At 45.5% G+C, this 70,748-nt stretch overlaps 3 protein-coding genes and 1 long non-coding RNA gene across 5 annotated transcripts; 2 read left to right on the top strand and 2 right to left on the bottom strand.

Moving 5' to 3' along the window:
• Window positions 1-26,952: 26,952 nt before the first annotated feature.
• On the bottom strand, window positions 26,953-34,558 carry LOC125912938 (pre-mRNA-splicing factor SYF2-like). 2 transcript variants are annotated; one of them, XM_049617771.1, is made up of 7 exons: window positions 34,466-34,558; window positions 34,123-34,236; window positions 31,885-32,010; window positions 31,084-31,201; window positions 30,650-30,740; window positions 29,774-29,872; window positions 26,953-28,760 (listed from the first exon to the last, which is right to left on the bottom strand). In XM_049617771.1, exons 1-7 carry the CDS (start codon window positions 34,490-34,492, stop codon window positions 28,595-28,597), a joined length of 741 nt encoding a protein of 246 aa, XP_049473728.1. In that variant the 5' UTR covers window positions 34,493-34,558; the 3' UTR covers window positions 26,953-28,594. The 2 variants fall into 2 exon arrangements, with proteins under 2 accessions (XP_049473728.1, XP_049473730.1); XM_049617773.1 differs by lacking the exon at window positions 31,885-32,010.
• A 7,320-nt stretch (window positions 34,559-41,878) lies between these two features.
• LOC125912940 (pre-mRNA-splicing factor SYF2) lies at window positions 41,879-47,473 on the top strand. Its single transcript, XM_049617775.1, has 7 exons — window positions 41,879-41,981; window positions 42,146-42,259; window positions 44,624-44,749; window positions 45,458-45,575; window positions 45,664-45,754; window positions 46,626-46,724; window positions 47,240-47,473. Exons 1-7 carry the CDS (start codon window positions 41,958-41,960, stop codon window positions 47,403-47,405), a joined length of 738 nt encoding a protein of 245 aa, XP_049473732.1. The 5' UTR covers window positions 41,879-41,957; the 3' UTR covers window positions 47,406-47,473.
• Window positions 47,474-51,574: 4,101 nt separating this feature from the next.
• Window positions 51,575-55,940, bottom strand: RSRP1 (arginine and serine rich protein 1). The gene is made up of 4 exons (XM_049617774.1): window positions 55,337-55,940; window positions 54,107-54,258; window positions 52,774-52,857; window positions 51,575-52,022 (listed from the first exon to the last, which is right to left on the bottom strand). The coding sequence occupies exons 1-4, from the start codon at window positions 55,845-55,847 to the stop codon at window positions 51,906-51,908; spliced, it is 864 nt and encodes a 287-aa protein (XP_049473731.1). The 5' UTR covers window positions 55,848-55,940; the 3' UTR covers window positions 51,575-51,905.
• A 348-nt stretch (window positions 55,941-56,288) lies between these two features.
• On the top strand, window positions 56,289-67,263 carry LOC125912942 (uncharacterized). Its single transcript, XR_007454878.1, has 3 exons — window positions 56,289-56,504; window positions 59,567-61,262; window positions 66,291-67,263. It is a non-coding gene; the product is annotated as an uncharacterized LOC125912942 (long non-coding RNA).
• The last annotated feature ends 3,485 nt before the right edge of the window (window positions 67,264-70,748 follow it).

The following is a 70,748-nucleotide window of genomic DNA, read 5'->3' as shown; positions in this document are numbered from 1 at the left end:
TTAGAAATATCTAGAAAACCTAGTTCTCTAAATTATATTTAGCATATAACATCAAATCATTTGAGGGTCCCACGTGGCCCCCACAATATCATTTTAGAAAAGAAAGACTGTAGGGGCGCCTGGGTTGCTTAGTCGGTTAAGTGTTCGACTTCGGCTCAGGTCACGATCTCAAGGTTCGTAGGTTCGAGCCCCGCGTCGGGGCCTGTGCTGACAGCTCGGAGCCTGCTTTGGATTCTATGTCTCTCTCTCCGCTCCTCCCCCACTCATGCTCTGTCTGTATCTCTCTCAAAAATAAACATTAAGAAAATTAAAAAGGGAAAGGAAAGAAAGACTGTACTGTGTCGCTTCTGCCCTTTGGTCAGTGTGCAGGAAGAAGGTGGTGACATATCACTGATATCTGCAGGGACCACGGGCTCCCAATAGCATGATACAGACTTGGTACAAGTTGGGAGCCTGTTCCTGGGAGCCGAGTCACCCCCAGGAGCATGAATTCTGGGCTGTTCGGATCTGGACCCACCGCGGCATTCCAGCAGCTTCCTTACTGGTCTTGGGAAGTTCTAGGAAAGATTTTTTTTTCCCCCCATCTGTGACATGAAAGCAGCCTAAAGATGAGTCATTTTTATGAACCACAGTGGAGCATCTATTGAGGGAATGTGCCATGTGTGGAAAGGTCTGGATGGAAACATTATAAATTTTTAAGCACAAGTGAGATCAACCCACAATCTCTTGGTGCAAAATACGGTTGGCTGCCCATCCCTCCCTCCGCGAGCCGAGCTCACTGGCAAAAGGAAGCGGGCCCTCAGGCCCTCACCGCATTTCCGGAAGGCGGTAGAATACGCCATCTAATGAGAATGTGACACGAGGAAGATATATGAACACCTACTTGAGCCAAAGAGCCAATTCCAGCTGATTCTCCATCTCTGCCTTCCTAAAAACAACAGTAATCGTTTTCACCCCTCACCTCTTACGAGGAAGGCGGAAATTGCTCGGTGACTCAGCGCCACGGTCAGGAGGGCGTGCTCTGGCCTCGGACGACCCTGGGCGAGCTACCTGGGCCTCACTTTCCTCACGTGTAAAACCCAGGTGATGACCATTGTACCCTGCACCCTGGGCGCTTGTGAGGACCTAACCCGGTTACCCAGCTTGGGTTCCCCGTGGGGGTGCTGGGAGCCTGCCGAAGGGTCCGCACAAGATTCATCTGTAGTAAATTCACCTGATCCGGGCACGATGCCGGGTCTTGCCTTCACCGTTTCATCAAACGTTCACAATACCACATGAGGTGGGGGCTTTTTCCCGTTTTACAGGGGAAGAAACTGAAGGCCCATGAGGTGACGTGGCTTTGGCCACAGTTCTGCAGCCCCTAAGGGTCACCACCCGCGGGCACGATGCACCCCCCCCCCGCCATCCTCCTGCCCCCACCGACATGCAAAGTCCTTCCCCCCCCACCCCCCGCCCAGCCCCCTTTCTTTTCTCCATCACCTTCTTTCCACAGAGGGTGGTCGTCTCCTGAGACCGGTTTCATTTACCTTAACACGAAAGCAGCTCTATCCGGGGCCCTCCGTGAGGGGTCTCGGTGTGGGCCCCAGTCACGGCCTCGTCCCCAGGCCAGCCCCCTGCCCGTCGGCCCCCCGGCCTCCTGCCCCGGCCCATGCAGGGTTCTGCCTCTCTCTCTGGGCCTCTCCTCTCCCATAACACGACTGCTAATTACTCCCCCCCAAACATGCCGCCATCGTCTCAGAACTGACCAGCAAATGAAAAGCTATCTCTCAATCAGCCTCTCTGGGCCTCTCAGCCACGGGGAAGGTGGACGAGCGGCCCTCCCTCACCTGTCAGGTTCACTTACAGAGGCAGGCAGGAACCACTCCCATCGGCCGACCACGCTGGTGGAGAGATGTGTTTCACGGAGACCGGGAAGGGGGGGGGGGGGGGGCAGAAATTGTGTGTGTGTGTGTGTGTGTGTGTGTGTGTGTGTGTGTGTTGTGAATACGTGAGTGTATGAGAGTGTGTGTAACGTGAATTCGAGTTTGTGAGAGCATGTGTGTGAGCGAATGCGTGTGAGTATACACAGTGTGTGAAGGCAGGTGTGAGTATATGTGAGTGTGTATTTGTCTTTCCCGAGGCCTCCTGGTGCTGCGCTCAGGAATTTGAGATGAAGGGGGGACGAGCAGGGGTTCCTGCTTCTACATATTGTGGCTGGAAGGGTCCAGAAGCACCAGAGAGACCCCAAAGCTGAAAGCACCTGCTTCCCTCCCCCCCCCCTGCGCAAAGCAAGCAGGGGAGAGGGAAGCGGACCATTGACTTCATGCAGGCTAAGTGAGGGCTTGGGCTCTTCCCAGAGTGCTTCCAACCCAGATAAGAGAGCCAAAGAGAAGCACAAATAAGCAGGTACTAACACAGTCCCCAAACATCCTCGAGATGGGGGAGGGGGGGGCGGCGGAGGCACGTGGAAGGGTGGAGTGGGCCGGGGTTTGATCAGGCAAGAGGTGGTTCTCCAGGTGGGAGGGGGCTGCCGGTTCCAGCCCGTTCCACTTTACAAAAGAACTCAGCAAATTGGAAAACTCAGCAAGATGCTCAGCACCTCCGGGAGAGCCTTTCAAGCTAGAGCAGCTCTACAAAACCTTTTCCAAACTCATTAGCCCCGCAGAAGTCCAATTTGGCTTGCAAAATTTCCCCCTGGCCCTACCAGCGCTCTCTAAAATTGTTCCCTCTTTCATTCCATCCATCCCCCAGGATCTCCCCAACCTCTTCCCACATCACCTGGCAGAAGGAAGGCTCAAGCATTAGCTGCCTACAGCAAAGAACTTGAACTTTGGCTTGGACGTCGTGGGAGAGGGAATAAATAGGGAACCACCTTGGGTTAGCAGACGTCCTGGCCCCTCACCCCCACCCCCCCACTGCCCACTGATTTTCTTCTCCAGCTTCCGTCTTCTCTCAGACCCCGTACCTGAGGCCCCTTTCACATCGACAGCCCAGTGCCAGGATGCACCCTGCGTGGCTCTGCACCCCACCCACATCCCCACCCCCCAGAGCAAACACAGGGCCAAAAGCCGCCCCAAAGCAGCCGCCTTGATTTACAGTCAAACGTAAGCACTGCAAATTCTATTTTATTTCCCCAGAAACACATGAAAAACTTGGCAATTTCATTTGCTGACACAAATCTTTTTCTGTCTGTTTTTCTTTTTTTTCCATTATTCCTCCCTCCCCAGTGCCCTCCCTCACCTCCCACCTCCGCCCCAGTCACTCGTACATAAAATGAAAGGTTGCAGATAAATGAGGAGGCAGGGAGATCGGACAAGATGACTCATCTAGAAAATCATTTTCCTTCTGAATCTGCATCGTCTCGGGAGCGCACATCTGTTATCATGTGTCAGGGCCAGGAGGAGGCATTCCCTGGCCCCTGACTTGTCTTTGCTGGGGACCCAGAGGGACCGCCCACTGTAAGGTTTGGCCAAACTGGGGAATCCGTAGCCTCTGCACCCATCATCCTGAGGGGCTGGAGTCGTACAGGGGTTTCTCTTTTAACCAGTCTGCCGGCTGATTCCCTCCCTTCTCCCAGTTCCTCCCTGCCCCACTCTCCCGAAACCCCACCGGACCAAGTCAGACATGTTTGGTCACACCAGGTAGGAAAGTCTCCCTGACCACCTCCCCTCCTGTTCACACAGACCTGCTGAGGACAATGCCACCTCCATCCACGGCACAGCAAGACCTCAGGCCTCAGAAGGCCACAGAAGCCTACCAGATCTTTTGCGAAAGCGTTCTCCCTCTAACCAAATTTTTGGATGTTGGAGTTTGGCGGGGGGGAGGGGCGGGAAGGAGGTATTTGGTAGTTTAACACTGCTTTTGCGTCTGGGGACAGGGTCGTCAACCGACTTGAGGGGTATAGAAACCTGATTAGGAGGGGTGCCTGGGGGGCTCAGTCGGTTAAGCATCTGACTTCGGCTCAGGTCATGATCTCGCGGTTCATGGGTTCAAGCCCCACGTTGGGCTCTGTGCTGACAGCTGGGAGCCTGGAGCCTGCTTGGGATTCTGTGTCTCCCTCTCTCTCTCTCCACCTCTCCCCTGCTGGCACCGTCTCTCCCTCTCTCTCTCAAGAACAAATAAGCATTAAAAAAAAAAAAAAAAAAAAAAAGAAAGAAAGAAACTTGATTAGGATACTTCACACATAAGAGGAACTCATCCCGTTGACCAGGGCCTGGTCAGTTGGCAGTTCACGGACCTGTCATCTGTGACAGCATCAGCACCGTTCAGAGGCTGGGGGGAGGGTGGAGGGGAGTAAAAGCTGGTGGGAATCTAAAGTGCCCCCCACCCCACCCCAGCATCCTCCTCAGGTCTGCAGGGGAGATAAGCAATCTACTCAAAGAGTTCTGAGGGTTTGATGACGGTGGTAATAATACGATCCAGGCTCTTTCAAGGTCACTTTTCTCCCTGAGAGCCCTAAACAGCTTCACAAAGCCTGTCTTCTCCCAAACAGTTCTATAAAGGTAGAAATTGATAGGAATTGCGTCATTGAGTTTTATAACAAAGTTGAGGCCCAGAGAGGTTAAGTCATTGGTCCAAGATCACACAGCACGGTAAACAAACAACCTGAAATTGACAATTTCTTAAAAGTTAAACATGTATCTAACATGCAACCCAGCCATTCCGCTCCTAGGTATTTATCCAAGAAAAATGAAAGTGTCAAGACTTGAGCCTAAATATTTAGAACGACTTTATTCGTAATAGCCGAACACTAGAAACAACTCAGACGCCCATCAGCAGGTGAAAGGATAAACAAATTGTGGTGTATGCCTACAGTGGAATACTGCTTCGCAATAAAAAGAAACGAACTACTGATCCATGAGCAACGTGGATGACTCTCAAAAACATTATACTAAGTGAAAGAAGCCAGACTCAGAAAGAAGAAAAAAAAAATAGTACATACTAGAGTCTCCATTTATACAAAATTCTAGAACGTGCAAACTAATCAACAGGGCTAGAAAGCAAATCAGAGGTGGCCCAGGGAGAAGAGGGACGGATTCCAGAGGGCAAGAAGAAACTTTCAAAGGGGATGGGAATCTCCGCTGCGGGGACCGCTTAACGGATGTACTCATACGGCCAAACTCATCAAACTGGACACTTTAAATATGTGTAGCTTATCCGAGGCCAGTTGTGCGTCCATAAAGCTGTAAAAAAAAAAATAATGTACAAAGGAGAAGGGGGGACCAGGCAAAGAGGAAACAGAAGTCGGAAAATGAGGTGCTAGAAATGAAGTTAGCGTGCAGAACGTCCGATGTGAGGCACGCCCCGAAGTTATTTCTTGAGTTTTCGATCGCTAGGAGTGAAAGGAAAAAAAAAGGGAGGAAATGATTTGCACACAATAAAACAATATCCACGAAGCCACTGTTGGGGAAAAGCCCTGCAGTTTCCCAGTCCTGAGCGCGTGCGGCGGCCAGGCTCACGACTTCCCTGAAACGTACCTATGCACGCACATTAGTGCTGAGATTCCTCAAAGTCGGCCGTGTGCTGTTGCGTGTTTCACAACGGCCGCTTGGGGAGGGCAGGCCCGGGTTGTAACGCTCCCCGATGTCTGTGGTATAAACACTCCCCACCACAGCCGATGTCAGGCTACCCGAGTCGAGTTGAGGAGCGCAGACCCGAGAAGAGACACTGGGGGGAACAGCATCGGGGCGCTACCCCCCCCACGACCCTCATCAATCGCCTCAAAAGCGCAGAAAACAGCCGACAGGAGGAGAATAGTCAGGAAGCGGCGAGTCTTGAGACAGAGCGTGCTTGTTTTTGATGCGATGTCATTGTTGGCTGATACAATTTAATTTTTACTGATGGCTTGCCCGTAAAATTCCTCTAGAATTAGATGTCGGGATCCACCGGCATGGCCACAGGGCCGCAGCTAGGGGGCGTGACTGAAACCAAAGTCCCCACGTGTCCCCAAATCCTGTGGTCGGAGGCGGTGGCGGGAGGCAGTGACTGAAGCCACCTGTCAGACACAGATGTGGGTGACAAGGCGGGCAGCAGCAAGGCAGGGGTCCCCCGCCTTTGCAGTGACGAGGAACCAGTCGGTGGCTCCCTGGAGGCCTCAGGGAGGGACACACGAGCACCTCTGAGTACTAAGTGCGCGGGCTTCGAGCTGTGCACACACTCTCAGAGGCACCCTCATCCCCTGGGTGGCTGGCCACAGACTCACAGAGCTCGGGGGTAGAAGTCCAAAGGGTCCCTAACGCACATAAGCATCCTTGGCAGCTAGCCCATTACCCCCCGTCGTTCACCCACCGCAGACTTGCCGAGTGCCCACCCGATGCCAGGCACTGTGGGGGGTGCTGCCCAGAGAACACTGCACAGGACAGCAGTGATCGGGAAGATTAAAGTCCACTCTGCCCGTGACAAAATGACACCAGGGCCTTGGAGCCGGACCAACCCAGGCCTTCTCTCAGCTCTGCATCACCCTAGCCATGCGACCTCTGAGCCTCAGTTTCCTCACCTGTAAAATGGGCCTGATAACCCCTCTGCAAGGTAATATTGAAAATCATCTGGGACAGGGCCTGGCTCACAGCAAGCGCTCGGGTGAGCTTGGCTCTGACCTCCAAAGCCTCGGAGAGAGAGAGTCCGATGTCTTCTGCGCATGAGATTCTTCCCCCAAAATGGGAGCAGGCCTCTTAATGATAATAATGATGATGATGATACCACAGACCGAATTTTGTGCCTCGGGGATTATTCTGAGGATACCGTCACTATGTAAAGTGCAAAAGGGAGGCCCAGAGAAGTTGAGTAACTTCTCTGAGTCACACAGCTAGTAAGTCATGGCGCCAGGACTTGAGCGGAGGAAGCATCTTCTGAGGTGGTTTCAGGTATCAGGCCCCCTGGCTTCCCCCCACCTCCCACAGCCCTCCCCAGAACTGGACTCCCTGCTCCCCACCAGGTCCCGCCACCCAGGGCTGGTGGTCCTGGCCCGTCTCCACACTCACCCCACCAGCGGCTCCCAACCCCAGGGCCCCGGAACGCTGCCTTCCCTCTCCATCCTCTTGGGCTCCCTCTGGTCCAAGGCAAACCATGTTCTAGTAAAGTTACTAAGTATCTTTTCTTGGAAAACACTGAGACTATGTCACTTCCCTTTTCTTAACTCTCCTTCCTTGTGTGATACAGTGGCGGTCTATTTTGGGCCCTAGTTTTAATGTCCTCAACGGACAAAATAAAACTTTTGCCCCCCCCCCCCAGGTGGTCCCAAGATTGAGACAGGTAGACTTCGCCAGTCGTTGAAAGCCCAAAGGCCGGGGGACTTGGCTGTCCCCCTTCGGCCAGACCCTCCCTGCAGGCCCCTCGAGTCCTGAGACCCCCCTTCTCTCCCGGCTCCACCCCAGCGGGCTGACCTCATGGAGGACACCTGCCTTTCCTGGATTGACTTCGGAGCGGCTTCCCCAAGAGTTCCAGAAAGAACCACCCTCGCCCCAGCCACCTCCCGGTCCACTTGCAAAAATGATCTGGGCCCTTCACCCACTCGCCAGGACGAACCCTTGCTCCTCAGGCGTAGGGTAAGGGCAGAGGGGACGGGCTGGCCAGGAGGGGCCCCTGCCTCTGAGAGCAGATATAAGCCTTCAGCCCCGGAAGGAGGCAAGATGGGGGTGACCCCGAGAGCTCGGCCTGGGAGCCTCTATGCCCAGCGCTCGGGACAAGGGGCAGGGGAAGGGACAAAAGGGAGCCCTGCCACCAGAACCCCGGGCGTGACCCGGCAAGGGGGCGAGGGGACAATGCCGGGGCCTGTGGAAATCACAGACAAAATCCACACAGGGGCCTTTTTGTCTCCCCTGACTTCAGGCCCTGGCTGAATCCCCGACCTTCCTCTCACACCCTCACACGTGCACACTCACACACACTCTCACATCCCACCCCACAGGTGGGGCCCCGGGAACCACCTTCCCTGCATCGGGCCACACACCGCGACGCAGGCCAGCCCCGGCCCACCGCGCCCCCGCCTACTCCGGACTGGGGGGCTGGCCCTCCTGTCACTCAGGGACAGACCCGGCTTGCGGAACACGAACCCGGAGGGCGATCTGATGCTTGTAATCATTCTCCAGCGCCTGGCCTGGCTGGGGAACAAAGCGAAGTTAGCAGGGAACAGAGCTGTGGCCGGTGAGGTGAGGTCAGACGACTTATCCAGTGATCAGCCTCTAAGTGGTGGCGCCCAGAGTGGAACCCAGGCAAGCCGACCCCCAAGGCCAAGCCGATGAATGAAACAGTGGGCACTCGGCGTGGGTGCGGTGAATTTTTAAAGTTCCCTGAGTGATTCTGGTGGACAGCTGGATTTGAATATATGCATCCCAGATGGCCAGTGTTCCCACCCAAAATCCCAGTGGATGCTGGATTCCCCCCCCCAAATCTACCCCCTTCCTGATTCCTGATAAAATAGCCATCACGTGTGGAAAGCTGACTCTGAGCCAGGCACTCGCACTGTTCCACTTTGCACAAATGGACTCACTGAACCCTCCTTTGCAGCCCATTACACGGAGGAGGAAATTGAGGCACAGAGCAACGAGGTAGCGCAGCCGCAGGAGGCGGGGCTAAGGCAGCTCCCCCACTCCCTGGGCAGTGGCCTTGGTGCTGCCCCCCCCCTTCCCGGCACATCCCTGGGCTGTCAGGGGTGGCACAACAGCATTATTGAGCGGTGTGATTTTTATCTTGACAGGTGGCCCTTTCACAATTGCAATTTCCCCTCCAGAGCCCGAAGCGGAAATGAGAAGGGGACAAAAAGAAAAGAGGATGACAGCGGAGCCTGATGGATGTGCCCGGCTGGGTCACACCTTGAAACCAGAACTCGATCCTCCTTCGTCTGCACAAACAGTATGGGCGCAAGGCGGGCAGGAAGCACAGGCCAGCCACCCCGCCCTGGCGGGAGAGCTTGGTGCACCCGGCCTAGCGGGCACCCCCCCGGCCTGGGGAGCGAACAGGGGGCGGAGGCAGGGCAGGGTCCCGCGGGCAAAGTCATGGAGGTGGGGAGCGGGCAGAGTGACAACCGTGGGCGGCTGGCACTGGGGAGGCACTGGGGAGGACACCAGGGCTGGAGGGAAGCCTTTTAGGTCACCACGCCCCTCCCACCTGGGAACCACCTGAAAGACGATCAGAAACAGAAAAAACATTCGCTAGGGGGCCTTAAATCCCCCGAGAAACCCAGATCAATGCACCCTGAAACCCGGCCTATGCCTCTCAGTCGTAGGCTCCCCCTGATGGGATACCTGTCGAGAGGATACAGAGGTGGGAGCCAGTCTGCAAGGGGCTTCCAGGAATGAGCCACACACACACACACACACACACACACACACACACACACACACACAAAGTGCGACACCAGAAGGTTATGGTGCCACAGAGCCCAGCAGGTGTGTGTTTGATGAATAGGCATGATGATGACACCAATACCAGTAAAAGGTAACATTTAACGACCATTTACTGTGGCCGGACACATACGTGGATTATCTCCTGTCATCCTCCCAACAACCCTATGATACAGGCAATCGGTAAAAGCCCCCACTTTACAGATGAGAAACTGAGGCCCAGAGCGGTTAACTAACATGTCCAAGATCACACAGCCGGTAAGTGACAGAACAAGGCTTTGGGCCCAATCGCCTGGCTATCGAAAATGAATATGGTCAAGGTTGAAGATTCAGAGGACTGAGGCAGGGACCAGTCAGGGGTCACTGGAGATGTCCGTACGGAGCAGGGGGGATCTGGGTGGAGAGGAGACCGTGGCTCTGCCCCTGCCCTGTGACCCGCCCTTCAGGAACGCTAAGTACCCCTCTCTTTGTGGATACGACTCATCTAACTGGTGACTCCAGCTGGCCAAAGCCAGCCCGTGGGGGAGTGGAGGCACGCCAGGGGCTGGAACAACAGGGAAAGGGCCTGGCGTGAGCAGAGCCTGCTCCACGCTCCTGGGGAGAACGGGCCGGGGGGTCAGGCTGAGATTTGTAGCCTGCTCCGGGCCCCTGAGCGGAAGCGTTGAGGGCAGGAAAGCAGACAGTGCATCGAAAGCCCAGCGCTTCGGCAGAAGTCAGCTGCCCCTGGGCTCGTTAGGGAATCACACGTCCCCACTCGTGCCGACAAAGTGCCACTCTTTCTGAGCCACCAGCGTGGGCGCCTTCTGCCGCGTTGGCCAACTCGGCATCCTCCAGGGCCTCCACCGGTGACCTGTGGCTCCCGGGAACTCGGCCGTAAATTGTCACCCGCACCTCCAGGCCGTCAGCCAGCCCCTGGGAAACGCTGCTGAATTTACGAGCTCCAAAGTCCAGCTCCACTGGCAAGGGAAGAAAGGGATAGTGTTGCCCATCAGGGACCTGGTGCTCAGAAGCCATAAACCACGCTGGTGACAGCCACGTGACGGGTCGAAGGCCCTGGCGGGTCATTTGTGCTCTGCTTAATGGCCACAATGATGAGGCAGTCGCTGTTTGAGAACCCCGGGTGGGCCACTACTGAAGCTCTAAATCTGTCACAGGAGGTTTAAGGAAGGAGCCGCCTCTGTTCATCTTCTTTTCGGGGTGCCTGATCCCAGCCTTTTCATTTTTCTGTCTTGTTCCTTCTTGTCGGTTCTACCTCGGTCTGCAAGATGGCCACGGCACCCTCAACACACACACTGAATTCTAACTTGGGGACGCAGGGAGGTGACAGCCACTGCATTTCCCAATCTTTTTAAAAACTGTCTTTGGAACAATTGTTTGCTGTGTTCCAAAGCACTGGGACTCATCTCCGATGGGGCAACGCGTGAGGAAGGAGGGGGCGAGGAGGGGGACAGCTGAGGCAGCCACAGGAGGCGAGCCAGGGGGCAATACCCATCAGGAGGCCACCACCAGGAAGGTGGGATTCTTCTTATCTCCACTGGCCCTGCCAACCACAGTGTGGTCTGAGCCACAGAGCCTTGATTCCTCTCCCCCTGGACCCCAACCTCAAGCCCATCAAATGGCCACTGAAAGCAATTGCTACACCAGTCCTCTTGCCTTGCGCTGGGGCAAAAACTATTGCAGTCTTAACCAGGGAGTAATCTCATATTACCAAAAGCAAAAGGTCTTATTTGATCTGACTCTGTGTGTGTGTGTGTGTGTGTGTGTGTGTGTGCGTGTGTCAGAGACAGAGAAATTAAGGGCAAAAGGGAGTATTATATGAACGATCCGTTGGCACAAGGAAAGAAAGATCTAGCATCTCTTGGCAGGCTGTGAATGCCCTTTAATTAAGTAATAAATTTGGAACCAGAGAACTGAGCATCAGTAAAGAAACACTCCGTTTAATTACCCATTCATCTGTTTGGCACCGGCCGGGGCACCTCTGTGTCCCTGTTGCCAAGAAACACCAGCACATGGGCACTGAGGATAGAGGCTGCCCATTCCAGCATGGTTCCAGCTCTTTCTGTGTTGAGAGGAAAAAAGCAGGGGCCGAGAGGGACAGAGGCAGGGAGACAGCGACAGCACAGAGCCACCACTATAATCCTATCAAAGGGCTCTGGTGACCGTAACCCACCAGACACGGCCAAAGTGGTTTGTCACCAGCACCCAGTGGACCTGACTCAGAAGGCATTGTTGCAGATTTTCCCAGTGTGAGGCCAAAAGGAAGCGGGGGGGTGGGGGGGTGGGGAGGGAGGGGCAAGGGGGGTCGGGGCGGGGGGGGTTGAAATGCTGCTTTTCACCGTCTCCAGCTCTGCCTTGCTATTAAGGAGCAAACCGGGCAGCACTGACCCCAAGTGCAGCCCAGACTCCAAGCCATCCCGGTGAGCAGAGCAGCGAACCCTTCCTTCCGCCACAGATTCGGAATGAGGGGGAAAGCAAGGCGGGGATCCCAGGGGGCACGCCGGAAACCAGGAGCCGAAGGCTTCAGGATCCTATTTCTGGGTCCTGGTGGACCCGGGGGCTCCGGATGTAACTACAGAACTTGGGGCTTTGGGTCAGCCCAGTGGAAGCCACTCACAAAGCTCCCCCACCCCAAGCCCTGAGGGGCCACGTTGAAAGAATTTCTGGGACGAGGGAGAGACCCCGGCTGATGTGAAACCGGGATTCAGCTGCTCACTGCATAATAGGCTTCTGGGAGTCTGTGGTTTGGGTTCTGGGACATTTCTAGAAACCAAGAGAAGAGCCAAGTGAGAAAGCTTTGGGGCACCAGAGAGGGTCTTTTGGGTCACTAAGGTGCCCCAGGAGGGACTGAGGAATACTCATCCATGAGGGCGCCCAAACCGAATCGCTTGTTTCCAGAACTTTCTTCCTCAGTGGAGGAGTATGGAGGAATATGTATTTCTGGAGGAATATATCTTAGGGGGGAACATGTATTTCTTTCTACAGAGGGGACATGCTAATATGATGGACCACATCTTTCCTGCTTTGGCCTCTGATTCCTAATAGCTGCTCATGTAAACAGCCCTCGCTCACCAGACAGCCTCGTGATGTGTCAAGAGTAAATGACTCTGAGACAGCAAAGGAGATTGCTTCAAAACACGCTTGACTTTAAAAACGGAGGAAAGGAAAGCGTTTGGCAAGGGACATTTCAGGTTTGGCCAGATCCGGGCCTTTGGAAATATATCTTGAGACATTTCACCAAACTCAGAGCGAAGCCAGCAGGGCCCGGCTCTGGCCATGACAGGTTATTTGCAGCTTGTTTCTTTCCGAAGCAATCTTCTTCTATCTGCGAGCTAAGCTCTTCTGACCCAGCCTGATTTCTGCAGCTGTTACATGCAACGCCTCGCCTTCACGATCTGACAGGCATTTGGAGACAGCTCTGGCAGGCGGCAGGAACGCGAGGGCCTCAGCTCCAGTCTGAGCCCCCAAGGACCCCGGCCGGCTCTCTGCATGTTCCAGAGGCTTCCAGAACAGTGCCAAGGAGCAGCACGCACACAGGATGCGGCAAGTCCGAGCTCTCCCGGGCGGGGCCCAGGCGGGCAGCAAAGTCCTGCCCGTTCGAAGGCAGTGCCGTGTGGGACCCTCGCTCTGACAGGCTCGGGACAGATGACGGGAGCGCAGACACGGGGTAAGAGAAGCGTCAGCTGCAGGCCAAGTGGAGAAGACGTGTGGTCGAGCACTCAACCACACCACCCACTCGCGGGGCCCCTGCATGGGAAGTTCTCTCTGTGCCCGGATCATGGACCTTTGGGCCCTTCTTACACCCTCTCTATCTTTTTTAAGTTTTGCCATCTTCCTACGCCCCCCTCCCTTTTTTTCCACCCTCTGTTAAACCTGCTTCGGGCCTGCTGCTCTCTCGTGCCTCCCTCATCCAGGAACCTGCCCATCCAGTAGATAACCCCGCGGCTCGCAGCCACTCAAGGCCATCAGCTTCGCCACACAAGCTGGAGGTCACCTATTGGGGACAAGTTTTCCAGACCCTTCCAAGAGGTCAATTCAACAGGTAAACAAATCCCCGGAGAATGTGTCCTTTGAACCTGCCTTCCCTCCAGGCAATGTGGTTTTAAACGCTCTGTTTTCCACCCTTGATTGGGAAGGAGAGGGGAAGATTTTAGGCCATAAAAAGAGTCCAAAAATCAACATCTTAAGCCACATACTCAAGGACCCTACTCTGCCTTCAGCACCTCCTGCAGAAAATGAGGCTGGGGGGTGTTGAGACCTTCAGGGAAAGTGTTTCTTCCCCCAAGAACATTCACTCACACTTTTCCTATTATTTCTAATTTGTACACCTGTCAACACTTCGCGAGACAACAAACAAAACTCCAAGGAATAAAACAGCCATGTGCTCCCTGCTCATTTATTTCCAGATGCCCTTGTACAATCCTCTGTTCACCAAAGGGACCTTTTCCAGCTGCCCGAATCAGTCTCGAGATGGGGATTTTGAGCCCACTCCTGGGCTGGGGTAATTTGTTCTTCCACGGGCCAACATTAAAGGTTAGGACTCAGAGCAGGCTCTAACAAATTACCCTGACCCACGAAGCTTGTTTTTGTCTGATTTCCTTCCCGTCTCCCAAAGATGGCAAGTCGCAGGTACATCTGTTCTGAATATCAGCCTCTCGCCTTTGATCGTCTGCCCTGTGTCTCTCAGATGTTCAGTCAGAGCCACGGCCCGGGACCGCCACGCCTCAGACAAGGCTTCTGGCTCCTCTTGGTAAAGACCTCGCTATCACTTAATGGACTAAACAGGGAACGATTTCTAGATGATTAATTAATTAGGGTCCTACTAGGAAGGATAATAATATAATAACTTAAATAAGACTGCAAGGCCTAGCGGCCGGTTTATAAAAAGAATCCCCAGAATAGCACGATTACAAAGACATTCAAGAAAAGGGAGCATGAAGCAGTGAACCCAGCTCTGACTCCTGCCAGGCTTAGTTCAGGGGGGATCAAACTCAGGGTCCAGCGTTCAACCTAAGAGTTGCCTGCCTCCTCTGAGCTGTTTCCTCCGTCAGATGAATGGAAGGATTGAGGTATATTTGTCAGGGCTGTTGCAGAAATCCAATGGATGAATGAAAATTGTTATGAAAATTGCCCAGGATAAAACAGGCTTAAAATACATGGAAAATATCGCTCAGGAAATTCCGGCACAATAGCTAGCTGATACGAAGGATGGAAATACGTGGAACGAGGTCTGTCAAATATGGTCCTTTCTGCTTTATCAGCAAGCATCTTCTTTTTCATTGCCCTTTTAATCTGCACATTCACCTCTAGGCCTTGGAAACTAAGTGGATGAAAAGTCCCAACAAGAAGCAGCTTAGTTGGGGGAGCCTGGGTAGCTCAGGGGGGGTAAGCGTCCGACTTCAGCTCAGGTCCTGATCTCGCAGTTCATGAGTTCAAGCCTCGTGTTGGGCTCTGTGCTGACAGCTCAGAGCCTGGAGCCTGCTTTGGATTCTGTCTCTCTCTCTCTCTCTTCCTCCCCTGCTAGCTCTCTCTCTCTTTCTCTCAAAAACAACTAAAGATTTTTTTTTTTAATTTTTAAGAAGCATCTTAGTTGATTACAGATGAATAAATACTTGTTACTTACAGTTGAGTAAAGGTTATTCTCGCTAGTAGATTTGGTGGTTAGTATTGCATTTGTGGGCATTAGCATATTACTGAGTGGTCCAGAAACATCTCAGTGCCTCTCTGTGCCTTACCCATACTGTCCTTTCTGCCCTCCCCCCATCCCCCACACTCTCGGCCATATCACTACTCAAGGTCTCCCACCTTGGGTCCCTTAACTGTCCTGGGGCTGGAGACCCAATCCCTCCAGGTCTTGCTAGATAACTCCTCATCTAAAGATCAGATAGTAAATATTTTTGGCTTTGCAGGCCATATAGTCTGCATCACAACTACTCAACTCTACCTTTGCAGTGTGAAAGCAGCCATAGACAATATGCCAATGAGTGTGGCTGTGTCCCAATAAAACTTTACTTACAAAAACAGTTGAGGGGCCGAATTTGGCCCAAGAATCTAAAAGTTCTTAGGTGTTTATGGATTATAATGGTTAATATGTCGGATCTAGGGGCTTACTTACTTCCTGGTTGGGGCTTTTCATACTTTAAGTCATGATCAGCGGGAGACATTTTAGACACTGGGAAAGTCCGGTATAAAAGACACCTAAGACATAGGTACCTTTTAGTGCCTTTTAGTAACAGCACATGAGTCTAAAGCCCACCACACCTTGTTGCCTATAACGCTGGCATTTTCAGATTGCAGAAAGATCTCAAGCTTGAGAGTGCATCATAATCACCCAGAGGGCTTTGTTAAAACGCAGATTACTAAGCTCCAGTCCCAGAGTTTCCGATGCAGAAGCTCTGGGGTGGAACCAAAGAATTCACGGGTCTAACAAACCTCCCAAGGCAATGCTGCGCTAGGTGTCAAAATCCTGAAGGTATACTGCCACCTAGTGGATAGTTATTAGAAGTACCCAATGCCATCTCTTCCTTTGATTTTGAAGTGTACTAAAAATTAATCTTTTGTTGTGGAGAAGAGTCAGATTCATAAAGTCAATCTGTCATTTGTATACTGGCATTCCACAGCCATATTCCAAGCTTCTTTAAACACATAAGGTGTCACATTACTTAAAGCAACATGGCGGCAATTTTAAATCAACTTAAACCAGAAACAGATTATTTTCCACCAGGGAAAAACACTTTAAATATCTAAATAGAATAAAGCCGCCGCTGGCTCTGTTCTCTGGCCACTCTCTCATTTCCAGATGCACACACTTTTCCTGAAGGGCACAATCCACACCCCAGCCTTCCAATCCGCTATTGATGAACCACCTCGACCCGGTGCAAGTGATACATTTCAGCAGGAGATGGGCCAAAATGAGCCTGTTTCAGACCCTGGACTTTGTGATCTTCGCACGCACAGAACAGTAGCGATGGTAAAGGGCCCTGGTAATGGACAACTGTGTAGATATTTGCACGCCAACGTACCCAAAAGGCAATGACCCGCTCCCACCCAGCCATCCGAGCAAAAGACCTGCGTCTCTAACTCCACCTGGCACAAAATAAAGGGAACTGCGGTCGCCAACGGCAGATGACTTGCGATTCCAAGCTTGGCGAGCTGCTGGGGTCTTGTCAGCGTGGAGAAACATATTAGGGCTGTGCTACAAAGCATGGCGTGGCACCAGGAGTACGGAAATGACAGGGACCGGAACGGTTTTTGGTGCCAACAGTTTATATTTGATCTCCAGATGTGATGCAGCTGACAGCTAATTAGTTTGACTTAGATCTACACGGATCTCCCCTTCTCTTTCCACACATGCTGTGGGCATGCGAGTGTGAAAATGTGTCTGCCTGGGGTTGCGCTTTGATTGAGAATTCTCTGGAATGTCCACACTTGGAACCCCTGAGAACGCTGGAGCCCCGCACGTGGAGCATCTGGCGAAACAGGCTTTTTCCCTCCCGCCTGGCCGGACAGCAGGTAATGCGGTGGCATTCTTTACTCGAGTGGCTGGTTGCAGCCTCACAAGCTGGAGCAAATTGCTCGGCCTCGTGTTCCTGTGAACAAGGCCACCGTTAACTGCAAGGCTCCGTGGTCAAGAGCTACTGATGTGAATTCTGTGGCTACTAATGAAAAAGCGATTGTGAAAAAAAAAAAAAAAAAAAAAAAACAAAGATGGGGCGCCTGGGTGGCGCAGTCGGTTAAGCGTCCGACTTCAGCCAGGTCACGATCTCACGGTCCGTGAGTTCGAGCCCCGCGTCAGGCTCTGGGCTGATGGCTCAGAGCCTGGAGCCTGTTTCCGATTCTGTGTCTCCCTCTCTCTCTGCCCCTCCCCCATTCATGCTCTGTCTCTCTCTGTCCCAAAAATAAATAAAAAACGTTGAAAAAAAAAAAAAAAGAAAAAGCGATTGTGGTACTTGCGCGGGTGAGCTGTTCGGGAAGAATGCAAAAGGCGCCGAGCAAGACGGACGCCCCGGCTGACACAGAGGTAACACACGGACGCAGTCCCTGCCTTCTTTGGGACCAAACTCGAAGGTCGCAGCTGCCGGGGACAGCAGGGGCATCGAGTCCCTCCTCTCCTCTGGCCCCAGAGGACCAGAGCCAACGCTAATGGGGTCCTCCTGGGTGCTAGGCAGCCTTAGAAGGACCTGTAATCAACACAACAACCCAATGAGGCAAGTGCGATTAGGACCCTTATTGTGGGGACCAGGAATCTGAGACAGGAAACTGATTGCCCCGGGGTCAAACAGTAGGGAGACAAGCTGGCATTTGATCCTAGAAGTTCTTCTCCAAAGATCATGCTCTTCACCACTACCCCAGAAGACTTCGTGCATCAGGCTTGCTCGAAGTCACCCGTGGCCATCCACACCCTACTGAGTGGTCTAGGGAAAAACACGTGTGGCCTTCCCTCCCCTGTGGTAGAATTACACCTCAACCCTCACCACGATTCCATAGTGGACTGAGTGGATTTCCCTGCACTCTGACTTTGGGCTTGGCCATGTGACTCGCTTTGACCAATGGGACGTTTCGCCGTGTGATTCAAGCAGGGGCTTGTGATGTGCTTGTGCCGTTGGCATAGTCCCTTGTCCTAATGGGCCCCAGAATGAGGTTCATGGAGCCAGCCCAAAGCCAGACAAAACTGAATCCAGCCTTAATCAGCAAGCTCCTGCCAACCCAGGGTGCCGATACAGATCATGATCGTGCCCTAGTCAACGATACACCGGGAAAGCTTTCCAGAATAAATGAAGCCTCCAGAAAAGAAACATTCTTTGACCTTGCCTCCCTCCCCCTCCCTGGACACTGGAATGGGGACATTGTGCTGGGGACCGTCTGGGGACCACAGGCAACAAGCACAAAGACAAAAGGCCAATATGCTGAGGAGGCCTAAGCAGAAAGAAGGATTAATCCTAGGTCCTTGATGAGCATATCATGCCATTGAGCAATCGCCCACCTCCACATTTTTGTGAGAAAAGCAATCTCCTCTTTGTTCAAGCCAGTATTAGTTGGGATTTCTATTATTCACAGCCAAAGCCACTCCTAAGTCTACTGATTTTCTAAAGTATGGCCAAAAAAGCTCTATCATCTAGGGTACCTGGTGGCTCAGTCAGTGGAGTATCTGATTCTTGATTTTGGCTCAGGTCATGATGCCAGGGTTGTGGGATCGAGCCCCACATCAGGCTCCATGCTAATCATGGAGCCTGCTTGAGATTCTCTCTCTCTCCCCCACCCTGCTCCTCTCCCCCACTCATTCTCAATCTCTCTCTCTCCTTTTCTCTCATTCTAGAAAAGAAAAAAAAGGCTGTATCTTCACATCTCCCTCTTCTTTTTTCTTTAAGTTGGCTGGTCTTTCCAGAATAGTAGGAGGGGAAGCCACAAATCCTTGCTAATATCAGTCAACCAATACCTGTTTCTACTCACCCTGGAGCTATTAGTTTAGCTATCGATTTGAGAAACAAACTTTAGCTTAACTAAAATCAACCCTTGATTTTTGTTCATTGATGTGATCACATTTCCAGAACATTTCCTAGCATATAATAGGTGCTCAATATACCTTGCCTAGTGGACAGTGTGATTGATATTTCTCTCAATGGATAATCACACATGCCTCATGGGAATCTGTTTTGGCTGTTTGTCTTCTCAATGGGGACTCCTGGAAGTCGCACCCAAGTGAAGTTTGTGAAGCCTGCCTCTCAAACAGGTATGGCAGCCTTCTCATGAGATGGTTACAAACAGAAACCGTAAGAGCTTTATTGAGATATAATTCTCATACCACAAAATTCGCTTTTTACACTGCACAGTTCAGTGGTTTTTCGCGTATTCACAGGGTTGGGCAGCCATCACCACAATATAACTTTAGAACATTTTCATCACCCCAGAAGGAAACCTCATACCCATTAAGAGTCATTCTCCATCACTCCCTCCCCCATCCCACTCAGCCCTGACAACCACTAATCCACTTTCTGTCACTATGGATTTGCCTCCTCTGGACATATCATCTAAATGGAATCATACAATGTTGTGGTCTTCCGCATCTAACTTCTGTCACTCAACAAAGTGTTGTCAAGGTTCATCCATATTGTGGCGTTCGTGTATCCCCTATCCCTTTTTCACTGCTGAGTAATATTCTGTTATATGGATATACCACATTTTGTTTATCCATGCATTGTGTTGATGAACACAATGTGTGTTCATTGCTTTGTACACACAAAGTGTGATTTGCTCCCACTCTCTGGCTCTTACAAAGAACGCTGCTATGAACATTTTCTTAAAGTTTTTGTGTGGCGATATGCCTTCATTTCTCCTGGGTATATACCCACCAGTGGAATTGCTGGGTCATATGGTAGCTTTTTTTTCTAACGTTTTGAGGAACTGCCAGACTGGTTCCCAACGCCACCGACGGCATCATTTCATATTCTCACCAGCAGAGTGTGAGGGGTTACAATTTCTCCCCATCCTCGCCTACGCTTGTTATTATCTGTCTCTCTGGTTAGAGCTATCCTAGTGGGTGTGAAGTGATATCTCATTATCCTTTTACTTTGCGTTTCCCTGAGGGCTAATGGTCTTAAGCATCTTTTCATGTGCTTTTTGGCTCTTTGTATATCTTCTTTAAAAAACAGAGAGAGACATAGGGGTGTCAGGGTGGCTCAGTCGGTTAAGCATCCAGCTCTTAATTTCAGCTCAGGTCATGATCTTGCGGTTCGTGAGTTCGAGCCCCGCACTGAGCTCTGTGCTGGCAATGTGGAACCTGCTTGAAAATTCTCTCTTCCTCTCTCTCTGCCCCTCCCTTGCTCACACTCTCTCTAAAAATAAATAAATAAACATATATATATATATGTATATACACACACACATATATATATGCATATATATACACATATATATATATGCATATATATTTATACAAAGAGAGAGAGTCATAAATTTAACCATATTTGTATAGGCTAATTTTTCTGAAAACTTTTGTGAGGCTACATTATGAAACCGAAATTCTTTTTACAAAGGATAATTAAAACCAGATTAACTCACATGCTACTGATTGCCTGTATCCATGATAAGTGAAAAGATGATTCTGTTTTCTCAGCCACTAAGGTTCCATCACTACATATGTCTGGCAGGAAAAAAAAAAAATAGGTCTACTTGAGCAAAAGTGCAAATACAATTAATGAAAAGTTTAAATTCTAAATGGCTTTTAGAATCCCTTTTTCGGGGCGCCTGGGTGGCTCAGTCGGTTGAGCGTCCAACTTCAGCTCAGGTCATGATCTCGCAGTTCGTGGGTTCGAGCCCCGCGTCAGGCTCTGTGCTGACTGACAGCTCAGAGCCTGGAGCCTGTTTCGGATTCTGTGCCTCCTTCTCTCTCTGTTTCTCCCCTGCTCACGCTCTGTCTCTTTCTCTCTCAAAAATAAATAAAGATTTTAAAAAATGTTAAAAAAAAGAATCCCTTTTTCATCTAATTACACATAGTACGTAGAACAGCTTACTGCATACTTAAAAATTACAACTCTTCAGAGCATCTGACTGGCTCAGTCAATGGAGCATGTGACTTTTGATCTCAGGGTTGTGAGTTCAAGCCCCACACTGGGTGTAGAGATTACTTAAAAAAAAAAAATTGCAACTTTTTTATGTATCTACTAATGTTAGTTCTCTTGAGTTGCTATGTGCCAAGCATTATACTAGGTTAATTCCAACTATGAATTCATTTAAACTTCACAAGAACCCTGTGAGGTATGCAGCATATATTAGTTATCTATGCTGTGTAACAAATCGTCCCAAAATTTAGCGGCTTAAAACAATAACCGTAATTCATTACCCCACATAGCTTCTGTGGGTGAAAAATTTGGGTAAGACACAGAAGGGATGGTTTGACTCTGCTACACAAATTTGGTGCCTCCATGGCAAGACTCAAAGGTGAGGACTGAAATATCAAATATCACTCAAATATCTGGCAGTTGATTCTGGCTAGTGACTGAGACCTTCATACGGCCTATTTCATGTTCTTCACAACATGGCGGCTGGATTCCATACCAAACATCTAAGGAAGAGCCAGCATCACTTTCATCACAGTTACAGAGGCCCACCCAAGTTCAAGGAAAGAAAACATGGGCCCTCCCTGCCATGGATTGCATTATGCACTGGGACGGTTAATTGTATGGTGAATTTGACTGGGCCACAGGAGGCCCAGATCAAACATTATCTCTGGGCGTGTCTGTGAGGGTGTTTCTAGATGAGATTAGCGTTTGGATCAGTGGGCTCAGTGAAGTACATTGCCCGCCCCATTGTGGGAGGCATCTTGCAATCCACTGAGGGCCTGAATAGAACCCAAAGTACAGGAAGGGAGGATTCATCCTCTTCCTCCCTGCCTGTTGAACCTGCACATTAGTCTTCTCCGCCCTTGAACTGGGATTTACACCACGGCTCCCCTAGTTCTTAGGCCTACGGACTCAGACTGAATTACACCACTGGCTGTCCTGTGTCTCCAGCTTGCAAGCAAAAGATTTATATGTAGATCACATACACACACATATATATGTAGATTATACACACACACACACACACACACACATACATACATACATAAAGCGTGTATGTTGGTGCCTTTTCTCTAATACGTGTTCATGTGTTGAAGTCCTCACCTCTACACCTCGGACGGGGACCTCATTTGGAAACAGGGCGTTTACAGAGCTAATCAAGTTAAAATGAGGTCATATCCTCATAAAATGGGGAAATTTGGAGACAGAAATGTTAACCAGGAAAACACCACGTGACTAGGAAGGCAGAGATCAGGGTGATGCTTCTACATGCCAAGAAATGCCAAAGATTTCCAGGAAGGCGCCCAAAGCTAGAGAAGAGGCCTGGAACAGATTCTCCTTCAGAGCCTTCGGCAGGAGCCAACCCGGCCGGCCCTTTGATCACAGACATCCAGCCTCAAAACAGTGAGACGCTAAGTGTTGTTTAAGCCCCTCATTGTGTCTACTTTATTACGGCAGAGGATCGCTTTCGAACTTATTCTCCCCTCATCCCCTCCCTCATAGCATTAGACGATGTTGAAGTTGGAAAGCAAGGTAAAGTTTAAGCTAGGCCCCGCACACAATCTGGAGAGATCTTGCTCTAGACACGATGTTGGCTGAGGAAAATCAGACCTAAAAGAGTAGTTGCTGTATGATGCCATTTATAGGAAGATCCAAAGCTGGCAAACTAGTCTGAAGTGATAGAGTCAGAATAATTGTTACCCTTGGGGGATGTATGATGAATGAGGGACCACTCTATGGCTCGACATGGTTGGTGGCTGCACAACGTTTGTAAATATAAAAAGCCTCGTCTATATATATGCACTTAAGACTGTGCACTTTGCTGTATGTAAATTATACATCAGTTTTTTAAAAAGAAGTTGAAGATTGTCCTCTGGTTCTCATACTTAGGGATTTAATAAACCAATCAAATCACACACACACACACACACACACACACCCCTCAATCAGAAGTAATTTTCTACAGTGACTATGGATTGACGTAACTAGGAAGAAACAGAATGCTTGCTTCTTGGGTTTAAAAAAACACACAACTGGGGGTGCCCGGGTGGCTGTCGGTTAAGCGTCCAACTCTTGGTTTCAGCTCAGGTCATGATCTCCCAGCTTTGTGGGTGCAAGCCTGGCATCGGCCTCTGCACTGGCAGTTCGGAGCCTGCTTGGGACTCTCTTTCTCTCCCTCTCTCTCTCTGCCCCTCCCCCACTTGCACAAAATAAATAAATAAACTTTTTATTTTATTTTCTTTATTTTTTTAAACGTTTATTTATTTTTGAGACAGAGAGAGACAAAGCATGAATGGGGGAGGGTCAGAGAGAGAGGGAGACACAGAATCTGAAACAGGCTCCAGGCTCTGAGCTGTCAGCACAGAGCCGGACGCAGGGCTTGAACTCACAAACCGCAAGATCATGACCTGAGCCAAAGTCGGACACTTAACCGACTGAGCCACCCAGGCGCCCCTTTTTTTTTTTAATTTTTTTTAACGTTTATTTATTTTTGAGACAGAAACAAAGCATGAACGGGGGAGGATCAGAGAGAGAGGGAGACACAGAATCTGAAGCAGGTCAAAATAAATAAATAAACTTTTAAAAAAGTTTTTTTTAATACACAACTGACTCAAAGCTATGCTCCTCAAACCTCACAAGGGGGCGCACTAAACAGCTGCTGTGATCTCAGAGGCTCTGTTTAACTGTCCCTGCTTTCCGTCGCCACCCCCTTTAGACTTTCAGGCTGTCCCTGTGCACACCGGCCTCTAAGCAACCAGAGAGGTCTAGACCAGCCCTTATTCCAGGGCCTCTGTCGTATTAAAAGAATGAGAAATGTCAAGACAGGATTTTGTAAAACTTCCGGTATAGATTACAGGTTTTACATTTAACCATTACACGTATGTGATAAATGATGTATGAAAGATTCCATACATTCCAGACTGTATTTCTGAGATTGTTGGGTATTTGACGCATCTCTCCCCGAGGGGCCACTTCCAGCTGAAGAAACACACACCTGCCCCTCCCAACCTATCACACACACATACACACACACGTGTACACACAGGTTTCAGCCAGGTGAGATGTTGCCAGTATCTCCCAGTTTCTCATGGCTCTGTCTGCTGGCAGAGCATTCCCCAAAGGGGGAGATGTGTCCCACAGGTGAGCACGGGTGACACGGGCCCTTTTCAATCTTTTTGCAACCTGGTGACCATGTCGAGGGGAAAGCCTCAGCACGGTGCTAACATGTCTTTTAGAACGCCTTTCATGTACACTCAGATTTGAACAAAGAGAGACTGAAACTTCAGATCCAGAATCATCATGGGCGGCAGTGTTTCCACCTTTTGGAAACTCCAAATTCCATGTACAGGGCACACAATTCACTGATGCCCTGTTCACGCTTTTTAATGTTTGTTTGTTTTTTTTTTCTTCTGGGAGAACACAATAGGGGAGAGGCAGAGAGAGGGGGACAGAGGATCTGAAGCGGGCTCTGCGCTGACAGGTCGATGGCAGTGAGCCCGATGTGGGGCGCGAACTCTTGAACCACGAGATCATGGTCTGAGCCGAAGTCAGATGCTCAACCGTCTGAGCCACGCAGGCACCCCCTGTTCATGCTTTTTAATACCTTTTCACTCTCTACGTCGCATTTTTGACGGTTCCTGCTGCGTTGTCTTCAAGTTCACAAATCTCTTCTTCTGCGATGTCTGATCTGCGGTAAAACCCGCAGTGTATTTTTCACCTTGGACATGTACTTTTCATCTTTATTCATGTCTCTACTTAATTTTTTTTATCATGTGCGGTAGTAGTTATAATAACCGCTTTGATCTGTGTCCTAATCCAAACGTCTATATCACCTCATTCATTGAGTCCAATTTTCTTTTTAATTTTTTTTTTAACGTTTATTTATTTTTGAGACAGAGAGAGACACAGCATGAACGGGGGAGGGGCAGAGAGAGAGGGGGACACAGAATCGGAAGCAGGCTCCAGGCTCCGAGCCATCAGCCCAGAGCCCGACACGGGGCTCGAACTCGCGAACCGCGAGATCGTGACCTGAGCTGAAGTCGAACGCTTAACCGACTGAGCCACCCAGGTGCCCCCATTGAGTCCAATTTTCTAGTTTCTCTGATTAGATGCTAAACATTGTGAATTTGATATTTTTGGGTACTGGGAGTTTCTATGTTTTTTATAACAAGTTATTCTTTTTTATTTTTTTTATTTTATTTATTTTTTTTTTTTAATATATGAAATTTACTGTCAAATTGGTTTCCATACAACACCCAGTGCTCATCCCAAAAGGTGCCCTCCTCAATACCCATCACCCACCCTGCCCTCCCTCCCACCCCCCATCAACCCTCAGTTTGTTCTCAGTTTTTAACAGTCTCTTATGCTTTGGCTCTCTCCCACTCTAACCTCTTTTTTTTTTTTTTTTCCTTCCCCTCCCCCATGGGTTTCTGTTATGTTTCTCAGGATCCACATAAGAGTGAAACCATATGGTATCTGTCTTTCTCTGTATGGCTTATTTCACTTAGCATCACACTCTCCAGTTCCATCCATGTTGCTACAAAAGGCCATATTTCATTTTTTCTCATTGCCACGTAGTATTCCATTGTGTATATAAACCACAATTTCTTTATCCATTCATCAGTTGATGGACAAGGTTATTCTTTTTTAATATTTTTTCATTTTTTTTTTTTTATTTTAGAGAGAGAGAGAGCACAAGCAGGAGAGAGGCAGAGGGAGAGAGAGAATCTTAAGCAGCCTCCACACTCAGCATGGATCCCATGGGGGGCTCAATCCTGAGCTAAAATCAAGAGTCAGACACTCAACCAACTGAGCCACCCAGGCACCCCTATAACTGGTTGTTCTTGATCCTTGTTCTGAACGCATTTAAATTATTTGGAAACCATTTGATTCCTTCATGTCTTGATTTTTAAGGTTGTTTTGTAGACAAGACCCAAGCAGCATTTAGTCTACAGCTAATTATTCTCCGCTATGGACACAAAACCTCCTTAGTCTCCTACTCCCTGAATTATGAAATTTTCCATTCCAGCTGGTGGGTAAACGCTGTTCCTGGCCACACATGAGTGCCAGTTACCATTCCCACCACTCCTTTCAGGTGGTCTTTTTTCTCCCCCATCATCAGCTCACACACATGCGGATCGTACTCAGCCTCACACTTGAGGGGGCAGAGTTCTGTGTGTGGCTCCCTCCTCTCCCGTACTCGGTACTGTGAGCTCTCGCCACTGAGGTCTCCCCAGACTTCCAGCTCAATCTCCTCAACCAAGGGAGTCTCTGGGCTCCACCGGGGTTCTCCCTTCCCACACCACAGCCTGGAAGTATCTAAAGACAGTAGGGCTGGGGTGATCATAAGGCTACCCTTATTTCCTTCGGGACCACTGGCCTTCCTTGCCTGATTCCCACTACTTTGAAAACTTGTTTCATACCCACTATCCTTTCATTTGTTTCAAGTGGCAAGGTAAATCCGTTTCTTGTCACTCCATCTGGGTTGCAAGTAGAAGTCTCCTGTTCACTCCTTCAATTGGATTTTATTTTCTTCAGTAGGTCGTGTTCCTTCTCATTAAGTTCCTGTCTGAATATCTAATTTTTATGGTTATTCTATCGCCTCTCATCTCCATCCCTAGGTACTTAAATGTTTATATATGCATATTGACTTTTGTGTATGTAATATCCATCAACAGGTGTCCGGAAATTGAACCACGCATCGGTCATCAATTTATTCAGTGGTGAGAAACAGGAAGACGAGATGTAGGCACCTAGGGCTACTCGGCAATGCCACCAGGGACTCGAGCTCTGCTCCACACTCCAGCACTTTTGTGCTCCTGCGGGTTACCTCATGGCACAAGATGGCTGCTACAACTCCAGGCCTCCTGTCTCTGTTCCAAGCAGGAAGAAAGGAGGAGGAAGCAGGGAGTGGCAATTCCCTTACCAAGAAAGCAAAAGGTTTTTCAGAATAAGTTAGATGACGTCTTATTAGCCAGAACTCTAACATTTGACCGTCAGTAGTTCCATCTGGAGAAGCTAACGGTTAGCTAGAAATTTCACCACAAATTCACCAAAAAAATCAGGGTTCTGGTCCGTAACAAAGAACAGGTAATTGATATTGGAAAGGCAACTAATAGGTCTACAAAGCTATTCTTGAATTCTTAGAATAAACTTTGCTGGCTTATAGTGAACTATGCTTTTAAGTACATTTGACAATGTTTTGACTTTTTTTTTTTTTTTTGGCTATTGTAATATTCAGGACCAAAAACTTAAACAAGATAGTTTAAATGGAAGTAGAAACATGTTCAATATATTCTCAGAGGCAGTATCAAGGCCCTGTGATCAGACCTGATTAACTGCACAAATGCTAGAAGCAGAAACGAGTACAAAAATAGAATGTGCTACATGATTTTTTTTTTTTTTAAGAGAGCATACGTGCGCCCCACACGCACAGGGGAGGGCAGAGAATCTTAGGCAGGCTTAGCACAGGGCCTGATGCAGGACTTGATCCCATGACCATGAGATCATGACCTGAGCCAAAATCAAAAGAGTTGAACGCTTAACCAACTGAGCCACCCAGGGATCCCAACGGCTACATACATTTTAGAAGGGAATAATCACCAGTGGTATTAAATTGTCTTTAAAAACAAATGCTGATATATTTATGAAATTTTCTCTTTCAGATTTAGAATGCCCCTCATTAGGTATTCAGCATTTTATTCAACACATAGAAAAAGCCGTACCTATCTGTCTCTCTGGACTTTTCTTAAAACTATTGTTGTGATAACAACAGTCTTTATCTTTCAGGTACTAAAATATTTACAGACAAAATTATACATCTAATATTTGCTTCAAAGTCACATGGGACTCATGGAGGAGAAAGTAGATAGAAATGAAGAGGAGACAAGCTGGCTAGTTGAGGATTCCTGAAGAGAGACACTGGGTATACGGGATTCATTGTATTATTCTGTCTTCTATTGACTGTCATGAATTCCCCATAAAGGAAAAATTTTTTAATGTTTATACAGTGAAAGCACAGACTTCAGCATATACATATATATATATATATATGTACACACGAGTATGTATATGTGTGTGTATATATATACATATATATATATATACACTTACTTGTTTTAAATGTTTTAGTGTTTAGTAGGGATTCTATTCCATAGGATATTTGCTTTTTATAAAAGGAACTGTATATGTCAATATTCACAGAAGACAGTTCTGCTGCTTCCTGAACTTGGTCCGAAGCAGCCGTGGGTAGACAGAGCCCTCCAGTAGCCATGGCCACCTTCCTTCCTCCTCACTGTACTTAGCTTCGGAGTCTACGAGCTCAAAAGGTTGCCGAGTCCAGCTCTAGATTTTGTCAAATTCATAACAATATTCAAAGCAACAATGACTGCATTTACGTATGCTGCCGATCATCTGAAGCCCAAACGTTTCAAAGATTAGTCATATACGTTTAAAATACATAGAAAAATAATTAGTATTTATACAAAGTAGATTTTTACAGACCAAGTACACTACATCTTAAAATGCATCTTCTATCCAAGCACAGAAATAGGGGAATATACATGGAAGTATATGTTTAAGAAAAACATTTATTTCCAAATGCTGATGAGGAAGGCATCGTAGAATGACTGCTGGTTTCCTGATAAAACTTTGAAGAGAACTTCAATTTGCCAGCATTGTCAAGCTTTTAAAAACAGTTCCTAACAGTTCCTGAAGGGATTAGACCGCTGTTCCTCTTTCCAAATTCTGTTTAATTTCAGCCGTATATTTCCCATAGAATCTTTCTGCTTTCTTGTTGAATTTAGCATTCCTTTCATTAATGTAGTCGATGTCTGCATCGTCGTTATAAGGACGTCTCCGGCTGTATTTGTCTCGTTTTTCGATTCTGGTGGAAGAAGAAAATTTACAGGATTCAAAATTGCCTTCTTTTTTTATCCTAATAAAACATGGCCAGATAGTTATAAAGAGAATCAGTACACTTAGAATAGCCCGCTTGGGGCTTGGGGTTGGGGGCAGTTTTCGTCAACATCAGGCTGAAGCTGCTAGTTGACAGCGCAGCCCTGGGTATGAACCCTGAAATTCAATAAATACAAACTCGTCTTTGGAATTCTTCTAAAAGAGCGGCGATACATTGTCAGCAACGGGACACATGAAATTCTACTTTAAAAAATAATTACAATATTTGTATTAATAATAACCACAGCTAACATGGAGCACAAATGTACCAGATACTATACATATATACTATGTACTATTCTTTTTAATGTTTATCTTTGCGAGAAAGAGACAGAGACACAGTGTGAGTAGGGGAGAGGCAGAGAGAGAGGGAGACACAGAATTCGAAGCAGGCTCCAGGCTCTGAGCTGTCGGCACAGAGCTCGATGCGGGGCTCGAACTCACTATGAGATCACGACCTGAGCCAAAGCCGTACGCTTAACCAACTGAGCCACCCAGGTGTCCCGAATTTTAATATATATATCACATATGTAACATATGTTACATATATTAACTCCTAGAATATAAATTCATTCTGCTCTGCCTAATATTCACCCACATCAGTATTAAGAAACACAAATATAACAAAGGTACATTTACCAGAACATTTGTACTTCTTCGAATAATGAACTGGTTATGAAGATAAAAGCCCTTAAAGAAGAATAATTTTCTGTGGACCTTTTCCTGCTTTGATTATTAACAACTCAATTTCAGCAACAGTTGGCATCTCCATCCCAAATCGCACGGACTCAACTCACACTTGTTGTCTGTCCCCAAAATCACTACAGATGCTGAGTCAGTACGAGCAAGCACGGTACCCGCCCTTTCAATTCTCTCTCTGCACCCTCTGTCCATTTTGTCATTAAACGTTTAAAACTTCCGGCCGCTGTACTGAGTACTCACTGCTTTTCCAGATCTGTGACCATCCTATCGACCTCCTCTGTGGAAGGCACGTGTGTTCCGTGAAGAAGACTGTTGGATGTTGGGAAAAACTCTTCTCCACTGAAAAGACGGAATAGTTTTAGAGTGACACTACACGGTTCCACATTTTCAAATTTCAAACTGAACCACCATTCGTGGCGAGCGATAAAATGCATACATATATTTACTGTGGGATCCCAACTTCTTTTTTTTTTTTTTTTTTAAAGAAAATTTAGAATTGGAAGGGACCTAAGACATCACCCACCTCCTCCAACACCTTCATTCTACAGATGAAAGAGCCAAGGGCCAGAGGTTAAAGGACTTGCTTCTCGGTTCAGGTTATTTCTCTTCCCACTAATGGGAAGGGTTCAGCAAACTATACCACCTGGTCTGGCACACATTTCACTGGGCCCCAGCCACGCCCATTTGTTCACGACTCCTCCACGGCTGCCTTCGCATCACACCAGCGGGGAGGAGTGGTTGTGCCAGAGACCAGAGCGTCCACAAAGCCTAAAGTATCTGCAGAAAAAGTTCACCCAGCCGGGCATTCGGCCTCCTAAAATATCTGAGTAACTATGATAATCTGGTTGTTAAACTCAACGCCCAGCTGGAAAAATAATAAGGTGGTAAGTTTACCTGCTGTGGAGTGAGCAATAAATGTTACTGTGAAGGCCAGAAAGTATTCTGAGGCAGATGTTGATAACCGGTACTCAAACATTCACGTGTGTTTGTCTTTATGCGTCTGCGTATGTATACACAACACACACACACACACACACACACACACACACACACACACACACACACCTATGTCCCTTCAGAATGAAAACAGGGCTTGCATCGTTCCTGTCAACTTACTGTTTTTCTCTCAGTCTCTCATACGATTCCATGTCAGGTTTGATCTGTTTGGTCAGCCGATGATATTGACGTAACTGGGCAGCAGCATAATCTAAAGATAAAAGGAGAGTCAGAGAAATATACTTCCCTGTTTCGTCATTACGATCCAGAGAATATCAAAATTATTAGTAATATTTGCACAAGACACTAAGCAGAGCTTCTGTCCTGAAGGTGCTGATAATACAAGCTTTTATTTTACCACAAAGAATAAAAAAAAATCCAGGTGATTAAAGTACAGCCTTTTTTACTTCTGCCCTCATGAGACCCATTTGTATTTTTCTCGGGTTCGAGCCTCTTGGAGAATATTCCGTGAAGGGGCATATCCTTTCTTAAAACCAGAAACACTAAAGGTAATGCTTACCTAACAGGGCCATTCAAGAAAATAACAGCTTTACCTGAGAATCCCAGGTCAGGGTTTTTCCTCTTCTTCTTCCTCTCCCATCTTTCTGCATCTTCCGCACTGATCTCCAGCAGCTTCACTTTCTCATAGTCTTCCCCTCTGGCGGCACATTCCTAAAAAGAAAGAAAACATTAATTCCTGCAGTCATGACAAAAGCAATTATTTGATCAATTTTAAATCAACGTGGAAAAAAGATATCAAGCAAAAAATAATGATTAATACTTGAAGCAAATCTGGGCATCTACTATGGTAATGTAAGAAGTGAGTGCATCAATTTAAAATACATAGTCAACGTTTCTCAGGTGTCAGACCCCCTTTTAAATGTTTTACATGCACTGAATCATTTTTTTTTATTTTTAATCTTTATTTATTTTTGAGAGAGAGAGAGAGAGAGCGCGCGCACGCGCGCACATGAGCAGGGGAGGGACAGAGTGAGAGGGAGACACAGAATCCGAATCAGGCTCCAGGCTCTGAGCTGTTAGCACAGAGCCTGACGCAGGGCTCGAACTCACAGACCCCAAGATCATGACCTGAGTCAAAGTGGGACACTGAACCGATGGAGCCACCAGGCGCCCCTACTGACTCATTTAATCCGTAATTAACTCAAATAATTATTATAGTCCCCATTTTACAGTTCAGAAAACAGAGGCACAGAGAGGTTCAATAACTCCCCGAAGTGTTGCTACTAGTAAAAAGCAGAACCACCACGTGGACTCCAGCAGGCTGGCTCTTACTGTCTTGATTCAACAGAATAACTGAAGAAACAACTTATGGAGACAGCAGAGTGGATCCTAACCTTCTTCTTTTCTTCTTCCTGCAGTTCCCATTCCAGACGGGCCTTTCTGGCTTCCCAGTTAGCAGGTAACTTGAGTCTTTTATCTTCTTCAACAACTTCTTGGTGATTCAATTTGCGAGCCTCATTCTAAAACCGTGACACAAAAAGTCCGTCAGCTGAGACACAAAAATAAATCCAAACAAAATCTTGCTCACTTTGAGAAGGTCAAGTAAGTCACATTAACAAGGGGACGCCGTGTTATCCTAAAAGCAAGAGACGGCCAAAGGATTTTAAGCGAGGGAACAGCCTAATTAGGTCTGTATGTGCACAGTCAAGAAATGTGTTGGGCTGCACTGGGTTTGCTTTCGAGAGGCCTGGAGTTTAAGGTCAGCTGTGCCTCCGTTTAGCCAGGTGACCCCTGTGCACTTAGGGTTGGATCGGACAAGGTTCAAAACGTGAAGAAGGCGTACTTAAGGACACGTTAGATGGCAAGAAATAATATTACATCATATGAGGAGAAAGATATTCTACTTTCAATTCTCTTTTAATCCTGATTAACTCAAGGAAAAAGCCTCAACTTGGGGCTGAGGGCTTTAGCACCGATCTTAATATCTCTAACCTTTTGCAAGCCCCTCCTCTTTTTTAAATACTTTAACAGTTTCCATTATGGCAAAGGAAAGGTATTTTCCATTTTAATTACTGTATGAAGATTATGATTTAAAATGAACTTAACTGGGGTCCCTGGGTAGCTTAGTCAGTTGAGCAGCTGACTCTTAGTTTCGATCTCAAGGTTTGTAGGATCGAGCCCCGCGTGAGGCTCTGCACTGACAGTATGGAGCCTGCTTGGCGTTCCCTCTCTGCCCCTCCCCACCTCGCACATGCGTGTGCGCTCTTAAAAACAGACTTAAAAAAAAAAAAATGAACCTAACTGCACAAAGCATAATAAGCATATCATCTTAAGGACAACGTAAGCTAGATGTTTCTCAGGTCACAGGTTGGTGGCAGTTAGTCCAGGAAGCCAGGTCTCCTAATTTCCAAACACATATATTTTACACAGTCCCTCCGAGTAAACACTTCAGTGTGTTTCATCCTTTATTAATGTTCTCTGGACAAAGAGAGGCACTGCTCGGAACTACTATCCCTCTTACATCCTCGTACCCTTGGCTCTGGCAACGCCCTCCGGTTGAAGACACCAAGAGCACACCCTGCAGCCAAAGTTGTGTTCGCTGCACTGAAGGAGACGGCAAACCACGGGCGCTGTGGGTATTCCAGTGAGGGGGTGTTAAAGAGGGGCTAGTAACAGGATTTAGGTCTGTGTCAGGTGACTGGGGCAGGGGCATAAGGCTCAGGAGAGTGTGGTTGTGCTCTGGATTAGACACCGTCAGAAAGGCAGGGCATTCGACCACCAGGTGTCGTAGGTTCTTCTACAGGATTAACAGGGGGTGACTAACGCCGTCACTGGTCCTAACAGTCACTGGTGTGAGCAGAAGAGGGGAATGTGTGGTCATTTCTGTGGCCACCTGTCAGAGTGATGTGGGAGGTTTGTGAGACCACAGCCAAGCTGGCAGTCAGGCTCCCTAAGTTGAAATAGGCTGGAGCTGCTTTTTCCTTCCTCAGCTCCCACTGCAGCCAGTTGTTTGCTGGACTCTTAGCTCCGATATGAATCTCCTTATTTGCATTTGTTCCTCCAGCTTCTTTGTCTGGTAATACCTTACACATCTTTCCAACAGTAGTTTAGGTGTCACCTCTTATGGAAGGCACTCCCAGGGCACTCTGTTCCTCACGTTAGCATGCCCTGGCTATAAAGCTGTCTCCTCTCCTTAAGAGCAAAAGCCGTATCTGAATCATCTAGTTCCCCACCAACTAGGTGAGCCACTGACATTACAGGCTTGCAGAGATTTGCTGATTATCTTTGAAGGAACAGGCAACCAGCTCTCTTACTAACACTGGAGGAGTTTTTCTTCCGGTCCCCAGCTCTACATATCCCCTAGGTAAAACGAATTGTTTGTTACACAGCAGGGAGGCCGTTAGTTAATAGAGACTCCCAAACCCAGCCCAGATTAGTTAAATCAGAAGCGGGTGGGAGGAGGGTTGTGTGTATTTTCAAAAGTGACTTCAATCTGTTGCCAGGGTTGAGAAGCACCGGGATAGATATTTCATTCCACTCAGACGATCTGCCAAGCACGCTTTTGCAGCTTCCCGGTACCTCCACGAACGGGCACGGGGTGACCAGCCTCAGTTGCCTCCCGGGCTACTCACCCGCTTCAGGTGCAGCTCCCGGAATTTGCGAAGCCTCTGTTCGCGCTTCTGCGCGGCCAGCTCCGCTGCCGTCGCCAGGGGCTGCTCCCCCTCCTCCGCGTTGTCCACCGGCACCTGCGGCGAGAAAGACCCGCTGCGGGAGGGGTCGGCTCGGCTTTTCCCGTACTACCCTGGCCGATTCCCCGCCGGTCCCGAGCGGCCGGTCCAGGCCCTCACTCCAACCCCGACCTCGGTGTCTGCGCCTCCCTGGCCCGGCACCCAGACATCTCCTCAGCCTCTGGCCTTTGCCGTCCCCCAGAGGCTCCCCACACAAAAATCCTTGGGCAGAGCCGGCGGAACTTACCTTTTCGGCTAAAATTGCAGCCGCCATCACAAACTTTCCCTCGCCACTTCCGGCAACAACACAGAACACTTCCGTCTGCCTTTGTCCCGCCCCGCCGATACATATTAAAAACATACCATGAGCCCCGCCCCTTCCTGGCCGTCTCTGGAACTTGGGACCAATCCCTGCCCCTTTTAGCAGTAGGAAGCTTTCGATTGGGTAGGGGCTTGCGCAGCCGCAAAAGGCCGCAGAGGCAAGGGCCGGGAGGAGTGAGGCGGGAAGAAGAGGCCCGGAAGCTCTCAGAAGCGAGTGGCTGCAAAGGGTGCCTGGTAGAAGGTCGCCCTGATTGCGTGCCATTCCCTCGAATGAAACGTGTTTCCCATTCGGCGCTTAGCCTCAGTGTCACCTCCTGCGAGGCAGGCGTCTCCTGACTACCTTGGCTCACGTAGGCCCTTGGTACTGTCACGTGGCAGCATCTTAATTCTCTTGGGTAGTGTGAGATATTTTTCTCTTCTGTGCCTTCTCCTTTTCCCCCACTGTAGAATTGTATAATGTTTCTGGACGTGAGAGACTCCATTTTGAGAGAAGCTCCATTTTTCTTTATAAAACAAACAGCTAATGAACTCTGGAACTGAGCAGAAAGACCCTTGGACTGGGCCAGAAACAGCAACTGTCTCATGAACAAGTCGTTCCCAAAGTCAATAGGGGTACTGGCGTCTGCCCCATAAAACTGCCAGTGTGGACTCTACGAAGACAGAGTAATTAACGCATACTAGGAGTAGTTTTGTTCATGAACAACAATAAATCAGTCCATCAAAGTGTAAACCAAAAGCCGTTCAGCCTGTTAGTACCAATTGACTTTTTCTTTTATCCAAGTCATGTGATTGTCCCCCTTCCCCTTTCTCATAAAAATCCCTTGCTTTCCCCACACAAGCGACACATTTTTCTGTGCTGCCCGAATTGCAATTCTGAGACCCCAAATAAAGGCCTTTGTACTTTTTAATTTTGCCTCATTTTCCTCGGTTAACTTTTTTTTTTTTTTTTTTTTTTTTTTTTTGTATGTAAGGACCGGGGAGGGCAGAGAGGGAGACACAGAATCTGAAGCAGGATCCAGGTCCTGAGCTGTCAGCACAGAGTCTGAACTCAGGAGCCGTGATCATGACCTAAGCTGAAGTCAGACATTTAACCTACTGAGCCACCCAGGTGCCCCTCTCAGTTAACATTTCTGGTGTCAGAATGGTGTGGGATGGAAGTAACAAACCACTCTGACTCCTGCACCACCGCCGCAGTTGGATTTCAGGAAGGGTACCCTCCTGAGCAAATTGTGCTCTGCCTTCTCCCCAACCGGCTCTGAGTTCTGGTGGCAAATCTTCTTGGTTCCCAGTCTCCCATTTTTGGTTGAGGTGTCTTTCCGATGCCAGTTTCTATCTCTTTGATTTACAGAGATACGCTCTCTTCTCTGGTGATTCATTACTCAATGGGGTGTTTGGTTTCAAAGATGGCTGCTGGAGAGCAGCCCCTGTCTGGAAGCCCAGCTGTGTTTTTGTTCAAGTCTTGTAGGTCCATTTCTTGTAAGTTTCTGGCTCCTTGGCCCAATCTGACTGAAAATTACTTGTTACAATGGCCACTTTGGGCATCTTTGGAGATTCCAAAATTAATGTATTTGCATGCACAACTGGAAAATGAAAACAAAACCAAGCATCTAGGGTGGGAAGCATTATTTAAATTGGTATTTGGAGTGTCCAAGAATTAAATAATCTAAACTTGCTTCCTCATAATAACGCTAAACTTTCTAAAGCTAACTGTAACCGCTTCCAACGAGGATCTAAACTAGGAAAGCTTATGGAGTCTTCTGAGCTAACCCTTGTTGCTCGTCTTCAACCTTCTCCCTCTGCTCTCCACCCATATGAAATCCCAGCCTAGCTGAACTCCCATTCTATAATGACAGCCGAGGGGTTCCCCTAGATCCTCCTGTCATCCAAAACTCCTTCTAAAGTTAAACCTAATGAAGGAGGCTCTGAAACGTCATCAGTTATTCTCCTTGGACTAAGGCAGAATTACAAGCCATTTCCAAGGGCTTGCCAATGCCTTTGAAGACCCTCTAGGATTTGCTAAGGAATTCAGTTTATTTAGATCTGTGAACCTGGTTATTCTAACCTTTATTGACTTATCTATATGCTTGTGAATGGTGGCCATGCAAGAAAATGGATGGGAAAACTAGGCTACACATAGTATTTGGATGATTTTTCTAAGTGAAAAGGCTACAGGAAAAAAAAAAAAACAGAAGCTTTTAAGCCAACTGAAGAATTACATAAAACTATTCCTGGGTTTTTCCAAAGACCACAGATTAGAGAAAAATTCAGCAATGTGCTCCACGGCCAGATGAACCTGATTTTGATTGTTATGATAGACAGGAAAAAACTTTTAAACAATACTCTGATATTGACAAGATTAACCATGAAATCTCCTTTTAATTTAACTCCATCATTGCTAACAGGTTAGAAGGTGAACTCAGTACTTTAGTTAAATGACAGCAACTCAGCCAGGCCACTATGGAGCCTCATGATCTGGTTAATTTGGTTGACCAGTTATCTCGCACCACAGAATGAGCAGCGAAAAAGAAAGGACACACAAGTCCAAGCTTCTCAGATCATGCGTCTCCAATGACAATTAACAATCCCCAGAAATTGCCAAAATCTTCAGGGTCTTTCTCATGTCAAAGGTGTTTGCGATTACTGCAGAAGAACCTGGCCGTTGGAAGAGGCTTGCTGCAAAACGTCAAGACAAAGTCAGTGGCAAGAGCCTCAGAGCACTTTCCCCTCTAAGGATACTAGCAGCGGGGAAGAATGCTCATATGGCAGAACAGGGTGGCTCTGAAGACAGGAGGGGGGTCTTCCCAAGACTTCAAACTCACACCTTAGGGGAAATACATCTTATTATCGGGAATGAGGTGAAAGGAGCTCTTATGGTCATGAGAGCAACACCATCAGTTTTCCAACCCACCAGCCTCTCTGTCCTGCTTCCTCGGAGTACAGAAACACTACAAATGGTGGGAGTGGCTAATACCCCAGGACAGTTTTTAAATCCTAACCTATCCCTTTTTCAGCTGGGGCCTTTACAAGGCACTCATGGATTCCTTCTGGTCCCTGAATAGGAATTCACCTGTTAGGCCACAATTTTCTTGAGACTTATCAAGCACACATTTCCTTCTCTCAAAAAGGGTAAATCCTTTTTTTTAAAAAAAAGTTTGGGGAGCCTGGGTGGCCCAGTATGTTGAGCTCCTGACTCTTGATTTCAGCTCAGGTCATGACCTCACCATTTGTGAGAAGGAGCCTTGCATCAGGGCAGAGCCTGCTTGGGATTCTCTTTCTCTCTCTCTCTCTCTCTCTCTCTCTCTCTCTCTCTCTCAAAATAAACAAATACTTTTTTGAAGTGAAATAAATAAATAAATAAATAAATAAATAAATAAATCGAAAGTGGGTGCCTGGTTGGCTTAGTCAGCGGAGCACCCAACTCTTGATCTCAGGGTCATGGGTTCAAGCCCCATGTTGGGTGTAGAGATTTCTTAAAAGTTGGGGAGAGGGGGACGGAGGGTGTTTTTGGAAATAGCAAAACAGCACACAAAAAATTCTACACAAAAGGAGCCTCCATCAATACCTTGCTTTTCTGTAATTCAAAACCTATAGCACCCCCCCCCGCCCCCACCACCGCCCCGGACACTGTCCCTGACACCCTTTGGTCCAAGTCCTGCTGACATCAGACGCATATACACTCTGCCCCTTCCATCCGGATGATCAGATTGATCATTCCAAACCACTCCCTGACATTACACAGTCTGAAGCCTTTGAAGGGATTAAGCCTATAATTGAGGAATATATATATAGGTTTGATTATTCCGTGCACGAGTCCTTATAAAATGCCAATTCTTCCCATATCAAAACCTCGTGGTGGAGGATGGAGATTTGTACAGGACCTCGGAGCACTAAATAACATTGTTCACACCACGCACTCGTGCCTCGCCCTCACACTTTACTCTCCGCTATCCCCCCAGACAGCAAATCACAGTAGTGGATTGGTGTACTGCCCTCTTCAGTACGCCTATGCACGCAGAGAGCCAATTTTTGTTTGCCATCAGCTGGGAAGGAAAAAAAAAATATACCTGGACAGTCGGATCTCGAGGTGACACTGAGAGCCCTACTTATTTTCCCCAAACCTTAAAAGCAGATGTCGCTGATGTAACCTTCCCGCAAAATTCTACTTATTCTAAGATGTGCACCTCTTCTTTGCTCCCCTCCATAAAGAGTGGGTCCAACTGACAGTATCCACCTGTTAAAATAGCTAAAAAAGGACGAAGGTACCAAAAGAAAAAATTACAAGTTAAAATGCCCTAAATTCCCTCCCAGCTTGCACTCTGTCTCTCTCTCTTTCAAAAATAAAAATTTTAAATGCCCCAAGCCGGCGGATGGGGGTGGAGGTGGAGAAAATAATAAATTAAAAAAAAAAAAATAGGGGCACCTGGGTGGCTCAGCCGGTTAAGCATCTGACTTCAGCTCAGGTCATGATCTCATGGTTCGTGAGCTCGAGCCCCGCATCAGGCTCTGGACTGACAGCTTTGAGCCTGGAGTCTGCTTTGGATGCTGGGTCTCCTTCTCTCTCTGCCCCTCCCCTGCTCGCTCTCTCTCTCTCTCTCTCTCTCTCAAAAAAGAATAAACATTGGGGGGGAAATGTAAAAATAAATAAATAAAATGCCCCAAGTTAAATATTTGGGATATGTCATTAGCAGACAAGGATTTTCTCTTCAATCCTGAAATAAGAAGCATTGGCTCCTTTCCCCTTCCTCAAACCAAACGACAGTTGTGGGGATTCCTGGGACCAGCTGGATATTGCTAAAGTGGGATTCCTAATTTCTCTGCTATTGCTCAATCTTTAAATGTCTTACTTAAGGCACTCCAACCTAGAGCCCTTCCACTGGTTTCCTCAAAAACCAACCACAGGCTTTTGAGGAGGTGAAACAGCTCACTCCATCCCTGCTCTGGGGCACCCCAATGATCAACTGTCCTTCTTCCTCTTTGTTCACAAACGTGAAGGTAACGCTTTAGGAATTTTGACATAGAGACACGAAGACCAACACGGGTCTACACGACAACCGCAGTAGTGTAATAGCTGGGCCAAAGAGTAAATGCCATTGTAATTTGTATAGATATTGCCAAACTGCACTCCCTAAGAGCTACCCCAGTCCTACATGATCTCTCCATTTGGCCTGGGCTTCCTCAAAGAATGGTGGCTGGGTTCAAAGCAACAAGCATCTCAGGGCACTTGGCTGGCTCAGTTGGAAGGGCATGCAATTCTTGATCTCAGGGTTGTGAGTTTGAGCCCCACGTTGGGTGTAGAGATCACTAAATAAATAAATAGAAACTCAGGGGGAAAAAATGGATCCCAAGAGAACCAGGTGGAATCTGTTTCACCTTTTATGACTTTGCCTCAGAAGTCACATAGTGTCATTTCCTCCATAGTCACATATTCAAGGATAGGGACATAGATCATACCTTTCCTTGAGGCGTGTCAATGTCACATTTTAAGAATAGCACATAGAGTGGAAGATCTTCTATCATCCTGGAAAATTTCAATTGCCCACACAACTCTTTCTGTTCTTTTTACTAAATCCATGTAAATACAACTTGAACAAAGAATTCTTTAAGATTTCAAAACACTATAGGGGCACCTGGGTGGCTCAGTTGAGCATCTGACTTCAGTTCAGGTCATGATCTCACAGTTTGTGGGTTCGAGCCCCACATCAACTCTGGGCTGACAGGTCAGAGCCCAGAGCCTGCTTTGGATTCTGTGTCTCCATCTCTCTCTGCCCCTCCCCCGCTCATGCTCTGTCTCTCAAAAATAAGTAAATGTTAAAAAAAATTTTTTTTTTGAAGACTTCAAAACACAATGAAATTGTTACCATGGCCCATGAAAAGAACTGTACTGGGTATTTTGTTTGCTCCTTTACAACCACCCTCCTCCAGTGTCCACCCACCCATTTGTGGGTATTCTGCACCCACAAATGCTGGCCCGTATGGACTACATCAATAAGCCCTCTTGTTTATTGCTCTCTTCTCATTGGGTCCTGCCAATGAGTGGCATCTACAGAAGAGAAGTCTGGGAGAAATGAGGTCAGGATACTTATTCCCTGCCTGGATTATGGTTGCATTTCTTTACTCACAGCCTCTGTCTGAAGACCCTCCCCCATCCTGTCCTTCCCTTGCCTCTTTAGGATTAGGGGTAGGAATGGCTTCCCCCTGCTTCTAGCCCTGGAATGCTTCACTTTCTTTTGCTGGTTTCTCTTAACCCAGTCTACAGCTTTGTAAACAGCCCTTTCATTAAACTCTCCTTAAGTACTTGGTTTTGGTTTCTAGGGCTCTGACATAATATTTTGCAAAACCTGTTAATTCTGATGTGATCTTACTGAAAATAATTTTGCCACTGACATTTCAAGCCTAAAGAATAGAAATACTTGTAAGACTCCTCTTTCAATTCATTCATGATACAGAAAAAACAAAGGCCTACATTTGCTGCTTTAAAACTGGTTAAGAAACCTGTCTCATTTAAATTAACACTATCAAACAAGTAATTCCACACTTGTTTAATTACACGTAAGTAAACGCAACAAAGCAGAAAGTATGAAGAGCTATAAGAGGGGACACTGACCCTTCAGGGGGTGGTGGTTAGGGCTTTCCTGAAGAAAGACACTTAAGAAAATCTCAGACAGGAGGAGACACATCTAATGCCAACTGATTAAAAATCAGCAGTTCTCATCATTTGCTGCGGGTCAGGTGACTAATCACAGATACTTGATCCATATTATCTAATTTGTCCTCAAGCTGCTATGTTGACATGGGTATTGCTGTATTATTTTTCATAGATGATGAACCAAAGAATAGACTAATTTGTCAATAAATAAGAGCGATTATACAGTTCATTATTGAGTGAATGGACAGATGTACAAAGAATGCTGTTCTGTGCAGAATTTTCCGAAGAAAGTCAAAGCCTCAAATTAATCCAAGAAATCTTACCGCATCATGAAGATGCTCGAGATCCCAAATAACAACCCCCAATCAATTTGTTCCTTCTTTTCGATTCGTTACTCAGAAATCTGAACTACAAGGCTGGTCAGTTGACGGGCACAACCTGGGCTCTGGGTCGCTTTCTCATACATTTGGTGGCTTATTCCCTTTTTTCCCTCTTCCTCCTCTTTACCTCCCCAGCGCCGTTGACGCCCAGTCTCCGGTTTTACCCACGTCGACCTGGTGGCTCCACTCAAGGCGCCTGCGCACAGGCCTGGCCCAATCGGACACCACCCAGGGCTGCGGCGGGCGGGGATTGGTTCCTCATGTCCCAAAGAAGCAGAAAGGGGCGGGGTTTCTCCGGAAACCTGTGGCGCCTAGCCGCCGGAAGTGAGCAAGAGAGTCAGAAAAGTTGTTTGTTGTCGCCGGAAGTGTGGAGGATAAGGCGCTGTCGGGTGATGGCTGCGGAGGCTGAGGATAAGGTGGGTGGCAGGCTTTGTCCAGGGGTCTGGGATAGGAGCGTCTGCGGGTGGAGGTTTGGCCTAGACGTCGAGGCGATGCCAGAGAGGGAGGCGCACACACCGTGGGGCCGGCGGGGGGAATCGGCCTGGGCCGCCCGGGCTCCAGCGGGTCCTCCTCGCCGCAGGTGCCGGTGGACTGCGCGGAAGAAGGGGAGCTGCCCCCAGCTGCGGCCACGGAGCTGGCCGCCCAGAAGCGCGAACAGAGGCTGCGCAAATTCCGGGAGCTGCACCTGAAGCGGGTGAGTGGCCCCGGAGGCATCCGAGACCCGTCACCCAGGCAGGCCCGTGCGCGTTTGCGGAGGGACGGGGAAGCCGCACCGGCGCGCCTGACAGACCCGCAGGGCAGAGGGAGATCTTTCCCGGCGGACCGCAACCCCGGGAGCACACTGGAATCACTTGGAGAACTTTTAAAAAATGTTCATGCTTAGGCCTCACTTCCAGTGTCCTATTTAATCAGTTTCTCGACCCAGACATTGGTATTCTTCTTTTTAATTTTTTTTTTAATGTTTATTTACTTTTGACAGAGAGAGAGAAAGAGAGACAGAGCATGAGTGAGGGAGGGGCAGAGAGAGAGGGAGACAGAATCTGAAACAGGCTCCAGGCTCTGAGCGGTCAGCACAGAGCCCGACGCGGGGCTCGAACTCAGAAACCATGAGATCATGACCTGAGCCGAAGTCAGATGCTCAACTGACTGAGCCACCCAGGTGCCCCTGGTATTCTTCTTTTTAATCGACCTCTCCCTGGACCCTCCTCTCAGCCCGTTTCTGTCAAACCCTTCTTTTTATGGAGGGGGGATACCGCGGACCAGAAATGGAAAGGAGTTTGTTGTCACACAGCAAGTTGGCTAGTCATTCATTTGTACAAAAAGTGCCCACCACCCACACCGTCCCCCCAGCTTCTAATGTGCCATAGCCAATTAGATAGTGCGGGTACTTTGGCAAATAGGAGAAGTCTTCTGCCTGGTTATGGAGGCAGGTCCATAACCAATAATGACTCCACGACTTGTAAATGCCATTTTAGAGGGAGGAACAAAGTGTCTCAAATACAGAGAAGGGGAAAAAAAAAAAACAACTAAAGACTGATGGGACAACTAAGCTGCTTGAAAGATGAGTAGGATATTATCAGACAAGGAGTTGGGAGGGAGAGGTATCGTAGGAACTAGTGGAAACGCAGAGTCCTCATTAGGGTTGGGGGTGGGGGGGGCCTGCAGGCCGCTGGAGACAGGGTATGTGTGAGGAACGTAGTTACCCGTGTTTGTCCAGAAGAACTCCATCTGAAAACTAGTCAAACACACATACTTCATTTGAAACCCTCTGTAGGGAATAGGGTGGATGACGCGTGAAGAATAATATAATTTGAACCTCACCCTTTTGCAGTCGTTCACGAATCACTGGATCTAGGTAATCAGTAACTGCAAACATCACAAAAAGGGAGCAAATCAGAGATTGCTTGTGTCTTGATGGAAGTATAGAACACTAGTTCCATATAATAGAGTTGTTAAAAATAACCTGAATTGAATGAAACCACGAGACCTAAAATTTACAGTAAATACAGGGGTCAACGGAGTATGCGAAAGGACATCATAGGAAGGCAACTAGCACTTTGAGAAACAGAGGACGGTCAACCTGATCATTTTCGCAGTCCCCAAAAAAGCAGGGGGCAAAAAAAGAATGGAGAAGGAAAGTATAGATTAAATAAACGTTAGGAGATGTATTGACTAATCCCAATATGTGGAACTTGTCTGAATTCAAACTGTCAAAATAATGAAGCCTTGAGCCCATCAGGGAAATATGAACATTACAGGATGTTTGATATTAAGGTATTAATGATTTGGGGAACGTGATGATGGTATTGTTGTTAAAGAGGTGTTAAAATACTTATAGGTGGGGGGGAGGGGAAAGCGTCAGAAATCAAAAAATTTGAGTCTTGGCCTAACTCTGCCACTAACTCTGAGCTAAACACTTTCTCAGCTTCATAAACAATAGGGGAATTAGGTTGGAGTCCTCATATCACCTTCATGGTTTATACATGTGACCACCTGCCTGCTTGTCCAGTGTTTTTCTTTAAATTGCTATTTAAATTTAATATTGCTATTTCAATGGTAATTTAAAATTTTTTATGTCTTTTTAATCTGTAGGTTTGCTTTTCATCTTTTCTGTTTCTAGGTTTTGTTTTGTCTTGGAGTTTTGTGTTTTGTTTGTTTTGAGTTCTGGGAAGTCATTCTGTTTAATTTGGTTGGTAAAAAGATTGGTTTTTTTGTAGTTTTCCAGTCAAGATTTTGTGGTTGCATTCTGATGGTGTCTCGTGCCCCGCTTGTTTTTAAAAGGTGTTAAGAAAGGTGTCTTCATGGGGCACCTGGGTGGCTCAGTTGGTTAAACATCTGACTCTTGGTAAAGCTATAGATACAGGTGTTTACCTCCTAATCTCCCGCTCCCTAAAATTCCCCACCACGGATCCCCGCGTAAAATTCTCTAGTGACTCTCTTCCTTTCAGGATAAAATCCAAAATGTTTGCTTTGGACGCCTGCCATACTAGGAGACAGGTCATGTCTATTTAGATTTGTTTCCATACCTGGGCTGACAAATTTTGTGTCCTGGTGGTAGAATGAAGCTCGAAAGTTAAACCACCAAGAAGTTGTGGAGGAAGACAAAAGACTTAAATTGCCTGCAAACTGGGAAGCTAAAAAAGCTCGTCTCGAATGGGAGTTACAGGAAGAAGAAAAGAAAAAAGTAAGTACAGTCCGATCCTCCACAAGCTGTGGATTCCAGGGCGTGTTGTGTTTTGTCACGACAGCATAGGGCATGGGAGGTAAGCATTCTGGCTCCGGTCTCCTCAGCTGCCCCTTAGAGAGCTGTGAGAATAAAATACGTGGAACACTTAACGTGTCTGTGAGCTACAGTAACAAAAGCTCCAACAATAAGAAACTGTAGGGGCGCCTGGGTGGCTCAGTCGGTTGAGCGTCCGACTTCGGCTCAGGTCATGATCTCGAGGTTTGTGAATTCGAGCCCCGCGTCGGGCTCTGTGCTGACAGCTCGGAACCTGGAGTCTGTTTCGGATTCTGTGTCTCCCCCTCTCTCTGCCCCTCCCATGCTCATGCTCTGTCTCTCTCTGTCTCTCAATAATAAATAAACGTTAAGAAAAAAAATTTTTTTTAGGAAACCGTAAAGCTCATGAGTCTCCCCTGTGTCAGTTCCTGGTTGAGCAGCTCAAGTGACCTGGCCTGATCCAGCTGCAGGGGAGGTTGGGAAATGGGCAGCCCTGAGCCCAGGAAGGAGGGGAGAAAGCATTTCAGTAGACACCTAATGTGTCCACCACAGCTGTTTTTGGTGTCGTTACAGATGTATTACTTCTTAGAGATCATAGCAAATTCCACAGTTTTCTTTTCAGGCTAATCGACTTACAGTCTTGATAGCAGTCATGTTTTTCCCCCTTTTTAGGAATGTGCCGCAAGAGGGGAAGACTATGAGAAAGTGAAGCTGCTGGAGATCAGTGCGGAAGATGCGGAAAGATGGGAGAGGAAAAAGAAGAGGAAAAACCCTGACCTGGGATTCTCAGGTAAAGCTGGCTTTTATTTCATTGAATGTGCCTCTTAATAACAGGGCTACTAATGCCCCATCTAAAACAGTCTGGGCTCTCATTTTAGATTATGCTGCTGCCCAGTTACGCCAGTATCATCGGCTGACCAAGCAGATCAAACCTGACATGGAGACATATGAAAGACTGAGAGAAAAACAGTAAGTCAGTGTGACTTAATAGTGTTTTTTTGGGTTTTTTTTTTTAGAAAGAGTGTGAGCAGGGCAGAGAGAGAGAAATTCTCTTAAGTAGTCTCCATGCCCAGCACGGAGCCCAACATGGGGCTCAATCCCATCACCCTGGGATCCCCACGACCCTGAGATCATGACCTGAGCCAAAATCAAGAGTTGGACGCTCAACCGACTGAGTCACCCAAGCACCCCAATAGCGTATTCTTTATATGTTACTGGAAGGGCTTGAATTTAAGAGTGCTGATTCTGGAGCTTTGCTTCCTGGCCTTGAGTTCTGGTTCCACCACTTACTAGACCTGTCATACCGTTTTTCTCCCTGTTTCCTCATCTGTATACAGGAAATAATAGTAGTGTTTATCTCCTAGGATTATTGTGAAGATGAAATGTATTCATACGGCGTACTTAATGTTTGACACATAGTACTGTGTCATCATCCTCATGATTATTATTGTTGCTATTCTGTGTCCCTTACCCGTGCACTTGGGCAGTAAGCATTGCTAAGCTACACTTTCTTTCCCTAAGACAGGTAGTGTGCTTAAGGTCAAGACTGTCTCAGTGTGGAGAGAGCACTGAGTTGGGCAGAGGACACCATGTTTTCATTCAAGCTCTTTCATTTGTATGAACTCGGCCTCCCTTTGTGTCCATTAGCCTCTGGTCCTCAGCTGGCACCTCATTTGGGTACTGGAGTATATAATTTCTTAAATATCTTCTTTTAGGTCTGATTTCTATTTCTTTGAAATCAACTCTGATCACAAAGATTTCCATTTTTGCCCACTAAACATTGTCCAGTTCTGATGGCATAGAATCTCTATGGTGTTACTTACACCCCGCTCTTTCTCAGTGGAGAGGAGTTCTACCCAACATCCAACAGTCTTCTTCACGGAACACACGTGCCTTCCACAGAAGAAATTGATAGGATGGTCATAGACTTGGAAAAGCAGTAAGTACTATAATGCAGCCTTCAGCTTTGTACTGATTTCATGCCTCGTGACAAAAGTAACTTCATGGTCTTCAAGTGTAGCAATGGGGTAGAGAGTAAGGAGGACTTGAATTACTAGTTTGAAGAGTGGTCCCATTGACCATCACTTGTGTATTTGTGTTTTGAATAGGATAATTAGGCAGAACCAGCAGTATACTATAAACTCTGAAAGTAGTGTAATATATCACTGCCCTTGTATTTCAACATGACCCTGGGTTATTTCCCAATCTGAAGACTAGATCTGAAGTAAAGTACTATTGACTTATAAATTCAGGAAAGCTCACTGAACCCATTTCTTTATGTAGAATTTTCTAACGATACTGCCTTCCATCTTAACTATGAGAACAAAAAAAGCAGCTTGGAATTTTGTATATTTGTCTCCATTACTGAATTTTATATTCTTAACTATTTGAGCAGGTTTTATTAATATCAAAAAAGAAAGTAATTTTGAATGTTATAAATTTTTCTTCCTCTAGAATTGAAAAACGAGACAAATATAGCCGGAGACGTCCTTATAATGATGATGCAGACATCGACTACATTAATGAAAGGAATGCTAAATTCAACAAGAAAGCAGAAAGATTCTATGGGAAATATACAGCTGAAATTAAACAGAATTTGGAAAGAGGAACAGCAGTCTAATCTCCTTCAGGAACTGTTTTGACTGTCAAATTGTAACAGTAAATCAGGGCTCTATTAGCTCTCTTTTTGACTATTCATTTTCACTCTTATATATATATATTTATTATTCACTTGTTTCAGAAAAAAATATGTCTTGTGTTTTCTGTATTCAAAGTGTGTGCTTCGTGTGTGCATCCTGCTGGGCTTTATTCCTAGTTACAAATGTGAATAGAATCATCATCCTCCTTAGATTCGTCCTGTTGGACTTGACCTACAGTTGAACTTGGGAGCTTCAGAGATAGAATGTTACATTGGTACTAACTCTTCTTGTAAGCTATGGTAGGTGGTGAAAGGAAGGGGACAGTGGCTCCTGGAAATTCACCTTCAGCCCCCCTACCCAGCAGCAGTCACAATTAACAGGTGCTTGCCTATCCCATGCTCTACCCCATGGCCCACGTACATTTATGGGGCAAGCACAGAAGGTAGGAACCTGATTCTCTAATGACATTTTGTAAATACACCTTTTTCAAAAAGCAAATTTCCTTGGAAGAAGGTAAATTAAAACATTTGTTGGTCAAAGTATTAGTAAAACTTACATAATACAATCTTTTTTTAAAGCCTAGTTGAAATGTTAACCTTATTTCAACTGTTAATTAGGACATGTAGTTTCAGTAGTAATTATGGGAAATATGGGACAGAAAACCTGAACGTCTGGAGTATCCCATAAAAGTAGAGATCGTGTCAGTTTACGTGACTAAAAAGACTAGGACTGGGATCAGTAAGTTGGGCACACCAGTATTTAGTGAACCAGTATTTATGAACATGAAAAGATGCTCCCATCTAGAGAGGCTTGTAGAAGGCAGAGAAAAAATCCAGCATGTACATACTATTTACACTTGCCTCTGCAGAATGCAAACAGAAACAGTAACTTTGACTTCCTTTTCAAAACAATTCAAGACAAATACTCATGCTGCCCAATCTTCTCAAAAAGGTAATAATCTGCCAGTTGTATGAGGTTCTCCAGTATTTTCAAAGAAAACATATACCATAGTACTAAGGGGAAAAGAGGAAGGAAAGACTAGTTGGGATAGGTTTCAGAGAAGTCCTAATAACCTGGATTTAAAGGAAAAATAGATTTCTCTAAAGGAGAAAAGCACTCCCAACAGCCACTGCTGCTTCAAGCAAGAGATGTGTGATTTGAGGACTACTCTGAAGGTGACTGGATGTTCAAAGTCACCCATTCTAACAGGCAATAGCAATCATAATAATTAATATACACAGTTCAGAGTAAGAAAAGTTCATCTTGAAGAGCTGATGGGGTAGGCACTGGAGAAGAGCTCAGGAAATTGATCTTTGGTTAGTAGATGGTAGTTAAAGGCAGACAGTGGAGGAAGTTGCCAAGAGAGCCTGTAGAGGGAGAAGCAGGCCAAGGATAAATCCTAACAACGGGCAGGGCAAAGGACAAAGGGCCAGTGTAGAAAATGGAAGAGGTCAAAATAACAAATGCGTGTAAATCCCTGAAGGAAATTTTGAGGACTTTTATAAAGAAAGCATTAAAAGTAAGCACTCTTAAAGATGACATTTTACTAAACTTAATAGAGGCTTACGGCAAACAAGGCGAAAGAACAGCATGCTACTGTGAGTTAACATGATTTCTCTAGTTTACGCCTTAAGAAAAAAACAAAGCGTTAACACCTGAACCTATACATAGGGCTGTGCTTTCCAAAATGGTGGTCACCTACCATATGATCATCTACTGATCCCCTGAAAAAGTGGCCAGGACAAATTCAGGTATGCTTTAAGTCTAAAGTACATGCTGGATCCCAATACTTGGTACAAAAAAAAGCAAAAGAGCACTATTTATTGTAACATTGAAATGCTATCTTAGATACACTGGGGTAAAAAAATTACACTACTTTTTTTACCTTTTTTTTAATGTTTATTTTTGAGAGAGAGACAGAGTGTGAGCAGGGGAGGGGCAGAGAGAGAGGGAGACACAGAATCTGAAGCAGGCTCTGGGCTCTGAGCTGTCAACACAGAACCTGATGCAGGACTCAAACCCATGAACCTGAGCTGAAGTTGGACATTTAACCAGTTGAGCCACCCAAGCCCCCCTGTTTTACTTTTTGCAATGTGGTTCTTATTTCCCCTGGATAGCACTGATTTTGTCTCTTGGTACAATTTTTCACCATCAGGACCATCTATGCTGCCCACCAGTTATACAGTGATAGGTTATCTATCACACCTGGGCAACTGCATCCCACTAATGATGGCCAGTCTGGGTTTACACACACACAGACACACACACATTGTAAGTTATCTTCTGTGTTACAAAGCCCAAAAACTGACACCACCATAGACCTCACCATGCCCAACAGACAAGGTCAATTTAGACAACAGTAATAGTACACCTGACAGGACAATTAGAAAAAAGAAAAAGAAAAAGAAAAAAGGATATAAACTATACTCTCTTCAGGGCATTAGAAATAAAGAGAAAATGAGCCAACAGACTAAGAAATCAAAGAGGAAATAGCAAAGCCATTCAAGCATGCTAACAAGGTTGAAGGAAAAGCTAATGGTTAAAGAGGAAGGATCACTGTAGAAGCAGATGTCAGAAGGTGTAGATGCAGACCTTTCTTATATGTGAAGGGGTTTGGCTGAAGAATTATAGGACATGTCCAGTGACTTAGCTCATAAGGGCTAGTATATTTGAATACAGGTCATAATCAGGGTAAGTGTTGCTACCAGTGAAATGAAGGTAAAAAATGTCATTACCACATCATTCTTTCCCAAAGTCTCCCTCGCAAAGAAATCCTTTTGAGTTCTGCAACTGGGCTAAGGATACCAACTAAATACACTAACCAGGTGATCATGTTAACATTTTCAGTTACAACTCAAATCCTAATGTTTTACTGGACTTTGCTATAACCAGGCCAGTCTACCGATATTCTCTCGAGTTTCCTTAGAATAACAAACCCACCACAAACTCTTACTCCTTTATGAACACAGGTCACCCTCCCAATAACTATGGTTAACTTAGATATAAACTGGACGTGTTCACACACACAGGAGTGCTGCTGGCTTTAAGGATGAGAATGTAACCAAGCCATCATAAATAGGAATTACATGTCTAGGAATGTATCTAGGTCACTGTTTAAATTTTTCGTAAGGTCAGGGGTGTGCCTGGGTGGCTCATATCCAACTCTGGATTTCAGCTTGTCATGAGCTCTCGGTTTGATGGATTGAGCCCTAGTCAGGCTCCACACTGACAGCACAGGGAGCCTGCCTGAGATCTGATCTCTCCCTCTACCTCCCCTGCTGAGTTATTCTCTCAAAATAAACACACTTAAAAAATTTTAAAGCAGCTCTTTCCTATACAATGTTCTATGATAGAAGCATTCTATCTGTTCTCTCCAATAATACAGCCACTAGCCTTAACTTCAGAAGTGGTTAGTATGACTGAGAAACTAGGGGCAATCGGGTGGCTCAGTCCGTTAAGCGTCCGACTTCGGGTCGGGTCATGATCTCATGGTTCATGGGTTTGAACCCCACGTCAGGCTCTGTGCAGACAGCCCAGAGCCTAGAAGCCTGCTTTGGATTCTGTGTCTCCCTCTCTCCCTCTGCCCTCCTCCATTTGTACTCTCTCTCAAAAATAAATAAGACATTAAAAAAAAAGAAAAAAGAAAAAAGAAACTAGATGAGCTGTCAGCACAGAGCCTACTTGGGATTCTCTCTTTGCCCCTCCCCCCTTGCTCTCAAAATAAACGAATACTAAAAAACTTTATTTTTTAACTAGAAAAGCATAATAAACAAAACCTCAGATTTTAGAGCTCAATGAGGCATTTCCACTTCTCCCTCTCCTGCTGAGTTTCCTGCCCTAAAGACTGCATTTTAACTTGTCCAGCACAACACTGTGCCAAAATTCCATAAATATTAGGCCTAACTTCTCAAATTTTAATGAAGACCCATATCAACTGGTAGTATTAAGATTCAGGTTCAAATTCAGGTCTAGGGTGGAGACAGATTCAACATTTCTCACAAACACCAGGTAAGGGTCAGTGAACCCTATGCTGTCAGTCCATGGATTTGGATTTGGGATTAGCAAGGCTTTAAACAAAAGACGCGTTACGCTTCTTTAAATAAACACTCATTATGTAATATATACATACAAAACAAAGTAACACAAATAATTAAAAAAACAAAAAATTTATTAACAAATATAAACAGTTCAATTACTGTTTCTCTTATAAATTTCACTTTGACATTACATTGGTATTATACAAAACATTTACAAGTATTATGTACAAAATTCCCACCTGTACGAATCCTCTGGTCCATGTGTGTTATCTCTTATCTACAAGAGAAATCTCAAATGTTAATATTTAAATATTAAGGATTTACATATTACTGTATCACTGTAATTGCAACAACCATAAATGACTCTCAGAGATGGAATAATGCTTGGAAAAAAACTTGCAACAAAGTGCATTTCAGCCAACCTTATAAATCAGTTTTCTTTTCTTAGACAGGTACCCACAGTCCATATGGACTTTTTTTCTCATTTATTTTGGGAGATCCTGTAGAGGTCTCTTCAGTAGCTTTAGCTGATTTCTGAAGCATTGGCTTTGCTACAGAATTCTGGAAGAAAACAAATTCTTAAGTCAGTTATACAAACACATACATTGTATTCAAAAGACTTGCATTTTACAAAACACACTAAATAATTTCATTAAAAATTAAAACGCACAGCAAAGACCCCATATTCATCACTCAATTCAAATGGTAAAGCCAAGAAAACTACTGGGGAAAATCAGACGTTGATACAAAGTATATTACAAAATAATGTTAAAATAGTTCTTAGTTTTTTTAAGCTCTTAGCTGATTTTTAAAATATTCTGATTACAGAGTTTTCTGAGATTTACTTTTTAAATCGTTCAACAAGTGTAAGAGGAGTATTTGAAAAGTAAATACTGATATCAGAAACGTGAATACTGGGGCACCTGGGTGGCTCAGTTGGTTAAGCATCCAACTCTTAATTTCAGCTCAGGTCGTGATCTCAGTGTGTGGGACTGAGCCCTGCATTGGGCTCTGCATTGACAATGCAAAGGGCCTGCTTGGGATTCTCTCTCTCCCCGTCTCTGCCCCTCCCTGCCTGCACATAAGCGCACACGCTCTCAAAAAAAATGTGAATATCAGATACAGAAGCAGCCATTATATTAGCCATTTGTAATGGTACAAAAAATTATGAAAAGTTCTATCGAAAGTGGCTTAGTAGATCCCAAATTATTACCATGTGGACAAAAACAATGAGCCTTCCAACAAAAATAAAAGCCCATATAATTATATTCTAAATCCAAGTTTTGAGGGGTCAGTGCTTAGATATACTTACATTAGAGCTAAAAGCTATGCTCTTTTGCTGGCAATACTTTTCATTGAGATTTTTAGTTCCATCTTCTGTTAGCTTTTCTGACAGCTTGACATGTAAGAGAAAGTGTTATTTTTAAAAAACCATACCCTTGGTTTATGATACCACATAAAATGCAGCCCAACTGTATATAAATTTAGTTATAGAGACACAAATGGAGCTGGATCTAATCATACAGTTAACAGCAGAAATGACATAGTACTCCAGCTTTCCCCATAACAAAATCAATTAATAATCAGCTTAAGATACTCTTCCCCACAAACCAGGATTATATTTCCCCTAGTGCAAATTCAAGTTAACTCTGCAAGTAAAGTCATACCAGAAAATACCTAGTTTCAAAGAACTAAGGCATTTGCCATTGGTTACCTAATCATTTGAAAAAGCAGCTCACCTAAGATCTTGCTCACTACTAAACACTTAAGCAAACCCACATCTGGGTCTGAATGATAGGTTCCCCTAGAGAACATCTTTCCTGTGTTAAATGATTCTATCAAACTCCTAACTACCTTAAACCTCAAAGGCTATGAGTTTTCTACTTTGGATTTCATATCATTAACTTAAGACCACAGTGCAATTTGCCAAGGCACATCCTGCACATTTCTGGAGAATTATAATAAACTTATCTGCAAGTGAAGCAGGCCTCTTCTTCTGTAATCTCTCAAAACATCTGGAATATATTGCATATATTATGAAAGGGACAGATGCCCCACCATGACAAAGTGTTTACTTTTAAAAAATTGTCTTCAGTATCTTATCAAAACAGTTACCTGTCCCAAATTCTAGCATGCATAATGGATCTACCAACAAAAAACTAAACTTTCAGTCTGTGAACATAAACTTCAAATTAGTTAAACCTCTGATGCTTTTGCCCATGTATCAATTACCAACAGATTTTCTTCATCAATGTCTGGAGACCACATTCATGATTTCTATAAGACAGAAATAAAGCAGATAAACTATACTGTATGTTGAATATAGAATTTGCGGGAACACAGCGCTGCAAATGAAAGAAAGCTACAGATAAAATACTCTGCAAAAGCTGGGTAGAAAAATTTGATAGCTGCATAAAAACTGCCAAAAATACCACCTACAACTATGAAAGTAATTACTGCTGTGTCACATGAAAATAAAGTTCACTAATCTCCCATTTTCATGGGGGTAGAAACCCTCTCTAGAGCTGCTATTATGCTAACAAATTGTATTTAGGCTTTGTGAAGTAAAAAGTAAAAATGGCTCATTAGATCTTTCTAGCAGCAGCTTTCCGAAGATCTTGTTTGGCTAAGCCTAGAATACTTACCTCAGACTTTGCACCATTGTTTGGTACGGCTGTTCTGCGGTTTGTTTCTTTAGGTGCAAGGACAGTTCTGAGACTGGCCGGTAAGTCAAAGTTGACTGTTCCTAAAGCTTTTGCTGCATTGGCTTTTGCTATTTCTAACAGCTCCATGCGATCTACAAAAACAAAACAAGACATTCATTAATCTGTAGTACATTTCCCTGAAGAACTCCGAATTGCAAAATAAAGTTGTGTTTTATTTAGATGAATAGAAAGAGGTTTCAATCTTTTATTTTAGAGCATAAAATACAGCTCTGAGCACTAAAACAAAATTCTCTACCTCATTTTTTGCTGAGAAAAGCAAAAAAGTCCTAAATAATTTCAACAACTACTAAAGGCCTTTATTTCATGGTTGTTTTTGCTTTCTCTTCAACTGTGTATCCTGAACAAGTTCCTTTGTACATTTTACAGATACCACAATTGTGACAGCTAATGAGTCGATACAGATACATTGCTTAAATCCATTTTCAGACTCCTATCTATAAGTTTTTGTTTCTGTGTCTTTTTCTGTGATCCTATCTAACAGCAAAACAAATCATTTGTTTTAAAATACCGGGACAAAATCCGGTTTTGTTTCAAAATCCGGTTTTGTTTAAAAAAAAAGTTTTGAACTCTTCTTCCCGCTCAGTAGGTAACAAAAGCTTAAAACGGATAAATTACTGAGTCACCCTTAACATTTAAAAGGCCTTACTAAGGGCCAGCCCCTGGGAAAAAGGATTTCCTCCACCCCGACCCACTGGACCCCACAGCTGACTTCTAATCTCAAGAAGCAAAGAGCGTTCACTTCAAAAGGGGGAGACTGGGGCGGGCTAGGTGGCTCAGGTCCAGATCAGGATCTCGCTGGATCCTGAGTTCGAGCCCCGCGGCCGGCTCTGTGCTGACAGCTCGGAGCCTGGAGCCTGCTTCGGATTCTGTGTGTCTGTCTCTCTCTCTCTCTCGACCCCTCCACCGCTCACGCTCGGTCCCTCTCAAAAATAAACATTAAAAATTAAAAATAAAATCAAACTGGGTGCCAAATAGAGCGGTTTTAACCACTAACCTGCTAAGCTCACTCTTTCCTCCCAAAGCAACTAGGATTACAGCCACCGAAAGCAATAAAAGTACCCAAAGTCCACAGCCACCGCGGCTCCGGGCGCGAGCGGTCGCCAGCCACGTAGACGCGTGCGAAGGCCAAGTTCCCGGCAGATGACTCACCTTTCTCGCTCAGGCGAAAAGGGGTGGGGCTCCGCGACCTGGACCTGGACCTGGACCTGGACCAGCCCCTCCGACTGCGGCGATCCTCCGGGTACAAGGTGCGGCCGAAGCCGTAGTAGCGCCGCCCCGGCGCCAGCGCGTAGGCCCGTCGGTAATACGAGCGTCCCCGCGAGCGGGACCGGCTGCGGGAGCGGGGCCGCGACGGCGAGCGGCGGGACCTCCCGGGCGCTCCGTAGCGCCTGTCCCGGTAGCGGCGGCCGCGAGAGCGCGACCGGCTGCGCGAGTAGGAGCGCGAGTAGCGCCTGTACTTCCTCTGGTGGCGCCTCCGGGACCGGGCCCTGCTCCTCCGCCGGGGCCGGGGCCGACTCCGCGACGACGCCCAGCTCGAGACGCTGGAGCGGGACTGAGAGCTTCGGGAAGAAGATCGGCTCCTGGACGCCGAAGACAGGCGGCTGGACTGCCCCGACCGGGACGTCGAGGGGGACTCGTCCTGCTGCGAGCCGGGCCACATGGCGTTCACGTAGTGGGACGTGACGACCCAAGACTACAAGTTTCCCCGCCCGGAAACTCGGCTCCTGGAAACGGGGGGGGAGGGGGACGGAAGTGAGTCGCGCGGGCGGCCGCGCCACAAAGCAAAAAACTCCGATTCCAGGCGGTGGCGACCCCAAAGTCTGGCTTGCCCGCCCCACCAGCGGCCCCCACTCTGCACCCCCGCGCCCCAGGCATCTGAGACCGACCCCCGCCAACAGGAAACTTACCACCACAGGAAGTCGACGCCTCACCGAAGACGAAAGGAAATGACCAGCGGAAGCCTTCCTTTCGAAGCTGAACACGAAAAGAGGTTTTTCCAAAGCACGCTCGAAAGCCGGACCCAAGACCTCCACCTCTGACCTCCGGACGCGAACTGAGGTGGGTGTCGGCAGACGCAACAGAAGTACCAGAAGCCTACGCGCTGAGCATGCGCAAAGACGTTGGCGCGGTGGGTGTGGCTCCCCTCTGGCCCAACCGCCGCCCTTCCTCCTCTCTTCCCGCGCCCCGCCCACTAGCGCAAAGTCTTAGACGCGCATGCGTTACCGTGGCCCGGGAGGCGGAACTGCTGCATCCGGGTACTCGGGAGCCTATGCTGCGTGGTGAGGAGGCTTATGTTCTCTTCATTGAAAGCAGTAAGGTGAGGGATCTTCTCGCGGCGGGGCAACTGGCTCGGGCCTCATGCCGGGCCGGTGCAGGCAGGGTCAGGGTCATTGCCTCCACCCCCTGGGAAGTTGTAGACTCGGGCTGAACCTTCCTGGACCCTTCGCGACTCCCTCCTGACCTGTGTCCAGAGGCTGGAGAGGGCGACCGCGTGGGGTTCCGCCAGGCTTCGGGACAGCGCCCTTCAGCGGACGTCGCGTCATCTCTGTCAATGCAGTATTAACTTAGAAAAGGTTGCTCGCGCCCACGTTTTCCCTACTAGAGTTTAAGAAAGATGGAGACAGACAATGGGAGACACCCACAGTTGACCTAAAATCTGAGAAGTCAGAATGACGTCCGAGAAGTCAGTTCCGAGGCTTGGTGTTGGGGATTAAACAACTGTGACATTTATTTCCAGGATTTGTAAATAGGATACATCCAAACATACTTACGGTTAATAAAGCATGACAATTGCCTTAAAATAACTTTTCATTGAATAAACTAATCACATCTGTAAATAGAGTCATTCTATGAGCTTCTTTGCAAGTCAAAAGAGTGGCAGTTTTACAAAAGTTACTTTCTTTGGAGGGAGATACAAATTCACTTTTCCCTTGTTCATCTTCACCCCACATTCCCAAACAGGCAAAGAAATGGAGAGAATAAAAACCTTATTACAGAATCTGCACCCACCCACGCGATCTGCCTTGGCACTGTCCACAGTATCATAAACATCTCCAAGGCAGCATCACGATGGAAATCATTCTTAAGGAAATGTTTAGAAACATTTTTCTAAATGGCATCACAAGTAAACTGAGAAGACACTGCCCATCTGTCAGGAACTTTTGCTGAAAGTTGTCATGAAGCTGTGTGAGTGGATGGAAAAATTAAATGAGTTTCAGATTTGACAAGTGTAAAAAGGATGTGTTCCGGGAAATAATGTGAAACCTTACATATAAGATGATGGCATCTTAAGCTTTTGGTTATTGAAAAGGACAGGGGTGTAGGAGTCTGTAAATGATTCAAAATATCAGTCAAATGTGTGCCCAAAATAAGGGGACCAGAAAAATTCTAGATGTTAACAGTAAGAATATTGGAAACAATGGAAAGCATTACCTTGCCCTTGAGCATAATGTTGGTATATTTGTATCTAGAATATGTGTAGTCTACCTGAGTTAAAGTCTGCAAAGAATGTCAGTGTTTCTTTATTTTTCTAAGCAATATAGTCTTTTCTGATCATCTATCCCCTCATTTGATTCAAAATCCAGTTTTGGTTATCAGTAAAGCATCTTGCAGAGACTTTGTAGGCTAATGCAGGCAGAAATGACATCTCTTGACAATAGCACATCTTGCCATCCAAGAATGTGACACTTTAATACATTTATTTAAAAATTTTTAGGTCCTTCACTGTGGTAGGCAGATGAATAGCCCCCAAAGATGTCCACACCCTGATTCCCAGAACTTGTGAATTGGTTACCTTACAAAAGGATTTTTGCAGATGTGATTAAAACTAAGGACCTGGTGATGACATTATCCTGAATTACGTACAGGGCTGGGCGAAGTCAGCCCAATCCAATCACAGGAAAGATTCAAAGCCTGAGGATGCCACACCCTTTTGCTGCATCTGAAATGTTGAGGGCTATCTGCAAGGTCCTGAGAAGCCTCTAGGAGCTAAGGTCGGCTCCTAGCTGACTGTCACCAAGGTAACAGAGGTCTCAGTCCCACAACCTCATGGAATTGAATTCTGCCAATACCTGAATGATCAGGGTGTTGGAGATTTTCCCCTGGTCTCCAAAAGAAACATAGACCTGCTGACATCTTGACTTTTGCCCGGTGAGACTTCTCACCTCCAGAACTGTAAGATAATAAACTTGGTTTGATCTAAGCCACTGAGCCTGTGGTTATTTGTTACTGAAGCAGTAGAAAACTAATACTTCCACTGAAATTTTATAGCTTTTTTCATCCACATCTGGCTCTTGTCTTGCTAGGTGTATTCTGAAATATTTTAATGGTATTGCAGATTGTGAATAGGATCCCTTTTTTACAGGTTCATTTTGTTTCATGTACGTAACCCCTAACCAAATTTTTACACCCAATATGAAAGATTTTTTTTCACTTGATAGGTAAATTCAACTCATTTACACTTATTGGAGTAGCTGCAATATGACCTTATCACTTCAGTAGTGTATCTTATTTATTTTACTTTGCTTTTTTTTTTCTCACTTTTTCCCATTTTATTTTGCCAGCCTGATCAAATTTCTTCTTTTTCCTCCCTCCCACTATTCATTTAGAGGTTCTGCAATGCTTTACCATGCCATTACTGGTTTCCTGGCTACCTTTTTTTTTTTTTTTTTAAATCTCTACCAAACATTTAAACCTGTTCCTCCTCCCCTCCTGTCTCCTTCCACAAATATTTATAGAATGTTTATTGTATTAGATGCTGTTAGGTTAAGAAAAATTTAGTGGCTCTTTCTCCTACTAAAATTAAATTTTTTTCATTATTTAAAAAAAATTTTTTTTAATGTGTATTTACTTTTGAGAGAGAGAGAGCACCAGCTGGGAGGGGCAGAGAGAGAAGGAGACACAGAATCTGAAGCAGGCTCCAGGCTCTCAGCTGTCAGCACAGACACGACACGGGGCTTGAAGTCACAACGTGAGATCATGACCTGAGCCCCAGTCGGACGCTTGACCGAGTGAGCCACCCAGGTGCCCCTTTCATTAATTTTCATGACGGCTAATTTTGTAACAAATGAGAAAATCCAAAGATACACAAAATAAAAGCTAATAATCCATTCCTTGGAGATATGGAATCCTCCAAAAGAGGTCCCCATTATTTTGCCCATAAATTAGAGGTAACCAATGTTAACAGCAAGCACCCTTGTGGATTTTTAGGAGTCTGGGCTCATTCTAAACAAATTTATTTAAAACTTGCTTTTATAACCAATAGTCTTTAAGATAAATCATATAGGTCTAATTTTTTTCTATTTATCAGCTGTATAATATTCCAGAGTCTGGAAATACCAGAAATTAATATTCTATCCCTTATCGCTTATTCACGGACAGTCATGTGGTGTCCAGTTTTTCCACCACTGAAAACTACGCCTTGGAACCAATGTTGGATTCTGAAAACAGCGGTGGTAGCAGAGCTCCTCTGAATGCTCCTACTCCATGCTTTTAAGGTCAACAGAGCTATGTTCAGGATACAGCCTGGAGCAGCTGATTGCAATGAAGACCCCAGCCCTATCCGAGGAGTCACTTCCAAGACACATGACATCGTAGCTCAGGTGTAAACTCAGCTCTCTCCGACCAAGAGGATCAGAGGAGCTTTCAACCAAGGAGGCTCATCTAAAGAGTGAGCGGCAAAGAGGAAAAAGTGCAGAGTGATTGTGACACAGAAGAAGACCTATCCATTGACCTTACATCACAGACGAGTTGACATCAGACATCTCTGTTGCTAGAGCTGCTGTAGAATGGTTGCGAATAGTCACCAGTGCAGCATTCAAGGTAAGTAACATGAAGATCAATAAACTCCAGTCTGATGTGACATTCCTGTCTTCTAGTATGTCCCAAGGAACTCCTGCCATTGGTTCAGCCATCACCCATGGGGGCTCATGCCTCCACTGCCTACAATTACTGAGCCACGCTATGGCTAAGCTGTTACTCCTACAGCTCCTCCTGATGACGTGTCTCAGGTTGGTAGCTCTGGCCTGGAAATATCACACTTATAATGCTATGTAAGAGGCACCCCTCGATATATCCAGCTTATATCTGTTTCCTGCCGTGAAGACTTACCACGTGAGGATGTTATCTGTGACATCACCACGGAAGCTTCTGCCTCTGTCCCCATGGCAGCCGCCCTAGAGAGGTGTGAGGGATTCTGTACTGTCATTTGGCTTTGAAGAAGCCAGGAAAGCAAGTGAACAGCACACAGATCCAGATGTGTATCTGCCAATATCATTCCCAATAACCCACAAAGGTGCAATTACTGGTGGTGTTATTACACTATAAGGACTGATGGGTGCCTCTGCCTAGCTAAGGATGTAACATTTGTGTCCCTGCCTAATGGCCGCCTATATCACTCATTTGAGAGTTACTCCATTCCACACAGCAATATAACTCTTCAGTGCACACCTTGCTCACCAGGGTGCTGCTACTTAATCAGACAAGCTGTCTCAGCCATTCTCCCCTGAATGGCAGAGGAACCATAATTAACCATATGTGGATTATGTTACATGACCTTCACAAGGAATTTGACTTCAACAATGGTACATCATGGGAGGCAAATTAACTAGAGAATGTCAACTGGTCCAGAATGGAAAGAGGCAAAGTACTGCACAAGGCTACCCTATCCATGCTGTAAAAGACTTCCTTTGCAAAGGTTACATATCACGCAATCTACTGTATGCCTGCTCCCCCAGGTCCTTTCACAGCCTTTACGTGACCGTGCTCGATTTTTGCGACCTTGGCTCAACAACCAATCCCAGCTACTGTCTCAGGAGACTCAGCACTTGTCTGGCCCTGTGTAAAGATGAACTATTCTGTCTTCAACCCAACAACAACTGACCTTTACTTCAAGGTACAGTGCAGTGAAGCCATGATGCTTTACCAGTGGAACAGGATCTTTTACAGCGCTTTGCCTTCCAGAGACAAAGGATGACACATACCAAGCAGTCTGGCCAATAAAACACACGTTCTTGGGGTAGTCACCCCAGCCATTGCCCCCGTTTTCAACAACCATTTCATCAAAGCACATTAATGGGTAAGTTTTTACTGGGAGACATCCATCAGGATCTTATGGTAAGGTCTCATGTGCTGGATCCATTGTATTATGCAATTGGACCTAAAGCCGATTTCTCTGGAATATTCCATGCATCTCATGATCAGTGCACCCACTTCAATAGTACTTTTTGGCACATTAGATTCCCTTAATTTCCTTTCCTCTGTCCACAAGCCTGGCTTGGGAAATTGACCTCATGGACAGCTTGGCTGGGTAGGATTTTAAACCAAAGTCACATGCCACTTTAAATACTGGCACTTTTACCGTTATATGATAAAATGCCACAAGTGGAATTGCTGACCCTTCAATGTATAGAATTGCTGGGTCATTATATTGTACACCTGAAACGAATATCACACTGTATGTTAATTATACTCGAACAAGCAAAAAGAATGAATTTTGGGGTTAAAGGGTCTATGTGATTTAATATATTGCCATATAATTTCCCAAGAGGTTGTCACAACAACGTAGGAGAGAAAGCCATTCTGACACCCCAGACCAAGTTCATTTTCCCCATTAGAGGTTATCCTATTTTCCTGTGCCTCGTTGTTATTAGGATTTATCACAATTGTAATAATTAGTTTTAATTCATTTTGCATCATTTTCCTGCTAGAACATAAATTACATAAGGACAGGCTTGTTTTTATTGAACTCCAGCATTCCAGACAGTGCACTGCATATAGTAGGCACTCAGTGTTTACTGAATACACAAATGAAACAGAATCTCAAGTAAGTCTTGAAGGATATGCAGAGGGAAAGAAAGGGACTATTCTGGAGAAGAACAAAGGTCTTAGCAAAATCTCAGAAATGGAAATGCCCATTTTATTATTTGGGGACAAAGTAAGTGACCTTGTCTAGAGCACAGAGTTTGTGGTGGGGAGTTTTGAGAAGATAAAACTGAAGAGTAAATAGGTAAATAGCTTTACTTAATTGGATTGGAAAGAAGAAATACTTGCAGGATTTGAGGAATAAAAATCAAAAGGCTTTTAGTTACATATGCTCCCCTTAAACAAATACTTAAAACAGTCAGCTATACTACAAAAAGCATAATCCCACATCTTATTATGCACTATAGAATACAACGATAAAATACTGTCTTTAATGAACACATTTAGCTTCCTTTCTACAATTTCCAGAATCCTCTGTCATGACAAATTAATTTACTAGAGGAATGTTAAACTCTTTATTTTTCCTTGACATTCTGAAAAGCTCTTGATTAAAACTACATGAGGGGCGCCTGCATGGCTCAGTAGGTTAGGTGTCCAACTCTTGATGTCGACTCAGGTCTTGATCTCGGGGTCATGAGTTCGAGCCCTGCATTGGGCTCCACGCTGGGTGTGGAGCCTACTTTAAACACACACACACACACACACACACACACACACACACACACACACACACTACAGGAAACAACAGGGCATAGAGGACACTGACGAGAGTAATTTCTATGGCATAGTGGTAATGAAAACCAGTAGGCTCAATAAAAAATGTGGGAAAAGAGGCATCAAGATAGGTTTAGATACATTAGACAACTCTTGAAATTGAAATGCAATGTACTTACCAGAACACTCATCCTTTTAGTGTGTCTACAATGTTGTGCAATCATCACCACTAATTCAAGAACTTTTTTGTCACCCCCAAAAGAAATCCCCTACCCATTGGTAATTGTACCTCATCCCCCTCCTTCCCCAGTCCCCTGCAACCACTAATTTACTTTCTTTTTGTATGGATTTACCTATTACAGACATTTCATATAAAAGGAATCACGTGACATGTGGTCTTTTGTGTCTGGCTTCTTTCAGTTTAGCACGTTGTAGCATGTGTCCATACTCCATTCCCTATTATGGCTGACTAATATTCCATTGTAGGGATATACCACGTTTGGTGGAAGGTTTTTATTATGTTTTTTTCACATTTGGTTTATCCATTCATCAGTTGATGGACATTGGGTTGTTTCTACTTTGGGGCTATTATGAATAAAGCTGCTCTGAGCATCCATGTACAAATTTTTGTATGAACATATGTCTACAGTTCTCTTGGGTAAATACCTAGGAGTGGAATTGCTGAGTCACTTGAGAATGCTATGTTTACCTTTTTGTGGGATTGTCAGACTGTTTTCTACAATGGCTGCTCCATTTTACCTTCCCACCAGTATTGTATGAGGGTTCCAACTTCTCTACATCCTTACCAACACCTCATATTTTCTCTCTTTTTAATTACAGGGGGTATGAATTTAGAGGAGTTTTACTGTAAAGAGAAAAAAAGAATTGGGGTGGTGGCTAGGGAAGGTGGTTGAATCGAGCTTTTGTTTGTTTGTTTTAAGAGGGACCATATTACAGTGTATTCATATACTGATGGAAATAATCTAGTAGAAAGGAGAAAATGGATGATGTGGGAGAGAGACTGGACAGTTGTGGGGACCACAGCGTTGAGTAGGAGTGAGGATAGGTCTAGTGAACAAGTGGAGGATCTGGCCTTACATGGGAACACAGACAGTTTATCCAACATAAAAGGTAGTGCTATGGTCTAAATGTTTGTGCCCTCTCCATTCACGTGTTGAAATCTACCCCCCAAAGTGATTGAATTAGGAGGTGGGGCCTTTGGGAGGCTATTAGGTCATGAGAGTAGAGCCCTCATGATTGGGATTAGTGCCCTTCTAACAGAGACCCCAGAGAGATCCCTCACCCTTCCATCAAGTGAGGACACAGTGAGAAGTCAGCAGTCTATAGCCCATAGGTCTTCACCAGAACCTGACCATATGAGCACATGATCTTGGACTTCCAGCCGTCAGAACAATGGGAAGAAAATTTTTGTTATTGTAAGCCACCCAGTCTGTATGACCTAGGACAGGTGGGAAGGCAGAGCATGACTACAGCTGGAGGTAGGATAGCTCGGTGGTGAACACTTGTGGAGATCCCCTTGAGAATATACCCCCGTAGCTGAGATTGAAGAGAGGCAGGAGATACTAGGGTCTGAAGAGAAAGGAGAAGGACCAGCAGTCATCTAGGATGACACTGACTAGACATAATAGGACAGTGAGGCATCATTCAAACCCACTTGAATTTGTGATCATGAGTTTAAAATGAGACCAGTCAGTATTTTCCCCAGCATCTGATCTTCTCTTACCATATTAGAAGTTTTCAGTATTTAAATGAATGAATAGAGTTAATATTGAGTTTATATTACATGCACAAAATACACTTTTTAATTTGCTACTTCTCTGTTAATTGGAACTGGTTCCTGCTAGATTTTATTAAAATTAACGACTTAAGATAATAGCAAAGAGTAGCACACCCTGGTTCAGTTTTTCTGTTCAAGGTAATTAGAATAAGCAAAGATTTTATTTTCGTGCTGTTATTTCTCTTGAGGGTAATGTTGCTGAATAAAAAAAAAAATAAGAATGTGAAACTGACTAGTTTTGAATCTTTCCATCTACATATTTTTTTCAGAAAAGGAGAAGAGAAGTAAATGGTAGCTTCTTTAAGGATCTGGGATTCTCTAGAAATTCCTAGCATTCTGAATTATGCTTCATCATCCATTCATTTATTCAGTCAAAAGGTGTTTCTCAGTATTTCCTCTTTTACCAGTTACAAGAAAAATGAAACTAAATTAACTAATTTTTTTAATGTTTATTTTTGAGAGGGAAGGAAGGGTAGAGAGAGGGAGACACAGAATTCAAAGCAGGCTCCAGGCTCTGAGCTGTCAGCACAGCTGACAGGGGGTTTGAACCCATGAACCGTGAGATCATTACCTGAGGTGAAGTCGGATGCTTGACCAACTGAGCCACCCAGGCACCCCAAAAATGAAACTAAATTAAATATGATTCCTGCCGTGAAGTACATCACAGGCATCTGGATATTACACTGTTTTTAGAAAAGGCAGATACACTTTTTTTTAAAATTTTTTTTTAACGTTTTATTATTTATTTTTGAGACAGAGAGAGACAGAGCATGAATGGGGGAGGGTCAGAGAGAGGGAGACACAGAATCCGAAACAGGCTCCAGGCTGTCAGCACAGAGCCCGACGCGGGGCTCGAACTCACGGACCGCGAGATCGTGACCTGAGCCGAAGTCGGCCACTCAACCGACTGAGCCACCCAGGTGCCCCAGGCAGATACACTTTTATTTCAACCAATTCTTTTAGAGAACTCGGTTCTATGTAGCATCACAGAAAATTAGCACTGATAAAGAATGTCATGGAATTTATAAAGTAAAAATTTCAAAGACATCAATAAGTTTACTTCCTTTATATTTTAAATCTTTCTGGGAGGATCTCTACTTGTTTAACTGTCAACAGTGTACTCCTAAAGACTGCTTTGTCACAACCACAATCATGTGCTTCATGGAATCTTAATGAGACTATACTATTACAGTCTTAAGATTTTTATACTTTCCTTTTTGAAGAGACTTTCAAAGAATCAACAGTTTTGTGAACCTAGTAGTGTCTGTGTTTCAGACTTTCATGGAGTCCAAGGGCAGAAGCCCATAATCATTTGGCCGCAGGACACACAGATGGACGGTGTGTGGCAGTGTTTAAATGCTGATGCCACAGTGCCACACTGCAAATGCATCCCACGATATTTTTCTCTTGCTCTGTCACAGTGTGTTTGCCAAACAGGACATGGAAAATGAATAGGCAGTTTTCTTGCACAATTCTTAATAAACGGTCAAAATGAACTCCATTGCTTAAGAAAAGCATAAACACAATTTAGTCCCTGAACATGCCTGTATATAGGTTGTTACTGTGGGGGAACCCTGGTATTAGTACCCAAGTATTATTTTCATTGAAAATTCTGAAAGATCAAGATTCTTTTTTCCAATAATCCTTAAAAAATAAAAATAAAAATGAACACGCTATCAAATTATCAAGGTTTCACTTTTATAACTAATAATTATAGATTAAAAAATTTGTGAATTTATTTTTCTGGGACTTTTAAATTATGAGCATTATTTGAATGAAAGAGAACCAATTTATTGATTTTTTTTTTTTTTTTTTTGTCTTCACGCCCAGTGCAGAGTCCAATGCGGGGTTGAACTCAGGACCCTGAGATCAAGACCTGAACTGAGATGCTGAGATCAAGAGTCAGATGCTCAACTGACTGAGCCACCCAGTCGCCCCTCTATTGTTTAAAACTGAAATACGGTTTTATTTTATAGATTTTTTTCCTCATATAGTACATAAAATAATGAATTTGATGCCACTCCCCAAAACATGGGGAAGGGTGTACCTTCCTTATTATCCTTCACATTCTAAAGTGATTAATATCTTCACTCATGGTGATTGATTTCAGACTAGGTAGTGTAAACAACAGAAATTTATTTTCTTCCACAGCTTTGGAGGCTGGAAGTTCAAGTGCAAGGTGCTGGCAGGGCTAGTTTCTGGTGAGGCCTCTCTTTCCTAGCTTGCAGATGGTTAGCTTGTCACTGCGTGCTCACGTGGCTTTTTCTGTGAGCATGTGTGCCCCGGGTGTCTCTTCCTCTTCTTATAAGGACACCAAGTCCTATTGGATGGGGGCCCCACACATGTTACCTCATTGAACCTTAATGACTCCTTTAAAGGCCTTATCTTCAAATATTCAGGTTGGGGCTCCAACATATGAATTGGGAGAGGGGGACACAATTTAGTCCATAACGGATTTGGTAGAAAGATAATTTTAATTTGTGGTTATTGTCTTTGTATATAAACTTTCTCAGTATTTCTCTGCCTTTCAAATACGCTATCATAAAGACTGAGAAAATGTGATTCCTTATTTCCCACATTGCCATTCCATCTCAGTTTATTATAATAAAGGTCTATTCAGTGCTCAGTGTATTCCAGGAACTGCCCCAGATTCTGGGACATATCCATGAAAGAACCAATGCCCCTGTTCTTAGCTCATAATGTGACCAGACCTTTAGAAATTCAGAAAATTGCTACCTTCAAAGACATCTAGCAGTTCAGGAGTCCCAGATTGTGAACTTTTTAAATTAATTTTTTAATGTTTATTTGGCGGGGGGGGGGGGGGGGGGGGGGGGGACAAAGAGAGAGGGAGACACAGAATCCAAAGCAGGCTCCAGGCTCTGAGCTGTCAGCACAGAGCGTGACATGGGGCTCGTACTTACAAACAGCAAGATCATGACCTTAGCCAAAGCTGGACGCTTACCCGACTGAGCCACCCAGGCACCTCTGAGCTACCTTATTTAACAACTCAACTTGCTTGTTTAAAAAAAAAAAAGTATTTTATTCATTAATTAACTTATTCAGCCAATATTTATTGAGTGTTAACTTTGAGCCTAAGGTATAGCAATAAACAAATTGGATAAAGTATCTGGTGTGATGAAACTTGTATTTTCATGGAAGAGACAGGCAATAAGCAAATAAAGAATATAATGTCAGGTAGTGATAAGTATTTTGAAACAAAGCGAAGGTGAAAAGATGACTTGTGGGGGAGACTGCTCTGCAAGATAGGGTGTGAGGACTGCCTCTTTCAACAGGAAACATCTGAGCAGAGACTTGAAAGGAGTGAAGGAGCTCACTGTGCGTGGGGGATGAACGTTCCCAGTAGAGAGGCCAAGTGCAAAGACTCTAGGGCGGGAGCAGGGGGTATTTCAGGGTCTGCAGCCAGTGCAACTGAGCCAGGGGGTAAAGTAATTAAGTAATGGTACTGCTGAGGTGGCCAGGAGCTAGCGCATGAATGCTCTTGTAGGATTTTATTCTCCAAGACGAGAAGCCATTGAAGCATTGGAGAACAGAAGTCATAGAATCTGACTTCTATTTTAAAGCCTCTCTGCCTGCTCTATGGAGAAAAGATGGGGGAGTGGAGGCCTAAGATAAAGCAGGGAGACCACTGAGTGATTAGAGTGAGAAATGACGGTGGCTTGCACTAAAATGATAGCATGGAGGTGGTATGCGTGTGTGTGCGTGTGCGCATGCGCATTTAAGGTAATCACAGCAGGTGTTACTATAACTGGTAATTTTTTTTTAACGTTTATTTATTTTTTGAGAGACAGAGCATGAGCGGGGGATGGGCAGAGAGAAAGGGAGTCACAAATTCCAAAGCAGGCTCCAGGCTCTGAAGTGTCAGCACAGAGCCTGACGCGGGGCTCGAACTCACAGGCTGCGAGATCATGACCTGAAGCCAAGTTGGACGCTTAGCCAACTGAGCCACCCAGGCGCCCCCTGATTGGTATTTTTTAATCACAAAATGTTACACATAAGAAATCATCAACACCTACAATATTCATGACCGGTACTCCTCAAACCTGTCCATCAAAAACAAGGGAAGTCTGAGAAGCTGTCACAGCTACTACATATTAACCTTCTTCTTAGGGCATTTTCAACTACAGTAACTCTGTGAAGAGCACTTTAGCTTCCTCTTCTAACCCCAACAAGAGGTAGTGCTACTCAAAGTCAATCTGTTAAAGACATAGAGACACAGAGATTGAAGAAAACTGAGCTATCGCAGTCATCCTCCCAGGGAACAGTCTCCAAGTTTTTCGTGATTCGCTTTCGGACAGGCTAAAGTTACTAGGAGAACTGGGGCTAACCCACATCTACTTCCATTTCAATTCTCATTCCATTATCCATATGGATTGAACTTTAAAACATTGTAAACTTGAACTTCAGTAAGATATTGAGAATTTTCCAGACAGCATCACTGTAGAAGTTGGCTTTGGTGTCTCACGGGCATGGGTGATAACCCATAGTATAAGTTTAACTGCAAAGTTGGACACTTAAACTTTAGCAAGTTATTAGACGTTTCTGGATAGAGGTGCAGGGTTTTGTGGGTTCTGCTGTCCCGTAGGCGCTGGTGCTAACTGGCAGTATTTGGCTAAGTCTTTGTGCATGCGGTTTTCTTCGGGAGTTCTCTGTTGCCTATAAAATAATGTAACATCTAAGATTTGCTTCAAAAGAATCCAGTGAGGAGGGTTGGATACGTGTATAGATGAAACAAGATTGGCCAAGCGTTGATAGTTGTTGAAGCTACATGATGAGCAGATGAGGGTCTATTATCCTGCAATATGCACTTCTGTGTATGTCTGGAGTTTTCCGTTATCAAAAGTTTAAAAAATATATAATTATTATTTACATTATAAAAGACAAGCCTGGTGAGTAATAGGATCTAGCTAGCAATAAAGTAATGAAGGGAAGGGCAGGTGGTACAGCTGGTAGATTGTTCTTTTTTCTACACCATCTCCTTGTGGGGCAGCATATGCGGACATAGCTCAACTACACGACACTACCCCTGGAAGCTTCAATATCACAACCTCACTTCTGGCTCTAAGGTCTTATACACATCTCCATCCCCAACTATGAGGTTTCTTCATAGGCAAGAACTGGTTTGCAGGGACTAAGGCAATAAGAAGCCTCTGACTTATTCAATCTTCTTTTATAAGGGTGGGACTTTTATGGCCTCGGGTTTTCAGGGGTACTGTGGAAGCGGTTTAGAAGGATCAATCTGAATTTTAATGGGTTTGACACTTCTGATTTTGTCCCCCACATCTTTGAAAAAGGCCCACAGAGTATCAGGGATTTCAGAGAGATCTATAGCACCTACACTTCCATCAAATTTAATAGTCTCCTCAGGACAATCAATTTGGACTTGGAGAACACATCATGCTTCAGTGTCTGATGAGTCTGGAAACTCTATCTCTCCTGAGGAAAATTTTATGTGGCCTCCTAATATAGAAAGCAGGTCTCTACCTAGGAAATTCACAAGGGCAGTATCACATAATAGAAAGGTATGACTCGGAGAGAGGGCCAAGGGTAACAGCTATGGGTTCCAGTAAGGGAATTCTTCGAACTTGACTAGAAACTCCCACCACAAAGATATTTTTATTACTCCAAGGTGGTTCTTCATGCATAATGGTAGGGTTTAAAGGAAATAGAGTTGCTCCGGTATCTATCAACAAGGTAGAAATTTCTCCATTTAAGTTTAGGTTAATTTTCCCTGATGATTTAAGGAATTATTGAAGTAGCTTACCAGGCAACTTCTCAGAGCTCTATCAGTGTTGACAGTTATCACCAGAATCTGGGAGCTGAGGGCACTCTCTTACAGGGAAACTGGATTGTTCTTTCACAGGCGCTCTATTTAAAAGTGGGCAATTCTTTTTCCAATGTCTCTTTTGATTACAGTATTGACAGGAATCTCTGTCAACTTGAGGCAAGATCCCTTGAAGTTAGGTCAGGGTCCTCATAATTGTTGCAGCTGTAGGACCATGACTTTATTTGTTTGATAACCTTTTTTCTGTTCTATTATTCTATCAAAACATTCCACAAGAGGTTGAAGCTCTGGGAGAGGAGTGATGTCCCATTCAAAATCACGTTCCTTTAGCAAATCATTGAGGTCTGCGTGAAGCCCATTAACAAAATGGGCACACAGGCCAAAACTAGCCCCAGAGTCTTTTGTGGCCAGGGTGTTGTCTAAATACTAACTCTAACTAAATTCAGAAGTCTGCCACTGGCTCATCTTTTTTCTGTTTACAGGGT

Source organism: Panthera uncia, assembly GCF_023721935.1.
Source record: "Panthera uncia isolate 11264 chromosome C1 unlocalized genomic scaffold, Puncia_PCG_1.0 HiC_scaffold_4, whole genome shotgun sequence".
Classification (NCBI taxonomy): Eukaryota; Metazoa; Chordata; class Mammalia; order Carnivora; family Felidae; genus Panthera; species Panthera uncia.
This window is presented reverse-complemented; position numbering and strand designations above follow the sequence as displayed.

Bases quoted from the DNA above. Each gene is read 5' to 3' on its own strand.
- LOC125912938 (XM_049617771.1), bottom strand. From the start codon at position 34,492: ATGGCGGCTGCAATTTTAGCCGAAAAG. The intron at 32,011-34,122 runs GTGAGTAGCCCG...TCACGGTTTTAG, and splicing joins GGGAGCTGCACCTGAAGCGG to AATGAGGCTCGCAAATTGAA. The intron at 31,202-31,884 runs GTTAGGATCCAC...CTTTCTTTTTAG, and splicing joins AGGAAGAAGAAAAGAAGAAG to GAATGTGCCGCCAGAGGGGA.
- LOC125912940 (XM_049617775.1), top strand. From the start codon at position 41,958: ATGGCTGCGGAGGCTGAGGATAAG. The intron at 41,982-42,145 runs GTGGGTGGCAGG...TCCTCGCCGCAG, and splicing joins CTGCGGAGGCTGAGGATAAG to GTGCCGGTGGACTGCGCGGA. The intron at 45,755-46,625 runs GTAAGTCAGTGT...GCTCTTTCTCAG, and splicing joins GAAAGACTGAGAGAAAAACA to TGGAGAGGAGTTCTACCCAA.
- RSRP1 (XM_049617774.1), bottom strand. From the start codon at position 55,847: ATGTGGCCCGGCTCGCAGCAGGACGAGTCCCCCTCGACGTCCCGGTCG. The intron at 54,259-55,336 runs GTGAGTCATCTG...TTGTTTTTGTAG, and splicing joins TTTTCGCCTGAGCGAGAAAG to ATCGCATGGAGCTGTTAGAA. The intron at 52,858-54,106 runs GTAAGTATTCTA...TTACATGTCAAG, and splicing joins ACAATGGTGCAAAGTCTGAG to CTGTCAGAAAAGCTAACAGA.